This window comes from Triturus cristatus, chromosome 2_2 (genome assembly GCF_964204655.1).
Source record: "Triturus cristatus chromosome 2_2, aTriCri1.1, whole genome shotgun sequence".
Taxonomy (NCBI): domain Eukaryota; kingdom Metazoa; phylum Chordata; class Amphibia; order Caudata; family Salamandridae; genus Triturus; species Triturus cristatus.
The window spans coordinates 157,274,940-157,347,028 of NC_140582.1; positions in this window are offsets into that span (position 1 = coordinate 157,274,940).

Here is a 72,089-nt window from a genome sequence, read left to right on the forward strand (position 1 = left end):
GTGCACTGATGGGGATCTTCTCCCAAGTGGGGATCCCCAGAGAGGTGGTGTTTGACAGGGGGACCAACTTCATCTCCCAGTACATGAAGTCTCTGTGGGAGGAGTGTGGGGTAACTTATAAGTTCACCACTCCTTACCACCCCCAAGGAAATAGCCTGGTTGAAAGGTTCAACCGGACCTTGAAAGGTATGATTATGGGCCTAGAGGAGCCCCTGAGCCGTAAGTAGGACGTCCTCTTGCCATGCCTGTTGTTCGCCTACCCTTAGGGTTCAGCCCCTTTGAACTACTCTATGGTCACACGGTCAGAGGGCCCCTGGGTCTGGTCAGGGAAGGCTGGGAGCAATTTCCCAGGAAACCTCCCCAAGACGTATTTAGCTACATCTTGGCCTTCAGGAACCAGACTCGGCGTTTCAGAAAGATTGCTGAGGCAAATCTGGAAGCCAGCTAGGAGGAGATGACACCTTGGCATGACCAGAATGCCACTCTGGTAGAGTTTCAACCTGGTCAGAAGGTTTGGATACTGGCCCCAGTGGAGCCCTGCACGATCCAAGATAAGTGCAATGGTCCATTTGAGGTGGTGGAGCGCAAAAGTCCAGTTACCTACTTGGTGCATTTTCAGTCGCCCAGGAACCCCCTGCGGGTCCTGCATGTGAACTGCCTGAAGCCCCACTTTGCGAGGTCTGAAGTGGGCATGTTGCTTGCCACAGATTCTGGAATGGAGGAGGAGAGTGAGCCTCTTCCTGACCTCCTGTGCGCAGAAGAGACGGATGGGTCAGTTGAGGGTGTGGTCCTCTCCACCACACTGACCCCTGAGCAGCAGAGAGATTGTCACCAGCTGTTGGGACAATTCTCAGATTTGTTTTCCCTAGTGCCTGGTGTCACTGACTGGTGCGTCCATGAGGTAGACACCGGGGACAGCCCCCCTGTCAAGCATAAGGCTTACCAGGTGTCTGACAAGGTCAGGGCCTACATTAAGGAGGAAGTCTCCAAAATGTTTGCCCTAGGGGTAATTGAGACCTCTAGCAGCCCTTGGTCCAGACCAGTGCTCTTGGTACCAAAAGCCGCCACGCCTTGTGAGGCCCCTGAACTAAGGTTCTGTGTGGACTACCAATGTCTCAATTCGGTCACAAGGACCGACGCACACCCCATCCTCAGAGCAGATGAGCTCATTGATCGGCTAGGGGCTGCCCGGTACCTCAGCACGTTTGATCTGAAATCTGGGTACTGGCAGATCGCCATGACTGATGGGGCAAAGGAGATGTCAGCATTCTCCACACCAGATGGGCACTACCAGTTCCGTGTGATGCCCTTTGGGATGAAGAATGCCCCTGCCACCTTTCAGAGGTTGGTCAACCAGGTGTTGGCTGGGCTGGAGGATTTCAGTGCCGCCTACCTGGACGACATTGCAGTGTTCAGTTCCTCCTGGGAGGATCACTTGTGCCACCTCTGGGCAGTGTTAATGGCGCTGTGCAGAGCAGGCCTCACAATCAAGGCCACTAAGTGCCAGATTGGGCAGGGTTCTGTGGTGTACCTAGGACACCAAGTGGGGAGTGGCCAGGTGGCACCCCTGCAGTCCAAGATTGAGACCATCCTGGCTTGGGAGCCCCCAAGGACCCAGACGCAGGTGAGGGCCTTCTTAGGACTCACGGGGTACTACAGGAGGTTTGTCAAGGGGTATGGCAACATTGTTTCACCCTTGACTGAGCTGACTTTCAAGAAGCAGCCAAGGATTGTGAACTGGACTGACACCTGTCAAAAAGCTTTTGATGCCCTCAAGACTGCCATGTGCACAGCGCCCATACTCCAGGCACCCAACTTTGCTAAAGAATTTGTTGTCCAGACAGATGCTTCAGAGCATGGGGTGGGGACTGTTCTGTCACAGATCAATGAGGAGTGACTAGAACAACCTGAAGCCTTCATCAGTAGGAGGTTACTGCCACGGGAACAGAGGTGGAGTGCAATTGAACGGGAAGCCTTTGCTGTGGTCTGGGTGCTGAAGAAGCTGAGACCATACCTGTTTGGGACTCACTTCCGGGTTGAGACAGACCACAGTCCCCTCAGATGGTTGATGCAAATGAGGGGTGAGAGTCCCAAGTTGTTGAGGTGGTCTATTTCCCTACAGGGGATGGACTTTACGGTGGAGCACCGCCCTGGTACAGAGCACGCCAATGCTGACGGTCTGTCCAGATTTTTCCGCCTTAGTGATGAGAACTTCCCAGGGGATGGGTAGTTCTCCTCACATTTCAGCTGGGGGGGACACGTGTTAGACCTGGCAGCATTGACATGAGTCTCCCTTTCATTTTTTCGCTGTGCCTCCTCTGTTTTTTCTGGTGATAGATGCTGTGGGTGCTGCGCCACTGCCATTCAGTGCCGCAGCGCGGATGCTCCCTGTGTAAAGATGACATATGAATTGATGTATCCCTGATTGGCTTCTTTGGTCTACCTGTTAGTCCCTAGTAATGTGGCCGGTGTGTGCCCAGGGCTGATAAACCAAATGCTGCTGGTGGGCCTGCAGCGCTGGTTTGCGCCACCCACAGAAGCAGCTTGTAAAGTGTGTCTCAGACCTGCCACTGCAGTGTCTCTGTGCAGTCCAGAACTTCCGTCTTGGCTGTGAAGTGCACCCAATTTTTTGTCTAACTGGGTACTATCCCGGCACTCTAATGTAAAAAATCACAGTGTCACAAAGTATAGTGAGAGGTACAGTGTAACAATGCAGTATTCGTGCTCTCAGTCCTGGTTGTCCCCCAATGTACAAAATAAACAATACTGTCCCAACAAGTTGTGGTTGTAACACACGTTATTTAATTCACACGTAGTTCTGAATTACAGTGTTCGAATTGCAATATACACAATTGGTCCCTTTACAGTGCACCAGTTTCTACTGCCGTAGAGACATAGTGGTCTTAACACATGTTATTTAATACACACGTAGTTCAAAATTACAGTTCGTGCAGTGGAGACAAATAATAAAGTATCCAAAATTCAGAAGAACGGTGATCCAAAAACAGCCCCATTACCTTTTATAGACACTGCCTAGTTGTAACTGAAGAACAAGTTCTGAGGTCCTGGTCGTCCAGGGTACGGATTTCCGGGCCCTGGTGGGAATAATTTGCAGGGTTCTGTAGTAATTAGAGCAAACACCTGACAAAAAGAGTAAAAGAAAAAAACGATCTGTATCTGTTACTAAATCATGTCTATTGGGCAGAGCTTTCCCTCAAAGTACTAAGGGGATAAACTAATTCTAATTTCTAATTTAAAACATTTATAAAGCGCAGCGTGCACCGAACGGTTTCTTGGCGCTAGTGGAGGGTATTGGCAACAGAGGCAAAGTAGGAGCCTGTGGTAGAGCAGGGGAGGGAGGTTACACAGGAAAGGCCTGTTTAAAAAGAAACGTTTTTAGTTCCTTGCGGAAGGACACATAATGGGTAGCCGCCCGGAGATGGTCAGGGAGGGAGTTCCAGAGAGTGGGGGCCAAGGTAGAGAAGTTGGTCCCTCCCCCCTTTTTACGTCTGAAACGTGGGATTTGAAGGAGGGACTTGGAAGAAGAGCGAAGCTCTCTGGTGGGAACGCATTCTTTTAATAATGAAGAAATAAAGGCGGGGGCAGTGCCTTGACGGGCCTGGAAAACCGTGCAGGCGGTTTTAAAAAGGGAGCGTTCCTTGACAGGAAGCCAGTGGAGCTCCCTGAGAAGGGGTGTGGAGTGGTGGTAGCGTGGGAGACCAAAGACCAACCGAGCAGCCTGGTTTTGGACCATCTGGAGCCTCCTCAGGCTGTATGCTGGTATGCCGTTGTAGAGGGCGTTGGCGTAGTCCAGCCGTGATATTACCAATGCGGCCATGATCATTTTGAGTGCCTGGGGGGAAAAGAAGCGAGAGACAGTGCGGATAATTCGGAGGGTGAGGAAGCAGGAGGAGACTACAGAGCTGATTTGAGAGTGGAGGGTGAGCTGATTGTTCATTTTGACCCCCAATGTTTTGACCGTGATAGAAGGAATAGGGGCGGGACCAAGGGAGGAGGGCCAGAAGAGAGAGTTCCAGGGACTGGAAGAACCCCCGGTGAGAACCAACTCGGTTTTATCCGGGTTCAACTTGAGATGGTTGTGGTTCATCCAGTCCCTGATGAATGTCATGGTGGACTGGAAGCTAGAGACAGAGAAGGGAGAGGAGGATAAGTCAAAGATGAGCTGGAGGTCATCCGCGTAATTGTACACGGTAACCTCCAGCTTCTGAAGAGCGAAAATGAGGGGAGAGATATAGAGATTGAATAGTAAGGGAGACAGAGAGGAGCCCTGGGGAACACCACAAGTGACGGGGAGTGAGGTGGTTGTGAAGTCTCCCAGACGGACCGCCTGGTTACGGTCCCTCAGGAAGGAGGAAAGCCACACCAGGGCTGATCTCTCAATTCCAGCCGCCTTGACACGGGACAGTAAGATGGTGTGGTCCACCGTGTCAAATGCGGCGGAGAGATCGAGGAGTACCAGCGCCTGGTGTTTGTTATGATCCATACCCTTCCTGAGGTTGTCAAGGACTGATACCACGACTGATTCAGTCGAGTGCCTGGGTCGGAAGCCAGCCTGGCGGGAAGCCAGTCCCCCATTGGCCTCTACGTGGGCGCTGAATACCGCGGTGACATGGCGCTCCAGCACCTTGCCCAGATAGGGCAGCAGGGAAATGGGGCGGTAATTGGCTGAGATGGACGGATCAGCGCCAGGCTTCTTTAAGATGGGCACTATGGTAGCTGATTTGAGCGCAGGGGTCACTACTCCCTGCGCTAGAGAGCTATTGAGGAAAGTGATGGGGGGTTCATGGCAAGAGGAGTAAATTTGTTGCAGGATTCGCGCCGGACAGATGTCTGCCGGGGAACCAGACTTAACTTTGGGGAGTATCTCCAGAAATACCTCCTCAGTGAGGGGAGGGATGGAGGTAAGATGATTTTGGACAGTAGGAGGAGAGGGATCAACAAAGGCAGACGAGGGGGGGGGGATGTTGGCCTTGATGGTAGCGATCTTGTCGAGAAAGTAAGTGTTAATTTGGTTGCATAGAGGCTGGGATGGGGGGATTTGGGGTGAAGCTCTGTCGGAATAGGCCAGGTCATTCACTATACCGAAGATTTCCCTGGGTTTATTCTCAGCTGACATTATTTTTGATGAAAAATAGGAGGTTTTGGCGGCAAGGATTGCAGTCTTGTATTCGGCAAGTGATGTAAGATAGAGGATTTTGAATGAGGGGCAGTAATTTTTTCTCCAGTGCCTCTCTGCCTGTCGAACAGACAGTTTTAGCTCTTTTAGGTGGTCATTGAACCACCTGTTCGACTCCTTGGGTCGCCGGACGGAAATGCGACGCAGGGGAGCCACTGAGTCACAACCTCTAGCCAACCAAGCATTAATAGTGTTGGCTTGAGAGTCGGACGGAAGACCAGAGAGGGTCGGAGTAGAGTTCCGAAGGTGAGAGGTCAGTGTGGGAAAATCAACTCTGTTCCAATTCCGCGCCCAGGTATTTTTGGCGTGTAGGACTTTGGATACCGGGTTGAGAGAGATGGAGAAAGAAATAAGGGCATGATCGGACCAAAGACAAGGAGAGACCATCACCGGGGAAACTGGAAGGTTGAGGGACCAAACCTGGTCAAGTATGTGACCGTGAGAGTGAGTGGGGACAGGGATGTGTGACACAAAATTCAGAGATAGAAGAGACTCCGTGAATTCTTTCGAGGCAGTGCACTCAGAAGGGTCCGAGGGCCAGTAATTGAAATCCCTAATCCCTAAACCCTAATCCGGGCTAAAATAGTCCACTGTGTTGTGTGCGATACAGCTTATTATAGTTGGCTCGCTTCCAGGACCCCTCCTAAGTAATAGGATACATTGCAGTAATACACTCGCAAGTGTCTAAATGGGTTCTGAAGACGAAAGCCAAAGAGAACCAGTAATTACCTGGCCAAAAAAATTCTCAGCATGATTGGGGCACCCAGTCAATACCCCAGTTATTTGCCCATTAAAATAGCACTAATAGTATACCCTAAGTGGTCAAACAATGCGGTTTAAGTTAAGTACAGTAAAGGAACAAGTAACATCGAACGTGTTGGGTTTACGTGTCCGTTCTTACTCGCAAGGAATTTATGTTCAAACGTGGTAAAGTTGGTGTCAGAAATTCAGAGCAGCGCTAACCGAACAATACCTCGTATTAGGTATGGCCGGAGATTAGAAAAAGAAACACTTTGTTCTTTCCATGAGTAAATGATACACCTATTAAACAACAAACCCATAGTCACCGAGTACTAGAAACAATAAACGAGTCAAGAAGTCACTAGTTTACAAAAGGTCAGTTTGCGTAAAAAAGTGAAATGCCCGAACGTGCACATTGAGGCAACCGTAAAGTATTTTAACAATCCTAATATCCAAACTAGTCCTAGTAAACAGAGACAAAGACATAGCTCTTACTGTTGTATCCTAAGGTCGACCGTGTAGCAGAATGTTCTGCCGAGAAGCACTATGGTAGGTGCCTGCATGGAAGAATAGTATTACGCATTAAACACATTGTAGCGATATTACGAGAAAATCGCAAAATCCATCCCAAAACTAATCACATTAACTCCAGTGTATAACGGCGATCCCACAGTTACTTACTTAAAATACACTGCAATTGTTCAGCGGGTCATGCTAGCGGCGTCCATCAAGGCGGTCTCTGTCGGTACAGCCACCTCTATTAGTATACACACTGAGAAAGAGTAAAAGGACTCCGTGTCTATGGCGGACTTCCTGATCCGAAATTCAGAAATCAGGACTCCGTTTGATTCCAACGTATCTGCCATATTGGAGTGGAAAATGTCGCACCAAAGGGGCTAGCCTAATGTTGAATATACCGGCTGCCCACGAACAGTGCATACGGTTAGTGGTTGCCGGAAGTGAGCTAATAGGCCCCCTCATGTCCGTTCAGGCATTTTGGGAGAGTAAATGTAGCAAGAAAGTATCCTAATATCACCCTATCTTCAATAAGACGTATGTGGTGATCGTGTCCAAGAAAGGCAGAATTCTTTTCTTTTCTTTTCTTTCTCTCTCAACCCACTGCACCCACTTCCCAGCCCCTGAACCTTCCCTTGGCATCATGTAAGCCTCCCCTATGGTAGGGTGCATTGTATGTGTAAGGTAGGACATGCTCTGATGTGTGTAGCATGTCCTGGTAGTGAATTACACCCAATTTCGTTTTTCACTACTGGAAGGCTACCTGTTCTCCATAGGCCAGAATGGGAGGTTTGGCTATTACATTCTATAGTCCTAACTGACCCATAGAACATGGTAGAAAAACGAATTTAGTATGCCTGAGCTCAGAATATTAAAATACATCTTTTAGTTAAGTTTATTTTATATCCTGTGTTTGAAAATACCACTTTTAGGAAGTAGGTATTTTCTAGCCTAAGCCTTCCAATGTGCTCTGCTGGTATGTGTATTGGCTGTCTGGTTTTGGAGGGACAGGGCAGGCTGAGTCAGACCTGGGTTGAATAGAGAGATCTGCATTGGAGTATGGGGAGGGGTAGCTCCTGGACCTGAATAGGGCTGTGCCTGGCAAGGTGAATGCTGGCTCCACCTTCCACTGTGCGTCTGATGGCAGACCCCCTCTTTCTGAAAGGAAGGATGCAGCCAGGTAAACAAAGTGCTCCAGGGCTGGGCAGAACTGGTTCTGGCTGGGTTCAGTGACTTGGCTTGTAGCTTCTGAGAACAAAGACTTTTGGGTTATAAATATCTGTGCTGAAACCCCTACAAATTGTATTGCCCTGGATCTCAAGACCAACCTCTGTCCGTGGAACTGAAGGAAAACTGCAGGAGAGGACTGTCCTTGTGCTGTGTGCTGTTCCCTGGATTGGCCTGCAATAATTGTCATTGGACTGGAAAGAAGAGGGAAAAGGAGCTGTAAGAGAACTTTTTAATCTTGAACCTGCAATCACCCAAGGGCTAGAGAGAGAACTAGCCTCATGACTGAAGTCTCAGGCCCAGTAGACTTCATTTCATCGCTATCGCCTGTTTGCGAGCCACCACAGCCAAGGAGCATCAAGATATCTGCTGCACGGCTGCCGCTGAGTGCTCGCTGACCAAATCATCCCCCGTACGTTTGCGGGCCTCGAAATCATCACTATCGCCCGATTGCGAGCTGCCGCAGTCAAAGAGCGCTCAAAATTCCATTGCGCTGCTGCCGCTGAGTGCTCGCTGACCTGACCATCGCCCCGCACGTTTGCGGGCCTCGAAACCATCGCTAAGGTCCGTTTGCGAGCTGCCGCAACCAAGAGCGTGAGGAAAAACATTGCTATTACGCCGTAGCAGCATTTTGTGGATTATTAACACCAACATCCAGGAACTGTGAGTAAAAGGGTCACAGAGACCACTGCCCTGAACTGAACTTTGCATTCCCCATTTGAACTATTTTTGCAGCATCAAGAGAGTATTATTTTTGTACAGTATTGTGGCTTCCTCGTTATTTGGTCTTGTGATAAGCCTATATATAAAGATAACTATTTTTGATAGCTACCTGTGTTGTGTCCCTTTGTAGTGTTCCTCACTGTACTACTGTGTATGGTCATAGATGCTTAACACACTGCCTCTGAAATTAGCCTAACTGCTCGTGCTACGTTACCACAGGGTGGAGCAGGGGTTGTCAAAGGAGTGCAGCCCTTCACTCTGACTTAGAAAGAAGGGTCCCTGCTTGGACAGTGGCTATCCACTGCCAACCAGAGACCCCCATTTCTAACAAACACTGATTAATACTTGATGTAACAAGCATATTTATTGAGGTTTCTTTTTAGGGTTTTATTGACCAATAGTATTAAATGCAACTAAATTGTCAGTAGCCGAGTAGCCTTGACTGAATCCAGATTGCTTGTGGGAATTGAGTTAAAATAAAACACCCATCGTAATAAGTTTGCAAAAAGCTTACCTTCAGCATCCAGGAAAGCAGTAAATTGAAAGTTACTTGGGTTCTGCTTTGAATCTTTTTTATGCAGTGGATGTATAATAGCCCCTTGCCATGAGGGTGGGAAATTTCCCGATTCCAAGATCCTCATAAACAAAACATAAAGTAACTCAAGAGTAAAAGGTCAACTTTAATCACATCAATAGATATACAATTTGGACCTGCAGCTCTCGAAGTGTGAGATTAACACCTTTATTTCCCCTTTGGTGATCCAAAAGTCAGTGTTATGATAACTTGGCGGCTCAGAGAATCTGGCTCTACAACACCCATACAGATTTCCTAAGTGCTTTTTACATTCCGGATGAGGTATATAGAAATCGGTTGCCGGATTTATAGACTTGGTGCCCCATCCAACCAAAGTCCAAAATAATCTCCAGTTTTGGGGTTTGCTAGAATGGTGCAATTTTGTCCATGCCAGACCTTGAGATTTCTTACGGAGTTCTTGAATATCATGCCAAAACCGTCAGTTTTCACTGTTTATTACGTCTCTGAGTCTAGATCTCAGATTCTTTAATATTTCTCTAAATAATTTCGAATCATTTCTTTTTGCTAAAGTTGTCAAATAGTCCTTATTTTTGGAAATAATCTGTACGCCCCTGATTATATTAGAAGAAATTAAATAAAAAAAATTTCCAGTCATTAATCCAATTAATCCAATTAATAGATGGTTGTGAGAATTAAATATCTATAAAGCTTTGTATACTTATTAATATTAATCTTTGATGAAAAGGAGTATTCCACGTAACCCCTTAACTGCTGAGCCAAACCGCCACCCCCACCCAGTGCTGGGCCTATTTTTGGCTATTTGTGGTAGTTTGCACTTAGGATTTCATAACTTTTTTTCACATACATCACTTGTGTGGGTGGGCCAGGTGCCTGCAACAGAGAAGGGCCAAAAGGTGTAGAGATTAAGGGGGTATTACAGCGTGTTGATAAGCGCAATTTTGTTCTGTACATTTCTACACTGACTCTGCTTTGGGCACCCACACTAGTGGGTATCATTTTTATTGTGAGAGAAAGGGGAACGCTGGCTGGTAGTAAATGTGTGCCGGCGCAGTGATTCCAGGCAGACATGTGAGGAAAATTATATTTGTTAGCTAAATGTAAAGTTTGCAGGGGATTGTGGGTAAGAAGATTTTGGGGGCTCAATGCAAGCCATACTTCCCTAGACTCCTCCAGGTATCTAGTTTTCAGAAATGTGTGGATTTGGTAGGTTTTGCTAGATTGAGCCTGGGACCAAAGAACCACAGGTAACCCCGTTGCAAAAACAGGTTGTCTTGCAATAGTTAATTTTGACATCTCCACAATATTATTTGGGCCCTTCCCTGTCGAACATGTGAGGTACCATGTTTACTGGTAAACCTGGGGGAGCGCCAGGTGGATGGAAGTTTGGGCTCCCTGCAGATTCCAGAACTTTCCAACACAGAAATGTGAGGAAAATTAGATTTTTTAGCAAAATTTGAGGTTTGCAGGGAATTACAGGTAAACAAAAACCTGGTGAGTACCACGCACGACATTCATCCCTGTATTCCCCTAGTTGTCTACATTTAAATAATGCGCAGGTTTGTATAGGTGACGACTAAGTTAAGGCGTAAAATCTACAGCTACTAAAAATGACAAAAAAATCAATAGAAAATCTGGTACTAATTGTTAAAGTTAATCCACCACTTACACTGGTTGGTTTTAGCACCTCCAGAAATGCTGGCTTCAAAGCACAAATACTTTGAAAATAAAGCAAACATGCGCAGAATTTTCAAAAGTTTCCTAAAGAGAACGTCATATACTATGAAGAAAGGTAGTTTTTGAAACACAGTGTAGTCCATGACAACGTAGCATATGTCCCATCCACCGTTATGTGCAGTGCTGTGACTGTAATGCACTTACCATACAGCAAACTGAACATCTACTAAGTTCTGAAGGAGGATAAACATGGCAAACAGGTCAAGCATTGACCCATAGTGCTATAGTAATTCAATGAGAGTGTAGCTCCAATAGGCTTGAATCCATAGGTGAAGATGAAGTCATGACATGTATTTCTGCTACCTTTACTATCTGCTTTCTACCTGTGCAATATCCCTAGGAAAGCACATCTACAGCAAGCTTTTCTTACCCGTTTGTGTCTCTGTCCTCAACAGAGTCCTGACTAATCCTGTTTATTTGTCAAGTGAACCTATGCTAATGCCTTCCTTCCCTAGCTAGTTGAAACGCAAGAAAACGTTTTTGTCATGTGCCATTAATGCACTTACTTTGCTAAATCTGACCCCTTTCAGTTTGTGGATAGAAGTTGGGGGTGTCTGAGGATGCCCTGCAAGGCCTGATCATCGAACTGAGCTAGCATATCTACTGTTGAAACTAAGGGAAACAAGCTGGGGAATATTGCCTAAGTTTCCTAAAGTAATAATTCAAACAATTGTCCTGTGAGATTCATTCACTGACACTTTTACTTTTGTTTTGATAGTGTGAAAGCTCAAATACTAACTTGTATCATAGCCAATGTTATTGAAAAAGGGTAAAGGACACAATATCTTGTATGATAATAGTTTTCACATCTTATACTAAAGATGTGAAAACAAACATCATACAAGATATTGTGTCCTATACCCCTTCTCAATAGCATTGGGTATGATACAAGGTAGACATTTTGGTGAATAAGTCTCATAGGACATTTGTTTGACATTACACTTACTCTGGTTCTTGATGGCAATCGGGGCTGTCCTTATGTAGTATATATAAATTCCCTAACAAGCACTTCAAAATCCAGTCAAGCCATTAACATTTTGCCAGGGTGCTCCATGACAATGTGGCTTGTGTTCTGTCCACCAGTATGTGCAGTGTGAGGATGATAATGTAATTCAATCAACAGAACACTTACTATGTTCTGAGGGCAGATATAGGTGTCTAGCAGGCCATAAGGAAGTTCATGATTTTTTTGAAGTAGATGAACTAAAATTCTGCGGATGCTTGCTTAGCGAAGTAGTGGCTCATAGACAGTAGGCATCCATTCACTGTCATTGAAGGATATACATAATGGCAGCTCCACCTCTGTCAATTTTCCAGTGCTTTGCTTTAGTATGATACAACATAAAGCAAGGACGAAAACACAGGGCTGGCTGAGATGGGCACTAGGGATAGTAAACACAACTCTCCTGCCTCTCATCTCGGTATCGAGCACACTATACAATAACAACATGGTAGCTCCTTTTTGGGTGTTGCAGGAATGCGATTAGCAAAGTTTCACTCCTGCAGTCTTGCCAGGTCCTCCAGAACAGATGAAGTGGAGGCACCTGCTTATGTAGCAGTGAGACTTTCAATCACAGACAATTGAAAGTCAAGAAAAAACATGAGTCTTTCTGTGGTTGTCTGATGATAAACAACATACGCATTGTATGTTTCCATATGGATCAGGTGGGTAAACAGTTTCTTATACCAAGTGCAAGTTTTACGACTCTCAGTGTATGGCTGAAGAACCTGATCCTCTCCAAGATCATCTGTGGCATCCATCAAGGATCCTCCCTCAGCCCGACACTATTCAATATCTACATGGCACCACTAGCACGCGTCGCCCGACAGCACAACATCAACATAATCTCATATGCCGACGACACTCAGCTGATCCTCTCCCTCACAAAGGACCCCCTCACCGCCAAATCCAACCTTCACCAGGGAATGAAGGCCGTCGCTGACTGGATGGAGGACAGCCGCCTCAAACTGAACACAGACAAAATGGAAATCCTCATCCTCGGACCCAACCCCTCCGCATGGGACGACTCCTGGTGGCCCACTTCACTGGGGCCCCCCCGGCCCCCTCCGACCACGCACGCAACCTGGGAGTACTCCTCGACTCGAAACTCTCCATGACCAAACAAGTCAACGCAGTCTCCTTCACCTGTTTCAAAACCCTCCGCATGCTCCGCAAGATCTACAGATGTATTCCGACCAACACGAGGAAAACCGTTACCCAGTCCCTAGTCAGCAGCAGACTCGACTACGGAAATGCCCTCTACGCCGGAGCCCCGTCCAAGCTCATCAGCAGACTACAGAGAATCCAGAATGCCGCCGCACACCTGATCCTCGACGTCCCGCTCTGCGACCACATCACCCCCCACCTGAGGAACCTGCACTGGCTCCCCGTCGACAAAAGAATCTCCTTCAAGCTCCTGATCCACGCACACAAAGCACTCCACAAAACCGGCCCAGCCTATTTCAACAGTCGACTCTCCTTCTACGTACCCAACAGGAACCTCCGCTCCGCCGACCACGCCCTGGCCATGGTCCCACGCATCCGAAGAACCACTTCTGGAGGCAGGTCCTTCTCCCATCGCGCCACCAAGACCTGGAACACCCTCCCCCTCGACCTGCGACAAACCGAAGACCTGCCGACTTTCAGGGGACAACTCAAGACCTGGCTCTTCGACCAGTAACAGCTCCTCCGCCCCCCCCCCCTCCCAGGGCCTTGAAACCCTCACGGGTATGTAGTGCGCTTTACAAATTATGTGATTGATTGATTGATTGATCATTCTTTTCAACTTTAACTCTGCCCATGTACTTGTTGCAATCAAGTATACAGGTGGACTTGGGAACTTCGGTCATCTGACCCCAAACCATGACAGGGGAAGTGCTCTCATCATAAATTTTAGTGAGCACGTACACATCACCTCTATCTGAGAATTTATTTTTGGAGATTCTTGCAAAAAAGCTCCTGTGGGAATCCTTTGCGGCAACAAAGAACTATACTGCAGGCCAGCTTTGTAGAGCTCATTGATCAGCTCTAATCCAATTCAGAAATTGGCCACATAAAGGTTATAACCTTTGTGAAGGAGTGGCTGGACAAGCTTCCATACAATCTTTCCTGTGACAGCTAGTGTGGGAGGGCACCTATAATGTTTAGAGCGGAGTTCTTCCCTGTATACACTCTCAAGCTGCACACATAGTCAGTCGAGCTCTCACACAGCATGCACAGCTTGATGCCATCGGTATACTTGTTTGCTCACCTGAACAGCAGTCGCACTTTTACAGGATCAAGGACTCATCGATAGCTATATTCTTTCCAGGAATATAAATCTCTAGAAACACATTTTTCAAGACAGCCCACATATTGAACAACCTATCATGATCTGGATGGTCCCGGGGCAATGCAGCAGAATTGTCATTGAAATGCAGCATGCACCAGTGGTGGCTCGCGGGTGGTAAGACTGGGTGGGTAGGGTGGTGTTGTGGGGGAAGTTGCATGGGGGAAGTTAAGTGCACAATATACATTTTAAAAACGTAGCTTGCCGCCGGTCCTGCTTCTCTGCTCCTGCTTACCTCCACTTTAAAAAGGAAAAACAACCAGGCCCCACTAACCAATCACAATGCTGCAATGCAGTGTTGTGATTAGTAAGCACCCAGGTTCCCCTGACCAATCACAACACTGCAATTCAGTGCTGGGATTGATCTGAGTGCCGTGACATGGCCTAAGTGTTTGATTTAGAGTTTGGTGGATGGGTTACTCCTTCACAAACATGACAGATATCCTGTCCGCTGTATTATAAGTGTATTATATCCAATGGCACTTAATACAGGTGATGGGATATCTGTCACTCTTGTGACTGAGTAACTCATCAGCCCAGCTCAAAATCAGAGCCTTAGTCTCTTGAAGGGAAGTCAAAAATTGTAAGTGGGGCAAGGTAAATGGCTGTGGCAGAGGAGGGCTCAATGATATCAGATAGTCACTGGACGGGGACCAGTTGAAACTGTTGTCTTTTGTCCGGAAAGCTCCAAATCGGGGAAATTCGAATTTCGCATCCAAGGTAGGTCTGTTGCTGGACGTGTCCACCCCATGAAGATTTCTACCTTTGCATTTAGTTGCTTTTTCGGAGCTCAGATTCTTCCAGTGGGGCAAAGATGTAGGTCATAGTTGAAGAGGGCTCCACAAGGTCCTATACCTTCTCTGCAATGTCCAGCAGTGTTTGCTTTTGCTGCTGTAGATTTGTGCCGGAGCAACCTGAACCACCCAGTAGCAATGCACAGCAATCAGATTGACTTGGTAGGTTGGTCCCGCTCCTCTGTAGGTCTTTGGAGCCAAAATGTTTCTAGGTTCCAGGTTTCAGGATATAATAGGAGGAGTACACTTTCAAACCAGCAATGAGCCCAAGACTTTCGGGACAGCACTCGGGGTTCAAGACTGAATTGAGCAGAGGCCATCAGCAGGTTCAATGGTAGGGGTCAGAGTAACTTATGTAATTCTGTTTAGTGTAATTATGTGGAATTACTAAAAAGATTCAGCAAAAGTACATGGAATCATGCAAGAAGAGTAATTCTGCATTTACCACTATTTTGCACCAAAACGGCTCCATTGGGAATGCAAAGAGGCATTTTGTGTCAGAAATAGCACTAAATGCAACAAAACATGAATAGCATGCATGAGCAGATGCTCATTCATCCAAAGTTTATTCTCGCTGTTGAATTTCTTAACCACAAATTACTCTTAATTACGTTAGCTGTCATTATTATTGGTAATTCTGTGTCAAAGAGAAACACAGAATTTTCTCTGATTATTCCGCTCTGCCAAATCAAGGGCAAGTACAGTAGTTGGAACTGTGGAATATGATGGGCAGTTGCAGGAAAGGCATCTTGTAGCTTGTTGTGCTCCTGTAGTTTGTACAGGAGGTCAGCCATGTGACCCTTGGAGTCTATCTTTTTGTCATGGGTACAAGATGGAGAGCAGATCCAGTCTTCTAGGCTCTTCACAGATTCCAACAACAAGTTCAGTCTACTTCTGATCACCCACAGGTCCCGAAAGTGTTTTGAGGAAGGTATTTTGATTGCCACAGTTATGGCTTGGACCAGCTGTGTGCATCCAAATTCAAATATGTATATAATTTAATTTTAAAAGCAGCCTTCAAAGCAGGGTTGCCTTTACAATTACAGCAGGCAGCACATAAGAGCACACGTAAGTGCATTAAATCTGCTGGCCTCTAAACCTACATGCCCTATCATACACTAAGGGCTTACAGGTAGATTTCCATACCAATTCCAACTACACCTAATTACTATATACCTTTTACAAAGAGCACTGGTCCTGGGTCTGGTTATCAGAGCCCATTCCACAATCAGTTACTACTAGTATAAGTAGGAGATCAGGGCAAAAAGGATGAATTTCTCAGATTCTTTATGTATTTCCTCAAATCTCACTCTCGTCTGGAATGTAAGTACAACTTTGTTGAACTTTTAGCATCCAGCAGTCTCTGCCCTTTTTTGCTAGAAGGACATCAATTGCAAATCGATTCTGCTAAGCCATGGATCTTATGGCAACCATTTCAGTATCTATAACTGGAAATCCACAGCTGTACTAATGGATAACTTATCAATTACAGTAGAAATCTTTCTAATTGTATGTGATTTGAGTATCACTCCTACAGATGGTATCAGAGCACCAAAAATGTCTCCTGCAATTTCATGAGCACCTCTTTCTTTTCTCACATATTGTTCCCTTGTTGGATCATCAAGTTGTCTTGATGATGAATCTTTGGAAATACTATTCCCATATAACATGTTCCATACCATCTCTTGGGTAACCTGTCAAATGCATTTTTCCTGCATAAGTAATAAACTCTAAGAAAAACAGGATCTGCTCCATCTAAGTATAATCTCCAATTTCCTCTAACTTAAAGAGAAAGATAACATTCACTATTACCTACGAAAACGTGTGCCAGTTGTTGATTCTCTAAAGCATATTCACAATTTCCCTTTATGTTTCCAATCTAAAGCCAATGGTGCCATATTTCCCACTAACCGATGCTCACTTTCTTTTTTTTTTCCTCATATGCCTTGTTTCCCACTGGAGCCTCTGGAATTCGTTCTCTTTTATATGTATGGAGACAATACCCTGGATAGAGAAAGCAGAGGAAGAGTATCCAGACCAAGCTGAGAGGGAAGAAAAACATGACTACCTCATCAGTTACCCTCAGGCTTCAATCATTGGACAGTAGTATTTGTATCGTTAACCTGTGCCAGTTCTGTGGCAACACCTCTCCTTTCATTTGTTCCCAGCCATCTCTTCAGAGAGGACCATAACTTGTCTGTCTTACTTGCTGCCTTGCGGTTCTTCTGTATTTCATAAACATAAAGAACTGATTTAAGCCATTCTGCTTTGGATGGACCAGTCGGAAGGACCTAAATATATGCATATCAATCTCCTACCCAGTAGTATTAGGAAGAATAGTAATTATTGTCCAATTTCTGCTTAGCTCTCGTCCCATGCACCAATCCAAAAATAATAAGCTTGGGGCTTACCTCTAATGGCATTTGCAAAAACTCTGATACAAACGTACAGACATCTTTCCAAAAGCGGAGAATGGAGCAGCAGCTGAGAAACATATGTATGTCATCAGCATCCTTGAGCCCACACTTCTTACAGCTGGCTTCCATCGACCCCTTCAATTTCAATAGCTTCCTTGGGGTCCGAAAGGCTCTATAGAGACAAAACAAATGATTTCGTCTAAGGTCCCCTGGTTTAATCACCTTATATAGTGTCTAAAAGGATACCTGCCATAAGTGTGCCACACTTGTTGAGTATGCCACCGTGGGTTTTTCTACCCTGAGACCTATTGGTGTGTTGTTACCTTCATGTTGGGTGTCCATAATCATCTTATACCAAGTAGCAACCACCTTCTTCTGTTGATGGCTCATAATTAGATGTTCTTCCAATTCATTGGACCCGCGTTGACCTTCTTTCAAAGCTTGGTCCGAACTCTGTATTTGTATGAACTTAAACCTGGACACTGAAGAATCTGTCAACTGTTGGAACTGGCCCCATAAATACAGCTGCCCTTCTTAAAACATCTGAACCCACTCCGTAATTCCAACATCTCTAAGACTTGATGACTCGATGATAAACTATCCATAAGGAACTCTGGTGACCCTGGAGAGTCCCACAGTGGGGTATATTTGCTGTAATAGGGGAGCTTTTTTGCGTGTCTAATTTGTGCCCATAATTGTGCAGCTGCCAGCAACACCTTCAGTCTGATTTTCTTAAAAACCTTTGGTGACTAAATTTGAACATGAAGCCCTGCTGGCATGCTCCCTCCTCATCAAGTAAGGCCTCCCATAACTTTGTACTCCCATTCCACACTTTATCTGACAAAAGAAATCTAAAATTTTTAATTGAAAACCCCAGGCATATAGTTGAAAGTCTGGGAGAGCGATGCCCCCCTTATCATATTTTTTTCAGAGATTTTTTCTTGCGATTCTTCTCCCTTACGCAGCCCAAATTAAGGAGTCTAACTTACTGTGTAACTGTTTGAACCATTCGTTTTTAAAATGTAAAGGAATCATATTAAAAAGAAAAGTACATTTGGGAAGAATCAACATTTTAACCAAGTTGGCTCTCCCGAAGATTGGTAAAGGAAGATGAGACCACTCGGTTATCAACCTATTAGTCTCAACCATAGCTCCCTTGAAGTTTGCTTCCACCAGTTTGTTTAATAAGTGTGATACATTTATTCACAAATATTTTAATTCTTCTTTTATCATTGTATGGTTCTCTTTGGCATTCCATACCATTACTTCAGTCTTATTCGGGTTTGCCTTTTAATCTGAGAACTTCCCAAATTCTATTATTAACCGTTCAAGGATCGCTGTTGCTGACACTAGATTTTGTGTGTAAACCAAGATGTCATCTGCATAGAGGGATAGTGTTTTCTGCCAGGCTCACACACAAAGGGAATATTTTGTTGCTCCATCCTAATTTTCTCCGCAAAAGGCTCAATATATAAATTGAATAACAGCGGAGAAAGGGGATAGCCCTGTCTCGTGACACTGGTAATCTTAAAGTGGGAAGTCAGATTATCGTTCATCAAGATCCTTGTGGCAGGGGCCCTATATATCTCCTGTATAACTCTACAAAATCTATTCCCCAAATTATAAACCCTAAGCATACAATAGAGAAATTGCTAATTCACCATATCGAAGGCTTTGGTTGCATCTAAGGTAATAATAGCTAACAGGATCTTATGTTTAGCCGCCAGATCTATTGAACCAATACGTTTGTGGCTCAATTGGTGCATTTCTCTGCCTTTAACAAAACCCTGCTGGTCTTCTGATATCAAATTCCTGCTCACTTTGCCCAACCTTGCACGTGGATACTGGCATGAAGTTTATAATCATAATTCTAAGAGAAGTAGGTCTATATGCATCACAGGCGATCGGATCGTTCCCTGTTTTTAAAATCAAGGAAACAACGGCTTCTTCCCAAGATTTTGGTAGAGCAGGTTTTCCCTCCCAAATCTCCATAAATAGCTCTATCAATACTGGACACAATAGATCTTTAAGTGTTATATAGAACTCATAGGGGAGACCATCAGGGCCCGCAGCTCTGTTCCCTTTTCCTTTTTTCATAACTGCATGAAGCTCATGCTGCTTCATGTCATACTCTACAAACTCTCTTTCCTCACTGGAGAGGTTCTCCAATTTCTGCTCCCCAAGCCAACAGTTAAGTTTGATTTCTGACACACCCACATCCTCCATATATGGTTTCTCATAAAAATCTACGAAAGCTTACTCAATCTCCTGCCTCGACCTTAGGCTAGTTCCTGTTTCTCTGTTCGTTATCTCACTTATGTTGTTCTTTACAACTTCTACTTTGGCTTTCCCGGCCAAAAGTTTCCTAGCACATTCACTGTACTCAAAATGTGCTAGTTTGCTAGCCTTCCAGTCCTTCTTACACCCTTGCTTCTAGTATGGCAGAAAGGGAGCGTTTATATTCGGAGATCTCATTCTGCCTGTTTCGAGCTAAGATCTCATCCCTTGATGCCTCACTATCTTCCAGCTCACGTGTCATAATCCTCACTTCCAGCTCATTAATCTTACTCCTATATAATTTACTCTTTTGTGCTGGGATACTAATCAAAACTCCTCTAATAAAAAGCCTTATATGCATCCCACACAACGTTTTTCTGCGCTTTATCTTTATTGAAACTAAAAAACTCTTTTGTCCTTTTCATCAATGTGTCAATTATAGCCTGGTCATTTGATAACAAACTATCGAAAGTCTATCCTCTTTCCTGTCTTGCCTTCTCCACTGTCAATATTTACACTACAGCTGCAAGGTCGAACAAATGAGCGGGGGATGCCTAACATTCATGACCTCTCTTTCTAGGGAATTATCTATTAAAAAGAAGTTGAAACTGGAGCGATGCTTATATTTTAAGTTATGAAAGGTAATCTGCTTCTCAGTGTCATGTCTAGCTCACCACACACCATAGAGTCTAAATTGTTTCATAAGAGATTTCATATATACTTGCATTTTAGGATTGAATCTTGTTTGACTGTTACTGGACCTGTCCAGTTGGTAATCCACATTAAAATCTCCCGCCCAGAAAATTGGATATTGAAATTGCAGCAGCTCTGAAGCCAGAACTAGTCATGGCTCCATATCATCCATATTAGGCCCATAGTACCCTACCAGGGTATAGTGTTTACCCAGTATTTTCACTATAGCAATGATCCGTTTCTACATATATCTCTCCATATGTTTCTTCATCAGTACAAGGATTCCTTTTGTGTAGGAATTTTGATCACTAGTCCTTTCTCGCCAAAATCCTTTGCTTGTCTGTGATTAAGGGTATTAGAGAGTATCAGTTAGGCTTATTAGCCTTTTGGTTTTTCTCCCTCATTAGCCAGAAAAGATTCTCATTTATACCTGGGGAAGATTCAGTCAGGAGGATGCTGTCGGGGACTTCACTGTGTGATCCCAACCCTCACTGCTCTCCTCTGTGAATTCTGCACCTTGCTCCTGGCCCCTTCTCTCTGATCCTGTGCTTGAGTGTTCCATGTAGAGACTTGTCTTCCCAGCAGTGGGAAAAACCACACTCCAGCTCTTCCGCAGCCTGCAGGGACCCTCGATATGACATTCCGAGCCCTCGCCGCCTCACAAGCCGCCCTTCCCCAGAACGAGCAGTCATCCGAGACACTCTGCAACAGTAAGGCTCCCATTGACTCAGGGCTCCGCCTAACCTCAACACTGCTCCACCGAGCCGCAGACCCAGCTATCTCCCTCCGGTAAGGGCCACTGTTGGGGTTAAAGTATTGCCGCATGAAAATTGCTTGAAGCTGTGAAGCGAGTGCTTGCATTGTGGCATGTATCAATATTTACCGCTGCTCGCTCATTTCTCCTCCTCCGTTCCTCCCAGCTCACTCCCACTCTCTGATAGACACGCGGGCAGCTCCCAGCTGTCCGCCATGTTTCCCTGCAACCTATGCTCACTTTCATCTTTAGCCCATTGTGGAACTTTTTAATGGTTTGCTGCTTTAGCTAATAGATCTCTTTGTCTGTCTTCTACTGCATCTATTATTTTTGTTTCTTCACCCATCAAGGACCATGTTAGGATATGTATGTGTGCATAAGCTGCATTTAATGTCATGGTAGGTCTAAAGAAATGTCCCATTAATGCAATTTGTTTTGCATCAGGCCGTCAATTCAAGTGCTTTAGCACAGGAACTTCTGAAAAAACCAAGTCATAATTCGAGTAATAGTATTGGAAATGACCCTTACCATAGAATAGGCTAAGCAAGATGCTACAGGTAACTCCATAAGTCAAGGGGAGATGATGATATGTAATCCCCTCAACAAGTGATGCAGGCAATTGTATGCAAATAAAGCAATCCCTAGCATCCATTGTGTCAATGAATAATCTCCTATATAAACATCTGCATGTAAGTCTTTCTCCTCCATTGTAGGTAAACTGTCGTCAGTAGGTTGTCGTGTTTAAGCTCCTCTACATGTGAAGAATGGGGTAAATTCAAAATTAGTAAAGCTATTTAGTACTAATGTCACAACAACAAATACTCCTACACTTAGGAAGGACTTCAGAAAGCAGCTCTTCAACCGAGGCTCACACAGCCCACCAGCGCCTGGAGACTCCCCCCAGGAGATCAGAAGGTCTCACACCCCCTCAACCAACAACCCAATTTCTCACAATGGTCCTGAAATACACCAACATGGTGAGACACAAAAATGTGCTTGCCTATTTTGGTTCATTGACCCATTGCAGTGGCTATATGCTTGTCATTTCTCCATAGCTTGAGCTGAGCTGTGGTGGGATGTGAGGTGGAAGGGGTGAGGCGAGTTGGAGTTTCCATGGCATCATTGTTTGATGTGGTAAAGTATTTGACCTTTTAAACTTTATAAGATGACACCTTGCCAGATCCAAAGAAGAGTCACAAACAAGGAAATGGGTGCTGTTGAAAATCAAGATGTCTTCTCTATTTACAACTACATCTTTTGGCAGACTTTATTCAGTATTTGATATGCAGGTGTGTTTAAAGGAGTGGTCATCTTGGAACACTTATCTAAATATGAAAAGGACTGAAAATCCACATGCTAGATCTACTGAAATATGAATTACTCATTATGTTGTACTGATGTGTATTTGCCAGTATGATCAATGATAGAATCCCCAAAGGGTTTGCTCACAATGAATATAAGGGTCCATAATTACAAAGAGTTCATAACAGGCTTGTGCAACTGTTTTTTTATGCAAACCCAAAGCAAAGTGTAAGATTGGACTAAGAATTCAAGCCAATGAGATATGTTTTGTATTTTAAACAAAACTAATGCAAAGCTGTGCAATGCGCCGCCTTGCATTACTTTTCATCAAGGGGGCATTCCAGGGGTTGTGGATGGGTGTTCCCATGCATCAACTCAAGGATTTTGAGGCAAATCCCGATCACAAAGAATTGTAGGCAGGGATCTGTGTCAACTCCTGCACCTCGATGAGGCCAGCGAAATGAGGATAAAAACATTTTTATTTCTCTCTGGTATTCCCTCTTCGCATGTGTGATGCTTTCTGCAGCACACATACAAAAATGGACATACCTTAAAGCACAGTTTTTGTACAGGAAGGGAAGGGAGTGTGTCGGAATATATTTTGCCATTATTTGACAAAAAATGATCTTGCTAGTGCTACTGGATCTCTTCATCACCTTCTAAACATAGGCCATGCCAACAGTTGGTTCACCTGGAAGAGTTAGTTGTGCCCATTACAAGAACTAATCAATATGTGCATTCATGTATTCATAATAAGATGCAAAATTACGTTCTTCTTCATTCCATTTATTATGGAACTATTCTGTCCTTCAGAATCTAACTGAAAAATGCAGGTCTGTGAATGAACACTTTCCTTGCCTTTAGGCGTACTCACAAGAGTCTAGTACTAAACCACAAAGCAAAAGATAATAGGTTCTGCTAGTAAACCTTTCTTGCCCCTGTGGAATTTCCTTCTAATAGCTTTATGCACAGGAGGTTCAGTGCCAAAGTAAGCTATTACCTGACATGAAGAAAATCAGTAGATCAATCGACCCCACTGGAACCTTATTCCTTAGTTTAGAGGATGCAGATGGTTCTGAAGAAGGAGGAGACATATGTTACTGTAGAGAAATCCAAAAAACTGGTTGGAACTGGATACCATTCTGCAGACCTGATGCACAAGTTGTGGCAAGACTCCTGGAACTTGACACAGCGTAGAGGAATCTGAAAAACCACTCCTGCAGATTTCAACAGATACCATGATAATAACAGTGCTGTAGAATTTTTTTCTAAAACTCAAGATTTAAAAAACACTAATCCCTGGAGGACAGGGATAAGGTGTTAAGCATACCTGGAAGAGTCAGGAACTTGGTGGCCTCAACTTAAAGGCTTTTCTTTCTCAGATCATTTCAACATGAAATTAGAGCCTACAGGCTGCCTAAAGTTGAATTTACCGTGATGGAATTGTTCTAGGTAGGAGTTTCCAGTCTTGCCCAAAAGAAATGATTGTTTTCAAGTCACAATTTGACTAGTGTGAACCCTTCCACAGTGACTCACAAGTGGATTGCAAATTGCATGTTTCTTCTACTTCTACGATAGCTCTTAATAGAACATAATTTTTACTTTGTCTATAATCTGATATCTACATGTGATTTTCTTTATTTTTGTGGCACTTTAGCCATTAGATATAATTTTGTGAAAAATACATTAAGTCCATGTAGCATGCCATCTGCCTAAACATTGCGGGCCCGATTCACAGAACTAACTTGAGACAAAATCCTAAACGTACTACTTTTGGTATTCACAGAACCCATTTAGTAGTAGTAAAGTTAGGATTTTGTCTTAAGTCTGTCTTAAGTCTGTCTTAAGTCTGTCCTAAGTTTGTCTTAAGTTTGTCTTAAGACTGTCTTAAGTCTGTCTTGTCTGTCCTAAGTTTGTCTTAAGTTTGTCTTAAGACTATCTTAAGTCTGTCTTAAGTCAAACTTAATACAAAATCCTAACTTTACTACTACTAAATGCCTTCTGTGAATACCAAAAGTAGTAGGACAGACTTAAGACAGACTTAAGACAGATTTAAGACAAACTTAGGACAGACTTAAGACAGACTTAAGACAAAATCCTAACTTTCCTACTACTAAATGCCATCTGTGACTACCAAAAGTAGTAAGTTTAGGATTTTATCTTAAGTTAGTTCTGTGAATCGTGCCCTACGTACGAGGTCAAACCCCATGTACAAAAGTCATGTAGGTGAGGGGCTTGTAACATTTCATAGAAAAGGCATGTAGGAGAATGAACAGAAAATGTTTCACAAAAGCAGCACACATTAGTTTCACTGTACAGGTGAGAGACTTTCTGCTCAAACAGATTACCCTAGCATGTAAACAGAAAGAAATTAAAAAAAAGTCAAACACAAGAATTGGGAATTATGCAAGATTTTTCTTGCATAAAAAGTTTCACATAGGCCCATTCCCTTCCCATGTTTATGGAAAGAGGCATGCCCACCTGGAGATCTGAGCTAATTTTGTATCATGAGATCTTAGCAATAGTTTAACTTTCGCCACAAGATCATTCATTAAGATTGTGAGACGCTTTACTGCCAAAAAACTGCATACGAAAGATAACAGATAATATGATTACATTGTTTTAATTAATATTTCTTGAACAATAATGCTACTGTCTTAAGGGCTTGCATCATGTTTTATATCTTCTGCTTGTTTTTTTTATTTTCAGAAGCAGAACAAACACGGGTGAATTAATCTAAATATACAAAGAAGAACGAAGGATAGGCTTTTGCAGGTAAGTCCAGCCCTGCTTCAAAAAGACCAAACTATCTTGAACTAGTAGCCTGCACCTATTTGCACACAATGGGGATTCATCAGAGTGTACAATGCATGTCTCCTGCAAAATGTAAGTCTGTACGTTTACCATTGACACAAAAACCTTTGAATTTGAAACACACCACCACATTTTTGTCTTCTTTTTCAAATTGTAATGCTTGCTTTGTAATCTAGGCAACCAGATGTCCTTTCACTTGCCTATACATAGGACAAACAATATAAATGGTGAAACAGCTAATCTGTCAACATTGCAGGCTTTGAAGATGCAAAGTGAAGACCACCACCGGTGTAAATTATGTGGAAGAAGGACACTGCGAAGATGGTCTACTGTGGCAAGTTATCAAATGAGTAAAACAAGATTCTAGAGGTGGCAAGATCCTTATGGTATTAACCAAAAGTGAGTTCAAATGGATGGATTTGTTTGTCCTTCATCTTCCTCATCCTCCTAAAGTTCTGCTGCCATATCTAATGATGTGCGGTGCTGTCTACCAAAGAGAAGTTAGAAGGGTGAGAACCAGCTTGACATTTGTTTATCACTATGTATGGGGAATAAGGATCAGAGCTCTTGACAGCGTGGCAGTCGAGGCATTGTCCCAGCATGGTGGCGACGCTGAGGCAGGCACTGCCTGCGGGTTTATGATATCCCTTGCCGACAACCTTTACATGGCAGGAACACCCCAATGAAAAGGTTGTTGGAAAGGGATCCTGTGGCGCGGTGAGCACAGGACCCACGTCTGGGTATACCCAGATATGGGTTCTGTGTGCTCTATGCCACTGTAGCAAAGCTAGACTGGCTGATGAGGGGGTGAAACCCCAAAACCGGTCCCAGGATGCTTTTTCCCAGGCCAGGGAGGAACTGGCCTGGCAGGTCAGGCTTAACTGTTCCCATGGGGAGCAGGGTCGAATGATTTACATGTGGCTGGGTTTAAACTGGAATGGCATGTGGAGCACAAAAAATGGATCTATACCCAGATCTTTGTGCTGGGATGAATGTTTGATATTGTTCAGCATTCTGTCCATCAATTGTTCTTTTTGCATTTGTCATCCTCAGTGGGACGGTAATGCCCAGGCGTGGGTCCCGAGCTCTTCATGCCACTGGAGTCAAGCTAGCCTGGCTGATGAGGGGTAAAACCCCAAAACCGGTCTCAGGATGCTTGGTTTTGGTCCAGGGAGGACCTGGCCTGACATTTTGGGCTTGACTATTCCCATGTAGAGCACGATCTAGACTGATTTGCATATGTGTGAGTTAAAACTGGAATGACATGTAAACAAAAAAATAATGGATTTAAGCCCAGATCTCTGTACTGGGGTGAATGTTTGACATTGTTCAGCATTTGTCCACCAACTGTTCTTTTTGCATCTTGTTTAAGTATCAATCAATCAATCAATCAATCAGGTATTTGTGAAGTGCACTACTCACCTGTGAGGTTCTCAAGGCACTGGGGGTGGCAGGTTTTGAGCAGCTCCGTCTCATTCGAAGAGCCAGGTCTTGAGGCTCTTCCTAAATACTTGCAGTGTGGGGGATTTGTCTGATGCTGAGGGGGAATGCGTTCCAGGTCTTGGCCGCGATGTAGGAGAAGGCTCTTCCTCCGGTACTGGCTCTGCGGATGTGAGGGATTTCGGCCAGGGCAAGGTCGGCGGAGTGGAGGTTTCTCTTGGGTGCAATATTTTTGTATTCAATATTTTTTGGGTGATTTTTATTTATGTTGATATAGTTTTTCTTAGTATTTTGTCAAATATCCTGGAGAATTCTCCCACTCAAATTCTTCAGGCGATACTACAGTGCCCTTTACATTTGCAGTTATAGCCATCTCATGATCCTGTAACAAGCTCTTTTGTACTCTAATGAAATTAGCAATTTTATTGGGCTGCCTCTTGCCACTGTAAAATTTAGCCACACTATGTTTTGATTTATTATGGTTTGCTGCATACTAGTTCATCAATTCTAGATTCTGTCCATCAATTGTTCTTTTTGGATCGTATTTAAGTATCAATCAATCAATTAATCAATCAGGGATTTGTGAAGCGTAATACTCACTCATGAGGGTCTCAAGGTGCTGGGTGGAGGAGGGTTTCTTGCAGCTGTCTCATCCGAAGAGCCATGTCTTGAGGCTCTTCCTGAATGTTTGCAGTGTGGGGGTTTGTCTGATGTTGAGGGGAAGTTCGTTCCAGGTCTTGGCCGTGATGTAGGAGAAGGCTCTTCCTTCCATTCTGGCACTGCGGATGCCAGGTATAGTGTGCTTTTATTACTACTTCATAATTAATTACTGGTTGCATGTGTTATAATCACAGAACATTTGTTTAATCTTTTAGGGGTTTCTGACTTGTAACTATACCATTGAGTCTTCCAGTGATATAGACTTGCATAAGTGATTACATATGACTGTCTCTACATTTGAAAGCTCTAGTTATGATTAGTATGTAAGTATGGATTTAGGTAATCCAAGCAGTCATGTTTTTAATGGGCTGATTTCTCACTAATAAGGAACATTAATATTTACTCTCCACACAGGTATCTAGATAGATGGCAATTATGCCCCAATAAAGCCCTCTGACATATGCTCCTAGTTGACAACAAAACTCCATGCAAATGAATTGTTTCTGAATATTTAATATTTTGCCGCCCATTGTTTACTTATGCTGTATCTTTTCTAAGTGTATATATTTTGTGCACCACTGAGCATCACGACGAGTACATTATTTTCACTTTTTTTTTCATGAATTATTAATTGAATACAATTGCAATGTGATTTGAATGTATCATGATAGTGTGTGCCGAAGCTATTTCTTCTGATATTGCCGCTCTTTTATAAACATTGTTGCACATTTTGTTTTAGGATGAATGTCTAATCTTCTGATACACTTCTTACTAAATAAATCCTATGTAACCACTGGTTCCTAGTCCTTTGTGTACTTCAGAATGTTGGAAGAAGATTCTAAAGCTTATTTACTGATTCTGTGGCAAGGGTAACATTTTAATATAAAAATCAATGATGATGTATGTTTATGTTTAAACAAACAAAGGGCAACTGAAATGTCATGATTCTGCAGACACATTTTCCAAACTGATGGGTTAAACCATGGTGACAAATAACATTGTACATAAGGTGGAACATTGTGTCAGACACTTGGCAAAAACATGTGGCCAATATTCAGCTGTTGATTATTGGGATCAGGTATGCATGATCTGGGTAATGTTGCCCAGGGAGGTTTATTATCCACAAAAGATGTCCAGGCAAAATGATATATATTTTCAAAAGGAAAAAAAAACATTCTGGATTAAAAAACTACAGGTTAGCAAAAATGTGGCTTTTTTAGCGTGAAAGTATTTTCTTTGACTATTTATGCTAATTCCTGTTGACATTACATCATGTACACTATCCTCAAGCAACAGTTGTTTCAAGATGGCACTAATAGTTTAGGACAATCCTAAACATGTTTCAGCTCTTCATAATGTCTGATTCCTTGAATCTTAAAGTTTCTCATATTGTGAAATGAGCATGAAAAATATACACCCTAATACACTCTCTATCAGCAGGGCCAGACTGGGAACAGCAACCAGCCCTTGCAGGTTGCTTCTGGACCGGCCCTAGGAGCGGGCAGGGATGGTGCTAGGAAAAAGTACCGCTCCTGCTTTTCTTACAGGGGACCGATATTGCAGCACTGCTGCAAAACCAGCCCCCAGCAAGAAAAGCGACCCCCACGGGCAGAAAACCGGCCTTCACCCCTCCGGCCAACCGGGGAAATGCCCGGTGCCTGCTACGGCCACTCCTGCCCTGTCTATCATGCTGACCTGACTGAATACTGCAGTCTTACTTTATTCTCCTATGTGGATGAATCTTCTCTCCATCATCTGCTCAGGACCACAGTCCTGTGTACTTAAATTCCTGCGTGCCTGGCTCAAGTAGCCTCGTGGATGAACAACAACTTGCTGAAACTTAATGGAGAGAAGACCGAGGTGCTTGTGCTTGAAAATAAACAATCCTTTTTGGGACCACAGCACTGGCCAGGTGTGTGGGCTAATATCCCTGTCTCAGCCCTCAAAGTCACCAATCTTGGCTTTTTAGAGTACATACAGGTTTCCAGGAAGCCTCAGGTGGCAAAGGTATCTGTGGCCTGTTGCACAACCCTGAAATGGCTACTAAATTGTATCTGCATACTCACCGTTTCTTTCCAAAGAACTGTCATTTAGGTAATTATTTTGTTCAGAGTGGATTACCGCAACATCCTTTATTTGGGGATGTGTGCCGGTGGGGCAGATCACGGCCGACAGGCTGATTCACAAACTACCAAAATATGCATCAACTACTTCTCTCCTCTGTGAGCTTAATTGGCTCAGGGTGGAGAAATGCATCCATTTTAAGGTAAGGTGCTGTGTCACCATAATACTGGCCTGATAAAACCTCATCAGCCTGCTCACTCTTTGCACTCCAGTAGCCTCTTTCTGTGCACTGTTCCTAGGATCAAATGGACTCGCATGGGAGGCCGTTCGTTTGCTTTCCTTGGCCCCAAGCTCTGGAACACTTTACCAGAAAACCTGAGATTCTGTACTTCACTGACCACCTTCCACAGACAACTAAATACTTGGTTGTTCTGAAATTGCTGGGTCTGATGGAACCTTACCTGGTGCGAAAAAAGTGCGGAGAAACCCGGAGTAGGTAGCTGTTGCACTATATAAGCATCTTAACTTAACTTAGTAATAAGCCTCAGTGGCCTCACAGATTAAGTGCATCAACAGCCACAGCAATTTGACCACACATATGACATGTATCAATAGGTTCTGCGCTGGTTGTCAGTGGTCCCACACAAAGCATGCATGAATCAGCCATATATTTGGGGGCATTCATTGCTCCAAACAGTGTGCATCAATAAGCCTAGTAATAGGTATCAGTGACCCTACACGTCCACTTTTTAATGGATGTAATAGAAACATCAGTGGCCCAACACAATGAGTGAGCAAATTGGTTGAGTAATGGGCATCAGTACTCCCACATAGTGCACACAATTCTGGTAGTGACTTGTGACTCCTAGTGCAGTTTTCCATACACTTGATGTTCAAAAAATCCACATGATTTTTCATGAAGGAGTTTCTTCTGTTTATTTCGTTAAAAAAAGGTGTATTGACAAGATGCTCTACTATGTTCATTGTGATGCCCTAATGCCCAAATGCACTTTGAGGTAGGCCATTCATGAGGCGACACTTTATGAGGGGAAATTGAAACTCTAATATTTTGGGGTTGAGGTGACGACTGCATGGTGTGTGCTCCCAGGGGAGTCTCAACACTGGATGTTTTGTATGCTGCTCCCTCCCTCAGTTAGAATATATCAAGGGCCTAGCCTTGGGTATCAATAGTTCCAAACAGTACCTCAATAAGTGGGTCTGGTAATGGTTGTCAGTGTCCCCAAACATTGCTTACAACAAAAAGTCTAGTAAGTGGAATTAGGGGTGCTGCAGACTGGATATATCACATGACCCATTAAGAGGATCAGCGGCACACAACACAGAGTGCGCATCAGTGAGACAAGTAAGAGGCATTAGTGGCCCCAGTAGACTTAGCAATAGGCAGACATGAGCACATGAACTGCTCTCTTAAGTGACATCAGAGGACACACACAGGGTAGTCACTCCCAGGGCTCATAATGAGTAGGAACAGTTATGTATTGAAAGTCTTCATAATGTGCATTAGTGGTCCCAATAAGGACATGAGTCAATGGGCTCAGTAACACGTGTCAGTGTTCCCAAAGAGTGCCTGCATCCAAGGTCCTCTTAACAGAATGTGATATCCATATAGAGCCCATGCATCATTGGGACTAGTAACAAGGGTCAGTGGCCCTGCAGAGTTTATGTATCAACAGGCTTGTTAACAGATGTCTGTGATATCACACAATGTCTGCGTAAGGTAAGAAGCAACAGTAAATAATGAGCAAACAGCATCAGCATCAAGTAAGCATCAGCATAACATAAGGCTCATCCGCATATCACCACAAGAAGCATCAGGAAACGTTGAGCGATTAGAGTTTGCAAAACATGCAATGGTAGTTGCGCAGCGGTCAATAGTGGTAGTCACTGGACTATTTCATATGATACTGCAATTTGCCATGACATTTAATTGAAAATAGGTGCTCAGCCCCTGTTTTATTCCTCCTCGGGTGCAAAGAGGATCGCCAGATTCAGGAGGGACTGGGGTATGTGATACGGTTGTCCAGAGAACAAAGCCACGGGCTTTGCGGAACATTTTACAGAGCACCAGCGTGGACCAGTCCATGCTGGTGTGTGCAGACACTGTTCATCCTATTGTGCTGTGCATTATGAAAGGAGCATTCTTTGGAAATGTAGTGGAAGGAAGCATGCAATCAAAGTGATTCTCAAAAAGTAAGAACCTGAGTAAAGCAGTGACAAATATCAAGTAAATCTTGAGGGCTTTCATGCTCCAGAACACTGTGGCATTCTTCCTAGGACAGTAATACTACACTGTCTTCTAGATGTGATGACTATGAATATCTACTGGATACCATGGGCCACATTTATACAAAATTCTTGAAGCACAGCACGTCACCGTACTGCGCTGCGCTGCGCTTCGTGATAGGGAAAGGGCAGGAATGTCCTATATCTAGCATTGTAAGGCACATTCCTGTCTTTTCCCTACGCTGGCACACAATAGGCTTCCTAGCGCCAATGCACGCACCCATGCACCTTGATGCAAGGGTACCTGCGTTGCAAGCAGGATAGGTTTTTTCAAGGAAGTGACACCTTCATGCACAAAAACATTCCCCTGCTGCATTTTCCTCGAGGGGAATAAAGATATTTCTCCTAGTTACTCCTCCCCTGGGGATGCGTAGTATTTTGATGCATTCTCTGGTCTACCACTACTGGTAAATCTGGGATTTTTACAAAATCCATGGGTGGATTTATGGGAACACCCATGCTAGACCCATGGAACGCCTCCCTGGGGCAGAGTGATAAAACACAGAGATTTGGGCAGCACTGTGGGGCATATCAACAACAACCGTCGATAATTATCGCTAAGCGCACTTAGCGCTAGGATAATTATCGCCGGCTAGCGTGGATTTTTATTGCTGAGATAGTGTGCTATTAGCAACGCTTATCTCAAAAGCAATAAAAGTCCTAGCGCTAACTGCCTAACGTGAGATTATCGCTGGAAACCCAGAGATAATCTCACGAAATGTGGCGTTAGCTAGTTGATAGGGACACAAACTTAGCCATGATAACCTCCTTCCATAGGATATCATGGCTAAGTCAGTGCTGAAGCAGGCGTAAGTAAAGTAGCGATAACAGGGGTTATCGCTACTTTTCTTGCCGCTATGCTTCATAGTGTGGGGCTTGATGATAGGAGAAATGTTGCTGAGCGACATTTCTCCTGTCATGTCAGGTCAGGAACGCCCACTTTGCATCTCATTAGAAATGCAAAGCTGGGCGTTAAGATTTCCTACGCTAAAGCAAGGTTTCAGGCGTTAGCGTGACCTTGCTAATTAGGCGATAAAATTATCGCCGCTTTTCGGCCGTTGTTGATATTCCCCTGTGTTATTCTAGAATTATTAAGCCATTCAGGGCCATGTCAGGTGAATTTGCATTGCTTGAAAAATCTAACTTAAGAGCTGCGTCTCTCTATTGCCTCAGTGCATGGCGCAAGGGTGACTGAACTTTTGGTTACATTTAGCCCCATGTTTTTAATGCAACATCATCCAGATTTACATGCACAATGGATTACAATGGAGTCAAAATATCAACTTTATTTATAATCCTTACTGTCTCTTCATCCTTTTAAAGGGACTTTCAGGCAACAATTAGTGAAATTACTCTAGGCTTCTGTTAAATTATTGAAATCCATTGTAACCAGTTTTTGATGTTGTCTCTCTTGTCCCGACTACTGCGCATTGATTCATTTGAAGCTTGTGACGTTACGTGAGTCGCACATGTAGCACCTTATTTTTGATAGAAATACAATATTATTTATTGTATGAATATTATTATCAGTCCCTTTTTGTAATGCATACATTATGCTCTTTATGACATATGCAAAGAAAGCTTATAAGGTCCAGCATGGATAATTCAGTTGAAATCAAAGGTTCTTAAGTATATTGTGTGGAATGTTAATTTTTTTCATTGCTAGGAAATCCAGAGCATGTGGTTAATGCATAGTGCATTGAGATGATTACTAGGGCAGCAGCTGGGAGACTTTCTTCTAGGGCATTAAGCTAGCAACATTTATGATAAGAATGTAAATACACCGCAGTGCATGGATACTTCACCACCCATGCACTGCTATGTAGACACTTCATGGTAGACCTCTTAAATGCTGAACCAACATACAGAGGCTCAACCTCCAATGGGGTGACCCAATACCCCTTTCTGTAAACTGTTATTTTTTAGGACATGGACTCTGCGGAGCTAACTCTGGGGCATATCATCAACGGCAGGAGTTAAAATTATCGCCGCTTTTGCGTACGATTTCGGGTGAAAAGCGGCGATAATTTTAACGCCCTATCAGCATGGGCATGCTAACGCGTGAATCCATGCTGTAGGGCCCATTATCCTTTCGCCTCGCATCGCTAATGAGATGCGAGGTAGGCGTTTCCGCATGAAAGACACATGAAATACAGCGAAAATATTTGCTGACAGAGGTTCTCCCTATCAGCAAGGAAATCGCTAGCCGGCCTAGCGATATTTAAACTAGCGCTATCAGGCATTATCGCAGGTTCCTTACGCCTGCTATTTTTCCGACTTGGCTATGTTCATAATGGGAGGTGGATTCATATGCTGAGTCCACATCTCCCTATCAATGGGTCAAGACTGATTTGCATATGGCCGGGTCAAGACTGATTTGCATATGGCCATGTCTAAACTGGGGTGGTGTAGTGGGCAAAAGAACGATGGATTTAACCCAGATCTCTTGACTGGGGGAGAATGTATGCATTGTCAGCATTCCGTCCATCATTTGTTTGTTGTATCGCTTTTCGCCCTAAGTGGGATGGGTATTCCCAGACGTGGGACCCGTGCTCACTACGCCACTGGAGTCAAGCTATCCTGGCTGATGACGGCTGATAGCCAGAAACCGGTCCTAGGATGCTTGATTCCGGTCCAGGGAAGACATGGCTTGGCAGTTCGGGCTGGACTGTTCCCATGAGGCACATGGTCAAGACTGATTTGCATATGGCCATGTCTAAACTGGGGTGGTGTAGTGGGCAAAAGAACGATGGATTTAACCCAGATCTCTTGACTGGGGGAGAATGTATGCATTGTCAGCATTCCGTCCATCATTTGTTTGTTGTATCGCTTTTCGCCCTAAGTGGGATGGGTATTCCCAGACGTGGGACCCGTGCTCACTACGCCACTGGAGTCAAGCTATCCTGGCTGATGACGGCTGATAGCCAGAAACCGGTCCTAGGATGCTTGATTCCGGTCCAGGGAAGACATGGCTTGGCAGTTCGGGCTGGACTGTTCCCATGAGGCACAGGGTCAAGACTGATTTGCATATGGCCATGTCTAAACTGGGGTGGTGTAGTGGGCAAAAGAACGATGGATTTAACCCAGATCTCTTGACTGGGGGAGAATGTATGCATTGTCAGCATTCCGTCCATCATTTGTTTGTTGTATCGCTTTTCGCCCTAAGTGGGATGGGTATTCCCAGACGTGGGACCCGTGCTCACTACGCCACTGGAGTCAAGCTATCCTGGCTGATGACGGCTGATAGCCAGAAACCGGTCCTAGGATGCTTGATTCCGGTCCAGGGAAGACATGGCTTGGCAGTTCGGGCTGGACTGTTCCCATGAGGCACAGGGTCAAGACTGATTTGCATATGGCCATGTCTAAACTGGGGTGGTGTAGTGGGCAAAAGAACGATGGATTTAACCCAGATCTCTTGACTGGGGGAGAATGTATGCATTGTCAGCATTCCGTCCATCATTTGTTTGTTGTATCGCTTTTCGCCCTAAGTGGGATGGGTATTCCCAGACGTGGGACCCGTGCTCACTACGCCACTGGAGTCAAGCTATCCTGGCTGATGACGGCTGATAGCCAGAAACCGGTCCTAGGATGCTTGATTCCGGTCCAGGGAAGACATGGCTTGGCAGTTCGGGCTGGACTGTTCCCATGAGGCACAGGGTCAAGACTGATTTGCATATGGCCATGTCTAAACTGGGGTGGTGTAGTGGGCAAAAGAACGATGGATTTAACCCAGATCTCTTGACTGGGGGAGAATGTATGCATTGTCAGCATTCCGTCCATCATTTGTTTGTTGTATCGCTTTTCGCCCTAAGTGGGATGGGTATTCCCAGACGTGGGACCCGTGCTCACTACGCCACTGGAGTCAAGCTATCCTGGCTGATGACGGCTGATAGCCAGAAACCGGTCCTAGGATGCTTGATTCCGGTCCAGGGAAGACATGGCTTGGCAGTTCGGGCTGGACTGTTCCCATGAGGCACAGGGTCAAGACTGATTTGCATATGGCCATGTCTAAACTGGGGTGGTGTAGTGGGCAAAAGAACGATGGATTTAACCCAGATCTCTTGACTGGGGGAGAATGTATGCATTGTCAGCATTCCGTCCATCATTTGTTTGTTGTATCGCTTTTCGCCCTAAGTGGGATGGGTATTCCCAGACGTGGGACCCGTGCTCACTACGCCACTGGAGTCAAGCTATCCTGGCTGATGACGGCTGATAGCCAGAAACCGGTCCTAGGATGCTTGATTCCGGTCCAGGGAAGACATGGCTTGGCAGTTCGGGCTGGACTGTTCCCATGAGGCACAGGGTCAAGACTGATTTGCATATGGCCATGTCTAAACTGGGGTGGTGTAGTGGGCAAAAGAACGATGGATTTAACCCAGATCTCTTGACTGGGGGAGAATGTATGCATTGTCAGCATTCCGTCCATCATTTGTTTGTTGTATCACATCTCCCTATCAGCACTGTTTTTGTGTAACTCTCTTTTTTATCGCAGATAATCCTGCGATATTGCCCCTCTTCGCCGATATTGCCTGGATTTCTATTGCCTCGGCGATGCACGTTGCTGATAGTGCGCTCACCGGGCGATAGAATCCGGCGATAGGCGGCGTTAATTTCCTGCACGCTAAACACGCCCAGCGATAATTATCGCTGGCCGTTGATGACATGCCCCTCTGTTTCTAGTTAGACCGAAAATGCTCTTGAGAGGGTGAACAATATTCTACACGTAAACCATTCACATTATTTATAACATTATTAAAAGCTTTATACATATGATAGCCTCCGAATTATCTGTTCTATAGCCATTTATAATTTAGCATGAATTTGTTGTTAAATTAAGTCTTTATCGATATATGCTTTAACATGTTAACCTATTATCCTTGTATAAAAGGAATGTAGTAAATCCTAAACCCCTGTTGATGATCCTTTAAGGAGAAGTGCCATACCAGACTCCTGTAAGAGGTTTTCTGTAGTAGTCTTTCTACAATGGTTATTAAAACAACACTAGCAAAGAAGTAGCACTCCTGGAACTTAAAAAAAAAAATTATTTAACAATTTTTCTAAATTACAGTACTGAAAAAAAGAGAGGAGGGTCGAGACAGTAGAGCATTTATATGCACATTGCCAATGACAATCGCATAAACCATCAATGTAATGCAATAATATTGTGAAAATAAAGCATGTGAAATATGGGGTTAGGTAAGAAAGACAAAGAAGTGAGATGCGTAAAGTCAGTGATAGAGGGGAATAACATGACAATTGGACAAAAATCATACATCTGTACCCTGAGTGTTCTGTCCTTTGGATGTGGGATGCACTGAAGCCCTTGGGGTGGGCTCTGGGGAGTCTGGGGTTAAGGTGAGAAGATATGTACGGAGGGGCTGCCAAATATCCTGTGGTTTTGCTGTGGGCGATTGTAACCAGGCATAGACCCCGGTAGTTAAGTCACAGTAGAACATGCTGCAAACCCAGGCCATGGCCGTGCGATGCACTGTGCTACCCCAGCGAAGTGCAATCTCCAGTTCGGCTAAAAGAAGAGCAATGGTCGCAAAACGGTGGTGCCTTACAGAAATGGATGCGGCGTTGCCCAGCAATGCTATATAAGGAGAAGGGACCAAAGTTATTGAGAGCATGTGGAACAAAGCATCAAACACCTCTGTAAGTTAAAAATAAACAGGCAGGTCCAGGTAATGTGGGGGAAATCGGCATCCGGGGATCGGCACTTAGGACAGTTTGATGATCTAGTGGGGTCAATCCTTGCCACACCCGTTGGAGTAACGTATGATCTGTGTAAGAATCAAAACTGTAATAGTTTGTGGCTGTGATCTGGGGATACCAATTTGGCCTGTGTACAACAGATGGCCCAGTCCTTGCCAGAGAGAGAGTTGCCCAGGTCCTACTCACAGCACTGTCGCAAACCCCCCTCCTACCTCCAGTGTGTCTCCTACCCCCCAGTGGGTCATGGAAGCACAATAGTGTTTGGACAACAAGTGGGAGGCGTCCGGGTCTCTGATAAGGTGGGTGAGAGGGGGGAAGTCTTCCAGGGTGAGTGGATTGAAGGAGGTGCATGATCTCAGTGTGTTGTTTAGTCGGTTGAAGATGAAACTTTGCATGAATGAGTCTGCAATGTGGGCTGTATTCAGCACATGCCCATCAGGAAAATGATCCCTAATGGTTTGGAGACTGTATTTGGCCGTGGTGTGCTACACAAGTCCCTCGGCCATCAGTGGCAGCCAAGGATTGAAGGCAATGGGGAGGTCAAAGGAGTATAAAAAAGGGAAGCCCAATAGCCCAGAGAGCTTTCGCCATGCCGAACAGGTAGTGGCCAGTGTTTGGATATCCGTGGGTTCTATTTGAAGGTCTCTGGGTAGCAGAGCATTCAGAGACAATGGGGAGGCCAGGTCCCATTCTGGCTTGGCATAAGGAAGTCTGGCTTCTTGGTGGAACCAATGGAATGCAAAGTGGGCCTCGGTGACCAGATAGTAGATTCAGAAATTGGGGACAGCAAATCCACCAAGATTATATGGCATGGTGAGAGTATACCATGCTATCTGAGGCCTGCGACCCGCCCACACCAGCTTTAGAAGGAGGCCACGCAGGGTTTGAAAAAAGAGGACATCAGATGAAAAGAAATGTTCTTGAATAGGTACAGGAAACAGGTGAGTATCACCATTTTAACAATGGCAATACGGCCTGCCATGGAAAGTGGAAGTTGCCGTCATTGGTCGATTAGTGTTGCGAGTCTGCTCGCGCCTGGGCCATAATTCAAACAAATAATCTGTTCTTCCTCCCTATGAATGATGATACCTAGATACTGTGTGGCCTATGTGGACCATTTGAAGGGGTATTAGCTTGCAAGAGAAGGGCTAATATCGGTGAACGAGAATAGCTTGGACTTCGCCCAATTAATGCAGAGGCCGGACGGTGTACTGAAACAAATAATTTCCTGAACAATAGGAGTTAGGTTTTCTGAGGGATGTCAAATTAATAATAGTATATCATCAGCATAGAGTTGAGGAGTGGGCCAGGTTGGAATGAAGACTGCGATGCATATGATGCTCCTGGAGATGGCATATTAAGGGGTCCATTGCTATGATAAACAATAAAGGGGAGAGTGGAAAGCCTTGGCTATTGCCTCGAGATACAGCAAATGGTTTAGAAATGGAACCATTAAGTTAGACAGTAGCTGTGGGACTGGAATATAGTAAAGAGATAAGAGCTGTAAATGTGCCAGGGATGCCCAACTTTCAGAAAGTCGCTTGGATAAAAAGTCCCCTTTTCCACGTACAAGGGTGCAACCACAAATGGGACATCTGGGGATACCTGATTCAGAATGGAAAAGACAGTTTGAAGATTATGTGAGGTGGATTTATGAGGGGTAAAGCTAGACTGCACCGGGAATAAAATGTGTTTGAGTAAGAATGACAGTCTATTTGACAGAGCCCTGGAGAGAATTTTGTTATCAAAATTTAGCAGCAAGAGTGGCTTATAGGATGCACAACACTTGGGGTCTTTACCCGGTTTAAGTAGCAAGGATATTGCCGCCTCTTGCATCATGGGAGGAAGGGCTTCGGTCTCAAGGGACTCTGCGTATACTTCAAGTAAATGTGGAATCAAGATGTGTTTGTATGCTTCATAAAAGGAGCCAAGGAAGCCGTCTAGGCCAGGGGTTTTAGTGCCATCCAATGAGTTGATTGCCTGGACAACCTCCTCGGTGAAGAATGGTTAATTCAAGAAACGTGATTGGCCATCGGAGAGCCATACCATAGCAAGGACTGTTGGTTCGTGCTCTCAGATGACAGGCGGGAGGTATACAGAGCCTGATAATAAGAGACCATTTCCGGCATATTAAGCTCGTTTTGCATGATTCGGGTGCCATTGTCTAATAGAGGTTCTAAAATGTGTCTCGTAGCTCGAATGGAATGGAGGGCACGAGCCAATGTTCTCTCGGGCCCCGCTGAGTATTTACCGAGGATGGATACCTCCCTCTCGGCTAAGTCATGGAACTTCTCCAATAGGACGGAGTTCTCAAGAAGGACCACAGGAGGGGCAAGCGAGACCCTCACTATCCAGAACTAGGAGTGCAGCCTCCACCCGAGCCAGGCTACGATGAATATCACGAAGCAAGCCGGAGTTTTGGGAGATGGAAATGTAACAAATGTACCCCTTAAAGGCATTCCAGAGTGTAGCTTAACTCGTGACTTAGTTGGAGTTGATCTCAAAGTATTCTTTTAAAGCAGTTTAGAGCTCAGAGTGAAAGACTGAGTCTAGCAGGGATGACGAAGCGAAGGACCAGCAACATTCCCAACCCCCCGTATGGAAGAGTATGTTGCAGTCTGACCAGCACATGATCCGAGAGCATACGAGGCTGGACCTGCACGTCCCTGACCCATGGTGAAGCACAGGCCAAGACGAACCAGTAATACAACCTCATCCAAGCCGAGTGTGGTGCAGAATAAAAAGTGTAGCCTGAAATAGTGGGCTAGCAATAGCACCAGATGTACCGGAGAGCATAATGCTGGATCACGTCTTGAAGAGTGGTGAGAGAGCGGGGCTTGTTTCTGGGAAATACGCTAGTTGAATCTAGTGCAGGGTCTAGGAGTATGTTCAGGTCCTTTCCCATCACAATGGCATCAGCTTTGTGTTTGTCTAATAGAGGTAATACGGCCTGGTAAAAGAGGGGGGCATCAGTGTGGGTGCATACAGGTTAAAATGAAGAAGTTTTAGTCCCAGCATTGTCGCCACTACCAATAAATATCTGCCCAGGCCATCCACAACAGTGGCATAATGCTGAAAAGTGAGCATTTTGTGGATAAATATCCAGACCCTCCTCTGAAAGGAGCTGTAACTAGCAAAAAAGCGGTGCGATATCCAAGATTTATCAAAAGCAGGGGAGGATGGAGAAGGCAGATGCATCTCCTACAGAAAGGCAACTTTAATGTCATCTGTGTGAGATATGAAAGTACCAGTTTGCTTTTCCGAGGGTTAATCATTCCGGGAACATTTCATATGAGGAAATAAATATCTACAGAGCTTCTGGGGTCTCCCAGCCATATGTCATGTAATTGTGATTGTCATGGAGGGTCAGATAATAGGTATGGCAAATGGTTCTGTCTCATCAGGAGAAGGGGAGAAATGAAGAAGAGAAGGAGGGGAAAAAAAGGGGGGGAACAAAACACCAATAACATTGAGAATATTACACTTAAAACACCAGGTGGAGAGGGCCTAGTGAATCCCAATAAAGCCCCATTGCACACCCTAAAAAAAACTGGGGAAAAATCTGAAACATTCACAGGGGTAGGCAACGCGTCTGAACTTGGTGCCCAGGTATGAAACGGTGTGTATTGGCCATTCTATGGAAAAGCAGCAGCCGGCTGATGGTGAAAATAGAGGAAACAAGTCGCAAAGAAAGTGGGATTGCGTTCCGTGGTATTATGATAGCAAAATGACAGTAGCAGTATTAGGCAGCCAGGGAATTCAATGGGAGTCAAACAGGTCGGGGCTGGTTGAAATGCGAGTTTCCGGAGGAGAGAAGTCCGAGTCAGCAAGGTCTCAGAATGGGCTTGTGCATCCCAATTGCTTGCAAAAGGAAAGGACCTCAGCAGGAGACTCAAAAAAGCATGGCTTGCCTCCTGCACTGCCATTGTGAAGTCCTGGTACATTGAAAAAACATCCCCATGATATTGTAGGGGGGATTTTTCACGGGCTAGCCTAAGTGCAGCGTCCCACTCCCTGTAATTCAAAAGACGTGACACAATGGGATGGGGTCCTTCTGGCGGCGGGCCCTGGCCCGTGGGATCTGTAGGCTCTCTCCACTATGAAGACAGAAGAGAAGTATCCGAAGCCAAAGATGTTGGTCAACAGTGTCTCTATGAAGCGTTGGCTGTCCCCGCCAGGCAGTTGTAAACTTACTATTATTTCGGAATTTGTAAGTAGCGAAACAATATTAGCCTTACACAAAAGCGTATGATTATATGTGTGAATGAGGCCCAAAGAATATAAAGCTGCATATCTCACCAGAATGTGACAAGAGCTTAAGGTGACCTATAGAAGACTATGGGCCTGATTACGATGTTGGCAGTGTAGCGGTCTGGGACTGCTCGACCTTAGGTCAGCAGTTCCAACCTCGGTATTATGATGCGACCAGCCTTAAGGGAGTGGCAAGCATGCATTTTACCATAGAAGCTTGTGCGACTGGTGGAAAAGGCCAGCAGGACAAGCTTCCATTGTAAAATGCATGTTTGGAAACATCCCTGCACCCTGTGGAAGGCACCTAACGTGTCTGCCACACGGTGCAGTAATGTTTAGTGGGACTAAAAGAAAGAGTAGAAAGCAGCTCGGTCATAGGAGACTGCACCACCAAAACAGTCACTATGATGTAACTTATTGCCCACCTCAAGTGATCTGCTGCTTATAGACCACAGAAAATAACTAGACATAATTCGGTTGGATGAGAGGCAATGTATGAAAATATATATTTAAACACATTTAAATATGTGAGACATGGACAATTACAAATAAATGTATTTTAGGATGTCTTTTATTCTCTGTTGTGCTTCACAAGGTGTAAACAGCCAACGCGTTTCGCACCACCATGGGCTTCTTCAGGGCAGTATAATGTATAAAAAGGTAAATCCAATAGCGCATTTTATTCAAGAAGGACAAACAGAGATGACTCCTGGTATAATGATTATAAACTCATGGTAGAGCAAAAAAGAAAACCAAACGGAAGTGTAGCAGGCAATCCAATGTATAGTCCACAAATTGGTTAAAGTCTTTCCGGCGTGGTAGTTGCCAAAGACCGGAAAAAAGTCACATTTAATTTTCAAAGCGGTATTCACCGCATATTGAAATCCCGCGCCTGGTCTGTTATGCGACTTCAGTGAGCCTGATCGAAAAAAGCGATCAGGCAACTACCACGCCGGAAAGACTTTAACCAATTCGTGGACTATACATTGGATTGCCTGCTACACTTCCGTTCGATATTCTTTTTTGCTCTACCATGAGTTTATAATCATTATACTAGGAGTCATCTCTTTTTGTCCTTCTTGGATAAAATGCACTATTGGATTTGCCTTTTTATACATTATACTGCCCTGAAGAAGCCCATGTTTGGGCGAAACGCGTTGGCTGTTTACACCTTGTGAAGCACAACAGAGTATAAAAGACATCCTAAAATACATTTATTTGTAATTGTCCATGTCTCACATATTTAAATGTGTTTAAATATTTATTTTTCATATATTGCCTCTCATCCAACCGAATTAAGTCTAATGTTTAGTGGGACACCATAGGGGCCCCCATCCTCCATAGCGGATCACCAGGTGGGAAGGGGGCCTTGCTAGGGACCACTAAAACACTTTCTGATAGCCTTTCTATGTCGTAAAGGCCGACATGAAAGGGCTACCAGAAACTGTCATTATAATCCTGATGGCGAAGTTGAGCTTGTCTCTGCCGCCATTAGGGGGTTATGGTGTTTTCTGATGCACCGATGGGCTCCTCAAGTCTGTCAGAAGCGCTGCGGACTGTCCCTCTGCCCAATGCCTCTGCCGGACGCATCATAATGCAGTTGGTGAGCCGCAATGTCAGATGGGGTTGTGATCAGCCGGACATCGTGATCAGGCCATATGTCTCCCACACTTGCTTCCGGACCATCTATTGAATTTTCTGCACATTCAGAAAACACGCTAACACAATAGAACAAAATGTGTTCACTAATGAAGCAGTTCAATCCAATGTCAAGGCAAATTTCCAATAATACAACATCATAACGTTTCCAGAGCTCAACTACACTTACTAACCCAATTAAAACTCACTAAATCAAGTGGAAATTTCAAATAGTCAGACAATACTCCATCAGACATTGAAGAATTGCTCAGCAGCAATTAGAAATCGTTCACTTATCAGACAAAGAAGGAATTCTTCAAAATGCGGAAGAAATCCCATGGAACCCCAACACACAGTTGTCTCTCTAACTATTGCTGATGCTTTTTTTGAGAATTTAAAATGTTTCTGTATTCTTCAAGCCATTTATTCTTCCGAAATATTGCAGCATAATACCAGTAGACTTAGCATGCTGGGAATTGCACCTACAAAAGTAGCGAAGAGGCAACCCTTCACCAGAAACCACTCCCTGCTGGATACTGAAGTTATTAGAATTATAAGCATTGCAGCAACGTTGCAGCTGTGCACAGGCACAGACCAAAATCCCTTTTTTCCACTAAAGACCACTAATACCTACCCAGTGTTCTATATGTTGAGGTAGGTGCCTTGCAGATATTTCCTGGAAGGTATTCACCTTTCCACAGTATTCTGCAGATAATGCAAATCTTTTTGAATCTTTAGATGAACAAAATGAATAATGCTTACAGGGCAGCTAAGATTCTTCCTTCTTATGAAGCCGCTAAACTTGGCAAAGGGTGTTGCTTTAAATAAACTTACAGAGGACGTCCCAACTGTGAGGCTAAATACTGGTGGATAATGTTCGACCTGTTCTTTTCTCATTCACTATTTGACACTCTTCCCGAACGCCAACTACCATCACCTAAGCTAACAGAAATCTAGAGAAAGTAGATGTTTTTGTTGTTGACAGTAGTTTTGTGTTGCTGCTGCCTTCCAACAATAAATCTGCACTGCTTACTTTGTCGAGATTTATTCAAACATTTAGTTCTTTTTTCTTCTCTGACATGTCTTGTGAACTTTTTCAGTCTCGGTTCTCTTATGCCATGCAGCACCATCACCCTATACATACTTGATATTTTCTAGTTTATGTATTCATTTATTTAGACGTTTTTTAAAGCAATGCATGCCCCCTTTCGGTTACTTTAAAGAACAATTAGAGGGACGAAAAGTATGTCAACATGGCAAAAAGCGGACATTAGAGGGACAGAGAGTGGGACATTCTCTAAATTTTCATTCCATACCCTTTGTCGTGCGTTAAGCTCAGGTAAAAGCAAGTCTGAATAGTTACAAGGCAGATAGAGCTATTGGGAGATGAGACACACCGGGGATCTGCATTTCAACTAACCCGGAGCTGTCAGAGTTCGATCATGATTGAAACAGAAGCACAGGAGAGTCTCAAATGAGGCAGTATGAAGTTGCAGGGAGAGAGATAACAGTAAGTTGCCAGAGGGAAGGACAAACAAAGTCTGGATCTTTGCCAGACAAGTCAGAACGCCGTTCTCAGCTGCTCTCGTTCAAGCCACACTCTCTCTCTCCTCTACATTGACTTTGTTGCTGATACCACAGTTGAGTCACGCGCCACCTGCTTCTAAACCCACCAGCTGCTGCTGAACGTGGTCTTTAGGCACCAGCCTATCGTTTTCCTCTGGCGTGGATTCGACGTGCATTGTGCATTCTGCAACAATAGTACATTAATGATGCATTTAAAGGCCCTTCCAGCAGCTGGTGGGACATGGCTGTGTTTGCGACCAACCAAAAACTTACTGATTCTGTTTTCACCTACCAAAGTTTAACCCTACTATTGAGCTTGGCAGAAGAGGTCAGCAAAACTAAATCACACCCATGAAAAGTGATGCTTAAATTAATTGCGGCAACATCCATGATTTTCCAGGCTTGAGGGATTTACCCAACTGGTCAGAAAAAAGCAAGGGCAGGGCACACGTTTTACCCTGCTTCTCTTCTGAAACCTCTCAAGTGATCTGAGAAAGCCTTTTCGAACTTCTGTGCAGTGTACGCAGCTTTTGCACCTCAATATCAAAGCGAATCCACTACTTTACAAAAACTATGATTAAACATGAAGAAAGATCATTTAAATGAGCAGATATAAAAAATATTATCTTTTTGAGTGAGCCATGTTATTAGTATCAATTACCGCCATTACCATCAGCATCCTGATCATTTTAATTTTAGACAGTCCAACAAATCGCCACATTATGGTGCATAAACATTCAATACTCGGTGAATGTTGTATACAATACAATACTATTAAAGCTAGGAAAATATGTAAGAGAATATGTGTGTCTGTAAACTGCGATCTCGAGGTCCTCTCTTGTGGCTGGCTGCCTGATTCTGCCGCTTTCGCTACTCTTGTGCTCCCTCCTTGATATACGCGAGGGGGTCCAGACAGGGCACACGGGAATAGTATCCCTCAGTGATCCATTGAACATGAGCGTCCAGGGAGCTTGTTGCATGGTGCTGTGGGGCGTGCTTCGGTAATCCCACAGAAACAACTGTAGTTGTTGTTCTTGGTCTGTGCATTCGGTGACTGCGATCTGTAGATTCTTATTGAGTGTTCGCATGAACCTTTCGATTTCTCCATTTGCTTGCGGCCACTGGGGGGTGATTCGCAATGTCGTACTCCATGAATCTATGTCAACAAAAAAGGAGAGGGGGGGACCAGGAGCTAATTCTGGTCCAATGTCCGTGCTCCAACGTAAACTATTAAATCGATGAGGACATTGTTCCGAGTCGGAGGTGAAAAAATATTTATATACACCTGCTCAACGAAGAGATAGAAAGATCAGAGGGTAGAAAGGGACACGAGGAGAGAATGGAAGGGAGAGAAAGAGAAAGAGACAGAGAGGTATCCCCGGTTATCAAGGATCCAGTCCCGACGGGGAGGTCTCGATCTTGCCTCTTAATTGCCCTCACACACCCCAAAGGATGCCATGCTTCATCATCAGGCTTTTTTGCTCCTCGTCGGGACGGGGCTGCAATGCCCGACGGTCCCCCGAAGGGTCTCTTTCACGGGGATCTTTTATAGTGAAAAGCCGATAGGTGAATGCGAGTGTGTGGGGTAAAGAGGGGGATCAAAAAAAACTGATGGTTACCTTATTTTGAGTCACACGAGCACATTACGTTTGATTTTTCCTGGTTGTTGAGGTTTCTCTGCGATGACCATAGGGAATACCCAGGGGTCAGCCCAACACTTTTTGAATTACTCCTTGGTCTTCAAGCTTCTGTAATTCCTGCTCCACCAGTGGCTGGAGGTGGAACGGGACTCGTCTGTGGCAGAGTGCTGTCTGTGCCACCGAGGGGTCAATATGTAGCTTCACAGGAGGTTGATTGATGCACCCCAGGCCCTTGAAGAGGTTCACAAACTGTTCCAATAGTTCATCTGTTTGGTTGACTTGTGCCCTCCTTGTGAACGTCACCAGACCTAGGTCTTCCGCTGCATGACTGCTAAGTAGTGTGTCAGCCTCTTGGTTGATGACATGGACGGTTGCGACAATTTGGTGTTCTTCCGACTAGATCGGTGCGTGATCTTTCCTTGTAGGGGCAGGGGTGATTGACTCCTGTAGACAAATATTTTTGTCTTGGAGGGGTACTTGCATGGGTAGGGGTGTAGTCGGTTGTATTGCTGGATGCCCATGACGTTCACGAAAGCCCCTGCGTTGATGACAGCCTTCACGCCCGACCCTGCTATCTTCACCGTGCATGTGGGCTAGGACCTTCTCATCTTCTTTAGTCCCTGGATGAAAGAGACTAGGTATGTTTCACCTTCGTCTTCGTCCTCTGTTGATGTATTTTCGACTCTGTATGAGGCCTGTACGCTTACCTTCGTGCTGTTCCCGGGCTCAAGTGAAGCGTTCGACAACTGGTGCACCATCTTCCTTATGGATCTGTCGTTCCGGTTGTATGTTCTTCGGTTCTTCTTTTGGCACACTGATGCAAATTGATTTGGGATCCCACAGTGGGCACACGTTCGGCCTTGCGCTGGGCACTCTTTGATGGGGTGTTCTTCTCGCTCGCAGTATCCACATTTTCTTTTTGGGGTTTGAGGTGGACGGCCTCTCTGTCTGCTTCCCCTATCTCATGTTCTCACCTTATCGGCCCACTCGGGCTTGACTGCCACCATTTTCTCTGGTGCTTGTGTCAAGGCTAGGTCCATCTTGTCCGCCCTTGCTGCTGATAAGTCATTTCTTCTGCCTAGGACCAGTATTTCCTCCAGGGCTATGTTTGGTTGCCTCAGAATCAGCCCCCATAGTGTTTTGTTGCAGCTCCCCTGGATTATCTGGGTGCCAAACTCTTCTTTGGCCTGGTCATCAGTTGCGTATGTATTTGCTAGCTCTTGCAGTGGTGCGTAAACCGCTTTGTTTGATTCTCCTTCTCTCTGCCGGGCCTGACTCAGTTTGAACTGCTCGAAATCCGGGTTCAACTGCAGATCGAAGTGCACGTTGAGCGCAGTTACTGCGGCGTAATAATCAGTAGGTGCGCCGGTGTTCGGGAGATGTCTCAACAGGAGGTACACTTCCTCCCCTACATAGTGGAGGAGTAGTGACCTTTTACGATGTCTTCTGTTTCCCTCGTTGCTACAAAGTAGTTTTCCAGGCGTCCTACCAATGTCTTCTACCGTTGGAATGCTGTGGTGGGATCGACAAGTTCACTAAATGGGGGTAGTATGCTGGTGAGGGCATGCTGCATGACGACAGGGCTAGGTTGCAGGGCTGCATTATCTTTCTCCCCTATTTAGTTGGAGTGGGGCTCTTATATGTGTGTTGTAAACTTTTGATTACTTTTTCCTTTGAAGTGTTTTTTTCCCTCTGTTCCCCTCTCTTTCTATATTTCTTGTTGGCCTCTGTGTGCCTGTTATCACCTTTCTCCTTGTTATCCTTTGGTTTCCCATGCTTGTATGCTGCTTTTTCTTTCCTTTCACTGGAGGTTTCTTTATAGTGCAGCTACCCTTAGCGTGTGTGCTTCTTCTATGCTGTGCTGCCCTTGCCCCCTGTAGGCACTCGGGCCTCTTCCCTGTGCGGGGCCTGAGTGCCTCTCCTCTTGCTGCAAAACCCTCCCAACATGTGTGGGGGTGTGGCGTCCTGCCGGGCATCTCTGCTCGGACGTGGCCAGCTGCCGCTGCCACGCTGGGGCACTATTGAGGAGTGAGAGCTGAGTCAGGATAGCTCTTGGGGGCAGAGGGCAGCAGGACAGTGATCGGCGTGTGGCAGCCGATCCTACCAGCTCCGTGGCTGTATGAGTTGCCGGTCACTTGACGATGACGACTCCGGCTGTAGAGGGCTCCGTTGCTGCACGTGTGTGAATGCCGCCGGGTGGTGACCTCCGCTGTTGCCAGTCTGTTGAAGTAGGGGGTGGGACTGAACTCACACATTACTGCGCTAAATGAATGCACAATTGGATAACAAATATGATTGGTGGGTAAATAACCTGAGCCGTCTTTGCCAAGTTTATTTATAACCTCGGGCCACGCCGGGCCCAAATGTGTTGGTGCAACACTTCCAGCCTCACACCGGGAGAACAACAGGACCACTAACCTGTCACACTACCCAATGTCAAAGTCAAAGTCCAAGTAAGTTGTATTGTTTGGTCAATTAAAACCGTAACAATATAAAAGACATTTAAAAAACATCAATAATATTTGCTAGTTTTTAGCACTTTACATCAATATGAAACTCAGAAAATATTATACATAGTTGATTAAAATTATTATTCCAGATTCTTGTCCATTTGCTCTGCCAAAATTCCAACCCTTTTAACAAACTTGATTTAGTATTGTTTTTTTAGAAGTTTAAGTCACTGTACTTTCAGGGAGTCAAATGTTACCACCTTCGGAGTGGCTTTTTAAAAAATCAGTTTTCAGGGCCTGGTCAAAGACATTAAGGAATTTTATCAATTTACAGTTCAATTGTGGGTCAGATGGGTTTAGCTCCGAAATTATTTCAGCTCGGCAGGTCCTGAATGATACCTCTGGCATTAAAAAAAATTCAAAGCAAGGTGACTCGTGCATTGTAAAGTTTATTGCATATACAGATTCTATGGATAAAATCCTCTTTGTGTTTACCGCAAAGTTGACATGGTTTAGGCCCTGTGTGCTCTCAGGTAGGCCGATCCGCTGTTGATGGTAGCTTTCCAAAACTTATTGCCATTAATTGTTTCTTCAGGTAAATTGAAAATGTCATATTCAAGTAAGGTACTGGAGCAAGAGTCTTATAATTATTAATCACCATCCAAGCATGCAACCTTAACCTGAAGATATTTTGGTTGAACAGTGATAAATGGATTTATGCTGCACTACCCAATGTCATTTGCGAATACTGGTGCACAGACATGATCAGATCTGACCAGAAAGAAACTAAAATGAACAAATTGCTGCAAAGAGCCCACACACGAACACTTTGCGCTATCGGTGTGTGAGATTATCGCATAACGTTTTTCCCCAAATTATGCAAAATGTTGGGAAAGTAGCCCAAAATGATGTGGAAACTATAAAAAATGCACTCTGGGACACCGGAACTGAAAAGTTAATGCAAGGGCCTACATCATGTTCAAAAGCCACAAGAAGTACCTGCATGGGGACACCATAACTGAAAAGTGAATACGAGGGCATACATCATGTTCAAAAGTCACAAGTAGTACCTGCATGGGGACTGGTAGGTGCAGAAAAATTTCCCCTACACATTCCTGCTTCCGCTTCTCTGCTGCAACGCATTTCTGCTAAAACCCGTATTCTGCATCAAACAATTGGGCAGAATTTCTCAACTGCATAATTACTGACATTTTGAATAGTTTGAGTAATTCGAAATTTCAAGAACTATGCACATTTTGCAATCTAACTGGCCTACAGTGCACTAAATATTAATGCCAAAACAATACACCACCATCAATACATTAGTTCAAACTGTGCTTTCCTCATACTACCTTCCCCCTTTTTGCAGAATAATTTGTGCATGTCTAATGAGGCACGAGACAGGATGATTGCTGTCTGTCACCTCTCAGTCAAATGATTAAGACAATTGTAACATGCAGTTAACACATGACACACATATTAACAGAATGAACGAGTGATAAAACAAAAAATAAATTTAAAATATTATACGAAACCCTCTTCGGCAAATTTGGTCTGGCAACTTGAGAACAAAAAACATACTAAACAAAAGAAATAATTTACGCCATGAAATGCGTGCACAAACAGGTATGCAATAGAAATAAAAAATGCCAGACAGGGAAATAACGTTATAAGTGCATCCAGATACATACATTATAAAAGCAACTTATCCTAGGAATTAGACCACAATATATCAGAAGTTCTGTCTAGGAGCCCAGTACAGAATATAGAGTTATTTTAGACAGGAGTCTGACATGAACCAGAAAAAGGAGTTACCGTTGTGCTTTGCCCTGCACTGGTGCAGACAGGAGATAAAAGGCCTCTGGTCTCTGGAAGGACGTGCATCCAGATACTTGGGCTAATTAAATTGCAGTTTCCAAGTTGTGTGTGTGTGTGTGTGTGTGCATGTGTGCGTGCGTGCGTGCGTGTGTGTGTGTGTGTGCACGTACATTTTGTGATGGAGTATTGCTGCGAGTGTATCCCTGCAGTTATTTGGTTGAATGAATGGATTAATGAGTCATTTATTAAGGGCGCAAATATCTCAATAAATTAGTGCCCTTGTGCCGAAAGTGGGGCCATTTTCCAGAACTGTTTTGGTCTTAAGGTTTTTTACAAAATCCAGATTGGCAGGCTGGAGGAAATGATGTTCTTCAAGATAACTCATCAGTTGCTTAATAATCACTGATTCTGTTAATCTTGCAAATAAAGGCAAAAAGGAAATAGGAAGATAGTCAGATAGGCCGGATGGATCAAGCTTAGGCTTTTTCAGTAAAGGGGTAACCAAAGCAAGCTACCAGGTAGAGGATAGTGTAGCCCAGGAAAGTGAGAAATTGCAAAGATTCGTCAACACAAGAGTGATATTATAATTTTTTTTTGGTATATGTTTATTGAGAAGTACATGTCAGTTTATAAACAATACATTAAAAAAAAGGAGTATAAACAAATTAAATTATGGCCACACAATAAATTACTATGAAATGTTACCTTCTCAGATTTTTAAATATAAAAATGATAATGCAGATATCAAAAGATACAATGGTTGAGGTACTCATAAAACCTGGAAAGGAAGAAATAGGAAAGGTGGACTAGGGAGGAGATGATAAAGAAAGAGTGATATTATTAATTACTTTCATCAATTCATCAAGAGGAGAAGATGAAGTAGAACAAGCCAGAGTCGATGCAACCTGATCAGCAGTCATAGGCATTTATAAGAACCAGGATGGAGTGTTGGTGCATTTGTGAAAATAAGTGTAAAAATACATCTCATTTTTGTTTACAGGGAGCTGAGGGCACCTTCTGCCTTGGATGGCAGATGTTAAAGGGGTAAAATATCCAAAGATGAGGTTAGACAGTTATTAATAAAAATAAAATTCGATCCCGGATCTGTGCTAGATAGCATAGCTCAGTGAGGCGGAATATTTATCATGCAGATGCGTCAATTACTAAGTAAGATTTATCAAGAAATGCAAGGTGACCTTGTGCAGCTCTTCATGGGTTGAGAAATCTAGAGTAACGCAAAGCAGTGTAAATTGCTGTGTTACATTACTGTGTCCCAATGAGGCGTTCCATGGGTTTTGGCACATTCAGAGATTTATCATTACTGTTAGGCCTGGAAATGCATCAAAATGCTACACCTCCCTCAGCTCATTGTTTTTGTGCAGGTAGGTGCACCTTCCTGCAGCAAAAAAATAATCCTTTCTGCAACACAGTCACCCTTGCACCATGACACAAGGTTGCCTGCGTTGGCTCTAGGCCACCAAAAGGGTACCAGTGTAAGAAAAGGACAGGAATACACTGTATAAGGTTAAATAGGGCACATTCCTGCCCTTTCATGCAGGGCAGCATAGCAAGGTGGCTTGCTGCGCTGTGTGAAAGCTTGATCAATCTGCCCCTCATTGTCTAAAAGAGTGGACAGGAGTTTGTGTTCAGACTGGCTTAGGGGGAGACAGGTTTAGAGAGAGAGAATCTAACTTTCAACAATGAGAGAGGGCTAGCGTTCTTAAATGTAATAAGAGAGTGTGAACCATGTCATGTTTCAGTAATAAAAAAGCAGTCTAGATTGTATTCTATAATTACGTCTAGACAAGAGAGTGGCCCTTTATCAAACTGAAATTTAAATGGATTTGCGAAAGGGGCACTAACTGTGAGGTGGTTTGGGAGTCCTTAAGAAGAAGACATGCCACATCTTAGCCCTTGATTTCAGCTCAAGGTAACGGATGTAGATTGATAGAACCTATGGAGGATGAGAGCGGCAAAGAGGGTTTCAAAACTATGAGATATGAGAAACTCTCAACTAGCCTGAACAAGAGTACTATGCACCATTGGTGCGCATGCTGCGTGGATGCACCTCTCCCATGCCTAATTACCTATTGGTGTTGATACTCCCGGACCACAACCAGCTCATGGTCCATGTGAGAAAGTGCAGAAAATGTTGTGCATCTCGTGGCAGTGTCCAGGAGATGCCATAAAGCGCTCCTTAAAGAGTCTCTAAATAAATCTTATAGACCTGTATTGTGGTCACCAGAGTATGTGCCTGGAACCATTTCCTATATCTGTGTATTTACACTGGTGTCCAAGATGACGCGGTGGGAAACAGAAACTCACTTCCTCTATGTGGTATGATGATGCCAAGATCTGTGTAACTAATGACCCATTATATAGAGACAAAGCTAGACATGTTGTAGAAGACCTTTTCTTATTTCTTTATCTACTGTGATGGCTAGGGGAAGGGGACATGCCATGACACATGCATTGTCAATGCATCAAGAACTATTCATAATACCTTGGCTCAGACTTACTAAAGCTTATCACCAAACTTGTAAAATGTGACATCAATCCAGCATAAAGTTTTGTATTGTGGTGGAATTTACTGTAGAATACAAATTATGGTTGTGTTAGAATGTTCCCTACAGTAACTCAAATAAGCCCTATACTCCACTTTGCGGCAAGGGTGCGTACCATGGGTGGTGCCTGCATGCTCTCATGCAACCATCAATGATGCAAAACAAACCCTATTTACAAATACTTGTAGGCAGAGATTTGTGCTCAAAACCTTTGAGGGAGGCACAACAGAGGAGCAACCTTTTCCCAAATATACATAAGTGATGCACTGTACAGGACACTTATAATGGGGCAAAAATATTAAGGTATAGTTTTTGTGCTGTGAGGTTCCCCTTCCAGGACATAACCTATGCTTGACAGAATGCTCATACCCTTGCGCTATGGTGCAAGGTGGTGCATCGCAGCCTAAAGTACTCCAGTGTTGGTGGAGAGATAAACAGTCCATATTATAGTAGATATGGTGCTGTTTTACTCTCACCTGAAAAAACAGTGCCATACCATAGTAGATGTGAGCCTGTTCTCCTCTCACCCTTTCACGTGTAGTTGCAACTTTAATTACTGCACTGCATTGCACCAAAACTTAGTACATCTGCCCCTGTAAGGAGGGACTTCTTTTTATAGTTGTGTCCCAATTTTTCCTGTTTGGTTTAGCTGGTCTTAAGATTCTGCGAATGGTGACACTGCCAATCAGTGCCACAGAAAGTGTCCCCCCCCCCATAAAAAAGTACGTTACTTTAGGTTAAACCCAACTGGCTTATATAACTTTCCAGTCAGGTCGAGGTAAGTTAGCTTACAGGATTCACCAATGGCGTGGACATTAAATGCTATATGTGAGGTTTACACCATCTAAACATATTGATTAAAGTGCATGGCGTCAGAGAGCATCATTTTGCTCTGACTGACTTCAGGTGAAATCTCTGCATTGATACCTGGCAATGTGAATTGGTTTTCCCATGTAGAAAAACAGCTCTTCTACACTAGCTGTGTCATGCACAGGCATGCTTTTTGTGGACTTGATGTTGACATGCTAGGTTATCATAGTCTGTTTCTGTCCATTAACAGTGTTGAGTGTACGGTATACTACTAGTGCCCTATGCCTAAAAAGCAAGCCTCGGAATTAACATGAGTGTTTTATGGTGCAAAATTCTATGTGTTCTGTTTAAAGTATCTTCAAGTAGATGGGGAATTTCTAATTTTCTTACGAGATATTAGAGATGGCCCATGGGGCTTCTACATGCTGAATTAGTACAGTTCCATTTTTGAAGAGCTAAAGAACATACAATGAGTTAATCCTTTCCATGCTTCCTATGAGTGGTATTGGCTTTTGCTTGATGTGTCATAACCTGGGTTTAGAGCAAATAAGCCATCACCTGGTACACCTGCTTGATAAGAGGAAAAAGGTGTAAAAACACTTATGAATGGGGCTGGGATAAAGACCCAATAACGGGTGTCAAAGGCCCCACGCAGTGAAGGATTCATTGGGCCCAGCAACAGGGGGTACATACAATCCATGCATCAATGGGCCTAATGATGGGTGTCATTGGCCTCAAAGAGAGCATGCATAGAATGGATATTGTAGCAGCCATCTTTGGCCTAAATAGTGCTTGTATGCACGAGTCTAGGAAGGACTCATGACTCCCATGATAGCTAAAGCAAATCTCTATGATTTTTCTATGTAGTACTGTTTTTTCAGTTTACTATGCTTAAAAAAGTGTTTTCATGAGATGTTCCACTGAGTACATTTTGGAGTAAGCCCCTCATCAGGGTACAAAGCATGGAAGGGAAATAAATGTAACTGAGATTTTTCAGGGCTTATGTAGCTGCATTATGGCCCGTGTGCCCAGGAGAGGCTGGATGTCGAGGTCTGCATGTCCTGTTCTCTCTCACTGTTGCCCATAGAGTATGTGAATACAGTATGCATCAAAGGACCTCGCAATGGATATCAATAGTTACACATAGTTGCTCCATATGTGGGCCTGGTAATGGGTGTCAGTGGCACCTCTTATTGCTTGCAACAAAAAAAAGTGTATTAAGTGGTATCAGTGCTGCACTATTTGCATATATCAATGTGCCTCGTATAGTGCATTAGCGACACAACACAGAGCATGCATCATTGGGTCAATTAAAAGAAATTTGTGACCCCATACAAGGTATTAATCAGTAAACCTAGTGATGAGCATCTGCCCACTACACAGTGCAACATGAATTAGTTAGTAATATACAGCAGCAGCTCCACACAGGGTGGCGATCTTATGGGTGCTTTCGTCTGCCTGACACTGTTGCAGAACAGAACCGCCCAACCTTAGGTCAGTGGTTCCGACCGCACTATTACGATGCGACCTCCCATAGGGTAGTTGCAAACATCCATATCATAATGGAAGATTGTGTGGCGGGCGGAAAAGGCTCTCAGCACAAGCTTCCATAGAAAAATTTATGTTTTTAAAGATCCCTGCACCGTGTAGTAGGGACAGTGTAAGAATATTGGTTATGTGACATTACCCTGCATGCATTTACGCCACATGCTTTTACCCCGCAGTTTTTACTCTGCGCAATCTTTTCGAACTCAGGGCTTTACAACGCAATTCGTTACAACGCATTCCCCATTCCAACGCGATTACTATTCTAACTCCAGGAAGGCGTTAATTTTGGGAATGTGTTGTAACAGTTTTGCGGAGGTAAGCCCTGCATCGTAAAAGTTATTGCGGAGTGAAAAATGCAGGGTAATGCCACGCGGAGTAAAAAATGTGGGGTAAACAACATTTCCCGAGATTATTTAGCCAGGCCTAAATGGGAAGGGCCAGGCGGGAAGGGTGCCCTGTTAGTGGCCTCCAATGACGCTTTCTGACAGCCTTCCCTTATCAGACTGATTTGCATATGGCTGGGTCCAAACTGGAATGGCATGGTGAGCAAAAAAAGATGGATTTAGGCCCAGAACTCTGTACTGGTGTGAATGTATGACATTGTTCTGCATTCTGTCCATCAATAGTTCTTTTTGCATTTGTCACCCGAGTGTGACGGGCATGCTCAGACGTGAGTCCTGTGCTCTCCATGCCACTGGAATCAAGCTATCCTGGCTGAAGAGGGGGAAACCCCGAAACCGGTTCTAGGATGCTTGTTTCCAGTCCAGGGAGGACCTTGCCTGGCAGTTCGGGCTGGACTGTTCCCATTGGGCACAGGGTCAAGACTGATTTGCATATGGCTGGGTCCAAACTGGAACGGGTGAACAAAAAAACGATGGATTTAGACCCAGATCTCTGTACCGGGGTGAATGTATGACATTGTTCTGCATTCTGTCCATCAATAGTTCTTTTTGCAGTCATTCTAATACAGCGGTCGGACTATAAACCTACCGTGTCGGGCAGAAAGTCTCCGACTGCTGGATGGATGCTTTCTGCCCGACATTGTAATCAGGCCCTAAATGTCATACATTGTTTCATGACAATTAACTTTTTATTTCAAATTATTGTTCCCCCAAAATCGATTTCCCATTATATGTCATGTGGGACATTGAACTTTCACCTTCAACAGGATCTCAATTAAATGAAAAACATTATTTTCTTATACACTACATCCTCCATCCTTATTTAAAAATACAAACCCTTCTGTGTGTAGATAGACTAGATTCTAACCCGGGTGATGGTCTGGACCAGGAAAAAAACAGAGGGGCATATTTATGAAAAAGGTTCAGCACAGCAAGTCACCTTGCTGCACTGCACTGCTTCACTGGGAAAGGGCAGGAATGCGCCCTATTTAAGGCATACAGCACACTCTTACTTTTACACCTAGCGCCAACGCGGGCACCTTTGAACCATGGAAGTGTGCCTACGTTGAATGAAGGTTTGCTTTTCTGCAGGAAGGCGCACCTTCCTCTACAAAAACAATCCCAAAAGGCATGTTCCTCTTTCTATGTGTGCTTCAGAATGCAGCATACATAGAACGAGGAATTAACAAGAAGAAATAAAGACATTTCATTATGTCTCTCCTGGGGAGGCATATCTTTTTGGCACATTCCTAGGTTTACACAGTCTTGCAAATCTGAGAATGCATCAAAAACCATGTGATTTGGACCTTACTATCACACCCACGAGAAATGTATTGGCTAGATCCACATCTGCAGTGCTAGGCTTTGCACGCAGGTTAGGGGCTAAACCAATGCAAGCATTGTTAAAAGTATATAGAGCAAAATGTATTTCCATTGCAATTTACGGCGTGGATATATGGGGATTTAGAGAAGCAAGGGAAATTCAAGTAGTTGAGAATAAATTTGTAAGAAAGTTGAGATCGGTGCCACAATCCACGCCAACATATATTATTCACCAAGAGACTGGGACAGGTTTTGTGGAGGATTTAATTGTAATAGCACCTCTCTTAAAATGGATTTCAACCTTGTTAAACCCCAAACTAGAATTGAATTGCGAAGTCATGAGAGATTGTTTGACTCTAGATCGAGCCAGTAGTATCCCTTGGCTGTGTCATGTCAAAAGGCTGGCAATGAAACTGGGACGGACAGAATTATTTAATTCCCCAGACAGATTAGTAAAGGGTGATATGCAGTGAGTGAATAAATCTTAACTACATATGGCTTTTATGGAAAGAGGAGAAAGAGAGTTGGCAAAACCAATGGTACGTGCCCACCAATTGCTAAAAACATCTTGTGCAATCGAACCTTATTTGAATGTGGTAACCAATTCTAACCACTGCTTTCTTCTTGTAAGATTCAGGCTGAACCAGCTACATTTTCTCCTTGCCGATCCTCCGGGATGGAGAAGGGTGGAGGATCTGGGAGTATGTTCATGTGACAACTTCTCCACCCAGGACACATTGCACTTTGCTTTCTTTTGCGAACATTTTTTGCACGTTCGGATGCGTTTTATCCTCCCAATTCTAAAGGACAAAGGATTTTCACAAGTAAAACCAGCACTTATGTATTTACAGATGTTGTCCAATGTCTGGGAGATTTTTAGTATAGCGAGTTTCCTTACTGCAGCAGTTAGAATAAGAAGGAAAAAAGTGAGAGTGATTTCTATGACCTAGTTTACAATAATTAATTTTCACAAATTGGGGTTTTTTAATGTCATATTTTAAACTTTTTGTCTTTGATTATTCTATGTTTTTAATTAGTGTAATATTTTTGTTGCTAACAAACGGTATATCAATTTAACATTTTGTATATAGAATGCTTTTATGGTTTTAATTAACCGAATGAAGTACTTTTTGACTGACTGACACATGCTGACTCGAAACTTAACAGCTACCTTCTTTTCGCAGTGCGACAGTTCATTGCACTTAGATGGAAACAGAAAACCCCTCCCTCCAGCTCACAATGGTGTGCCAGAGTCTGGTACATCCTGGCCATGGAGCGGATCTCACACACCTTGACACACACAGACAAGCAATTCCAGCACATTTGGAAGCCCCTCATCCAATATCTAAAGTACATAGAATTCACCTGCTTTAATGAAGTGCGACTTCCCCAGCTCCAACTCTTCGACTAGACCACCACTTGTGATCCACCTCCATATTTCACCTCACTCCTCACATGCGACCAAGGGAGCCTCGATACTCTCTGACATGCAAGAGCTACCTCTTGCCCTCCTCCTGTCCTCTTGGCTGCTGATCTGGACTTGTATTTTTCTTTTTACATTGTTGAAATTCTTTAGACGTAAATATCAGAAGTTACAAAGTGCCCTCCTCCCTGCAGTCCCGACACAAACAGCGGCAAGGTGCTCTACTGTCGTGTAGTTCCAATGTAACCTATACAGGATCTTCGGTTTTGGATAACGTACACTGCGGGCTCACAGTGCCACTAGAAACTCCTCTTACCAAGGAGAGAATAGTTCTTGGCAACTATCGGACATGACAATTCTGGTCCCTCAGGACCGTGGAAACCATATACTACTTTTCGCTCAGTCACTCGTGCTTACTTAGTCTGTCTCAGAGAGATAAACAGAATAAACAAGCTGGGCGTTTTCAATAAGTATTTATTGACAGTTGTTATTCTAGTGTAAAATAAATGAGCTGCAACAACCGTTGGAGAGTATAAGATATAAATGATTGGCAGTACTATGAAGGTAAAAGAATGGTATAGTTCTACCATCTTACAATAGTCATGAATACACATGAGTATATAAAACACATGATAAAAAGATGCGTACTCCTACGATGCCTTCCTAACTAGATGTACCTATTTGTACCTAGCATATGCATAGGTGTTAAGCCAAGAATCCCTCTAGGATTTAGTCAACCCCATTACCTGAAGTGAGAGACTCTGAGACCCCATCCTGGTCTTGAGTTGGACACCCCACGAGGGATTTTAGACCACTGCGAGCTGGAGTGTCTGCATGCAGGAACCTCAGTGACTCTGGTCAGTGTGTCAGCCGGGAAGTCTCGGTCTCCTCTATCTTATCTTAGCAAGATTTGATATATATATACCCATAGGACTCCCCAGGGGTCCTACCTCGCTGTACTACTGTGTCAGCCTAAGGATGACGTTGGGCATGAACTTTATACATAGATATTATACAGGAGATGGTCTCTCTGCTGTGCTTCCAAGTATCCTCATGCATAACGTATGAGGTCTCGAACTAGGGAAAACCTGTGTTCTGAATGCAGTGTCGTAGCTAGGTAAAAGGTCAGTCCCTGTAAACCGTGACAAGTGTAATGTAGGGAAGAATACAGGTGAAGGGTAATGAAATTACCGGTGCCTATATTATGGTACCTATACGGAATATAACAATACTTAGGTGACTACGTTCCTAAGGGTTACAACAACTCTGGCCCTTTTACAGCATTCCAGATGCCTGTCAGTCTGCCACCCCTCTGAATAGGCTAATGCAGAAAATTCTACATGTTACTGTGAGCCCTAGGAAGCGCTTACTGTTGACTATCACTGCAGTTTAATCCATGATATGAAATGCAGCCTTCATGATGCTTGCCTAACGTGTGGTGGAGCGGTGTACCTACATGCCCGAGCACCTGGTAGTTCTCTTATTACCATAGTTTGCAACATGTTTAAAGTGTACTGTGGCATTTTGTGACCTCCTTTTCTTCCTTCTTTATCCACATTGTAATGGCTACTATGACCAATCCTGAATGCGAAGATGCACTTCATAAACGACCTATTGTACCCGTGAGGCATCAAGAGTACTGGAAGTCGACTGTCTGTTGTCAATGTCTTGCTTGCTGAAAATAATTACCAGACCTTGAGTAAAAAAACAAAAAAACATGGGAGTTGCACGGGAACACCTACCGCAACACCCATGGAACGCCTTCCCAGGGCAGAGTAATGCAAGACAGCGAATTGCGTTGCGTTGAGATACTCCAGAATATTGGAGTCACTTGGAGCCACGCAAAATCAGCAACGTGATGCAGGAGCGATGCAAACGGTCATAAATATGGCCTGGAGTTCTTTCAATACAGACTAAGGGGCATATTTACAAGCCCCTTGTGCCACTTTTGCTTCACTTTTCCCATGTTAAAAGGTAAGCAAAAGTGGCGCAAAGGGCTTGTAAATCTGCCCCTAACAGTCTAAATATATTTTCACATGGTAAAGGTATTGTATGCGTAAAGCACAGTGTGCTGTTTCCGTGCATGTCTTCCGCTGCCCCAAGGGTGTAACAGCATCTGCTCTATCACTCCACGGAAGGCTGTTCTCCAGCACCAGGCGTGAACAGAAATGTTGAAAGTTCTTGAGTATGACTAATTGACACAGTCCTGCCATCTGGAATTCATTACCAACCTCTCTCTTGAGATGCATTTAAGCACTACCTGATTCCTCGTCAGTGCCAGAGAAAGCTCCTCAAAACCTGGCAACTGTGTAAAAATTCAGCATTTTATTCACGCTTGTTTGCTGCCTCGCAAACAGAACACTTCGGACCTTTTCCAAGTACAAGACGATAGCTGTACATCTCACGACACTATTGTTATCACGAGGTAAATTATCATGAATGAACATAACCTACGAGCTAACATTCCCACGGTAAGTTTTTTTTTTACGTGGCACTTCCTTTGCTTACACTTTGAGCTGTCTTGCACTGCGGAAAGTAGACAGAAGCATGGCTAGAGTTAGCTTTATATACTTACAATTAATTTAGTTTTATGAAAAAAGAAATGTTTCAGGTTTTCGAGCACAGAGGTTTGTAAAGGAAGTGGCTATCTGTATCATGTAAAAAGCAATTGGATGTCCTGAATGTTTCCATGTGCAGGGAATGCAACTATTTCCTATTACAGATTCATTGGCCTTATATCATGGGTGACACATCACATCATCTCCTTCTTTTTTAGACCTTTGCACTTTTTATATCCTTAAAGATTGATGCCAAGAGCTATACTGGTTCTTAAAGGCCCTGAACCCAGGGCCTATAATGAGGGGAGAGCCTTTAACAACCGGTATAGGCCAGTACGGGAAGGCTGGAAGGCTATTAGAATATTCAACCCACTTGGGACAGAATGTACTCACTTAAAAAGGGAGAGACTGAAAGACAAACATTCAAATGTTGGAGCAGGAGGCTTGTCCCAGCAATTATTGGCCCTGGGGCACTTCACTGTCTTCAATGGAACTCCCAACATCTTAATGCTCTAAAACACTTTAGTGTTGCATGCAAGTTTAAAAATGCACTATAAGCTAACAAAACCAGGACTGGCTGATAGCATTGACCAGGTAATGGATCTCTGGACAGCTGGACATATGTCTCATGTCACATATGCCATTTCCAACAGTATATTTTGAAACACATTTTCCGTCTTTGTTATAAAGCAGCCTTTTGTACTTCATTGCGGCTAACCACTAAGACATATTTAAGTTGACTTCACATGTCCTATGTTTGGAATGGTTAGTCCATGCAGTCTGTGTTTTTCCTTTGCATTCTGCAGCAGATAGTTATGAATTTTATAACGTGACACTCAGAATTGCTAGTATAAGAATTGAAAGTATACATTATATACATAAGCCTAACATGGGGTACCTGGAGAACATTAATCTAGGGGAAGCATCTTACAATGCTGGAAAAAGTGTTTAACCACATAAACACCGTCATGTTTATATGTAGCTTTTCTTTTTTTGCTGATCACTGCACCATCATAGACTCCTTTCTAATCCTGCAATAAGGCCTGTGGGCTTTAGCTTTGGTTTTGAAAGTCTGGTCACCCAATCCCTCCATCTCCTGAGGGTGGGCAATGCCTCAGGGAGCAGCTCATTCACCATAGCTTGGCACTGCCTGCCTGTTCAGATGACCAGAGCTTGCTGCACTTCAGTCTGAAGGATCTGTTTGTTTAATTGCATATGTCAAGAGAGGTAGTAATAATCGACCAATATCTGATAATGTTGAAAAACGTTGTAAAGTACATAGAACAACTAATGGCTGATAGGGCTAAAGTTTTGCCCCTTTTCTGTGTCGATGGTATGAGCTCTTAAATAAACTAAAGTTCAATGTAGCCCCAAATATAAACTTTGGTAATGTGAATTGAATTGGATCCGATTAAGCAGATGAAAGGAATTTTCTGAGATGCACACAGGGAGCAGTTGTACCATAAAGTTAATTATAAAGACAATGCACTTGTCATTGGTCTTTTTCGGAGGTGGGTTTCCCAACTTTGCTCAATTTTGCTTGAGGCAAAGCTTGACCTGCCCTCCATCTTTGACTACCTCCTGCTTATGATGTTCCATGATCAATAAATGGGGTATCTTGTGGCGGGATAATATGGCCAGTGAACAACGAACCAGAATTAATTACATTGTGTTGTGGCTAGACTGCATCATTCAGCCAGTAAGGCCTCCTCAGAGCTTAATGTCATCAATAAAGATTTGCAGTCATAAATCATTGGACTAAGTAAGAAAATAACGTTTTTAAAATGTTTCAATAAAGCAAGTTACTTTCAGCTAATGGTTATTGGTAAAGACGTCCTTATCTGTGCAGTGAGATAAGCTACACACCTGCCTCCTCTAAGGACCTTCTTATTCCTTAGAGTGTTCTTCCAGAAACCGCATGAATATCTAATTCTCCAGGAGGGGGGTGAAATCTGGGAAATAGGAACTTAAGGCTTAGAATTACCAATGCAAGAGAATCAAGGCACTAAGCTGATAATATGCAAGACTGGAAGTAAACAGATAGGTGAGCTGGTTCGAGGATGTGTTGCAGCATGATTGAGGCTGGAGAAGGTGTGCAGAAGATGTATGTACTCTTTGTAATCGCTTGAAGGCATATTGAGGCAGGCCTAGTTAAAGTCATTAGTATAATCTAACCTATATAAAACCAAGGCTAATGTATTGTACCTGCACGTCAATATATGTCCCAGTGTTCTACATTGGAACCAGCAAAACTTGACTGCCCCTGAAATATTTAGTGACAGAGACAAATATGTGTCAAGCTTGATGGTTTGATGTTCAGTTTTGTTACAGGGGAGCAGCATATGTCTCGGGATTGAGGTGATAAATCCTCAGACCATATGTGCTTGTTTGGACCAAATATGATCACCACATTATTACTGAGGTTTGTGATGCTGCTGTCCTTCTCCTCAAGCGAGATCACAAATGGACAAGAGATGGTCGCATTGGAGCCAAGGACTTTCAGATTGACCTGGGTTTTATCTATGGATACTCTTTGCTAAATGTTAAATTTGCATTGAAAAGAATCAGGAAAGAGATGCGTTCCCAGTGGCTCAAGTTAGGAAGTAAGCAGTGAGTATGTGTAGGATTTGGTGGAGTGTTTATCCAGGTTTTTCATGTGATGCCTGACCGTGCTTGGTTGTGCACAGTTTAGCCAAATACATAGTTTTTGGTGCTATATTTTGAACACAAGAGAAAGAGGATTCTTTCTAGTATGAGCTGTCTGATCATAACCTCTTAAAGGTGAGCCTAACTTGATAGTGCATGATGATACTATGTGTTGGTGATTTCTGCTGGAAATCTGATGCATCCAGAATAATAGATATTGGAAGTGTTTAGTGTGCATGTAGAAAGAACTGTTAGTAATGTACTGATGGGGAGGTTGTGGGATGAGTCTGGGGCTTGGGTGATGTGGGTGGTATGTGTGTAAACAGAAGCTAAATATTCTATGAACCAGAGTGGCTGGGGCAGGGCTGACCGTGGCTACGAGATGACTACCAGATGACAAAGCTCCTTATTGGCAAATCCTTCAGGGTCTGATTCACAAAACTAAACTTGCACCTTCGACTTGGACTTTGAGACCTACAGCATTCTGTCCAATACAGTAATGATGATATTCCAATATTTGAACTGAGTATGCCAGCATGGTATTCTGATAGCTGAGATGGAGACCGTGACCTATGCTTCCCAACTGCATAGAACCATGTTTGAGAATAGAAAGAAAAATGGAACTATTGTAGAACCTTGAAAGAAAAACACAGACCCTGTCAAAGTTCTTAGGAAATGTGTATACATGTACACGGAGAGAAAAGGCTAAGAAGCTCGATGTCCAAATTACAGAAGTTTGACCGGGTCTTTTTTGCCCGAAAACCACAAAGGCAGACAAATTGTACATTCAATTGGAATTCAGTAACAAGATGATTTCCTCACTGTAATAAACAAATAGATTGTGTGTTGTTGATTAAACAGGACAAATTTGCACAATCTTTAAGTGTGTAATCAATCAGAAGAGAAAGACGTTGCAAAAATTTTCAGCCAAAATTCGCGCAGGGTGCGCGAATCTCGCCGATTTTAAAAGACAAAAATGCTTTTTTTGGCCCTGGGGGTCTTTGTGGGATCCCATGAGCAGGCCTAGGGGGTCAGGGTGTTTCTACCCTGCCCCATTTTCTTATTTTTCGTGTTTCTTTTTCTATTTTCTGAGGCACAAGATCGCTGCCAACACTCCCTTGTTTGGAGTGTTGACAGCCAATTAGCATTAAGCTCGTGATCCGAAGGGTGCGCGGATCTTCCGTGCCTCTAGATAACACTATCTTTATTTCTTAATTTCTCAAAAACTTCTAAACGGATTTACACCATTTTTAAAAAGGACGCTTTCTGAGCCAAACAGTACCTTTTTGCCAAATTTGGTGCAATTCCGTTCAGCAGTTTTTGCTATAACCGTGTCTAAAGTTTGCTATGGCAAATTGATTGTTTGACCTCTATTTTTTGAATTTCTCATGAACTACTGAACGGATTTACACCATTTAAAAAAAAGGGCGCATTCTGAAACAAGGGCTACCTTTTTGCCAAATTTGGTGTAATTCTGTTCAGCAGTTCAGGCTGTAGCCGTGTCTAAAATATCGTATGGGAAATAACATGGGGAAAACTTGTTTTGGGACCCCCCTTTTTTCTCGGCCCCCGCTTGACAAATCACCCACCAAACTTTCAGGATAAGAGCTGACCGGAGCGCCCCACCAGTTTCGAAACTTTCGCTAAGATTCGTCAACCAGCGCCAAAGTTATTGGGAAAAGAATGTTACGATTTTCCTATGGTAACTAGGTCCTAACTATAATATATATATATATATTCTGTTCGTGGGGTGTCCAAAAAGCGGGCTGCACTTGAGAGACAGTGTGCCTTCCCCAAAGCCTTTATTAGGTACAGGCACTTCTGTTTCCAATGAATGTAAGCATCTGATTGGCCTGACGCGTTTCAAATCCTCAGAGGCCGTCAGTAAAGTGCATAAATTTGTGCAATTTTTCCACACACAATTAAGGCGATACCGTGCACCGTTCTAGGCTAATCTGAATGACATAACACGTTGCCTGTTGGGAAATGCAGTACAATAAAATCCTGAATGGATGCACTCATTATTCATGCAAAGTTCAAAGCCCTTCATAGGCCTGGTACACGGCGCTGCCCTCAATCCTCATTGACGCCCCACAAAGGAACCGTAACATCTGTGAAGTCCCGGGGTGGTGCAGTCTAGCGGCAGGACGGCCGCTACATATTCTGCTCGTGGGGTGTCCAAAAAGCGGGCTGCACTCGAGAGACAGTGTGTCTTCCCCAAAGCCTTTATTAGGTACGGGTAGTTCTGTTTCCAATGAATATAAGCATCTGATTGGCCCTACGCATTTCAAATTAATCTTCCTCAGAGGCCGTCAGTAAAGTGCATAAATTCGTGCAATTTTTCCACACACAATTAAGGCGATACCGTGCACCGTTCTAGGCTAATCTGAATGACATAACACGTTGCCTGATGGGAAATGCAGTACAATAAAATCCTGAATGGATGCACTCATTATTCATGCAAAGTTCAAAACTCTTCATGAGCCTGGTACACAGCGCTGCCCTCAATCCTCACTGTCACCCCACAAAAGAACCGTAACATCTGTGAAGTCCCGTGGCCCCCCTTCCCGGGGTGGTGCAGTCCAGCGGCAGGACGGCCGCTACATATTCTGCTTGTGGGGTGTCCAAAAAGCGGGCACGATATCGCCTTAATTGTGTGTGGAAAAATTGCACGAACTTATGCACTTTACGAACTTATGCACTTTACTGACGGCCTCTGAGGAAGATTAATTTGAAACGCGTAGGGGAGGGAAGTGGCCAGGTGGGGCGGGTATACCCTGTCTGGTGTTATAGTGTGCACACACAGTGCATTGTCTGCAGAGGCATTCTGCTGTAATTTAGTATCATACCAACATTGGGAGGCCAACCGAATCAAACCATTTCGTCCAATGTGTGAAGGCCTTTGAAATAGGCAAGTCATGGATGAAAGCATAGATATAGGGAAACACATTTGGTCCAATCCACAATAACTCCTCTATCTGCACACACCCACCTTCCTTCCACAATTCTATCTCCTCTTCCTCTACCTTTCCTTGTATATACCTAGGGTCAAAGTAAATTTCATCTTGGTTGCTCTTTGTTGTCTGTGGTATTTGCAATATTTGAACCATAGCTAATTCACAACCAATACGAGCTATCCTCTGCATTGCCATCTACAAATGCATTTCCAAGTAAAACATAGTCCTTGGGAGATGTGTGAGTGAGCATGTTATTGTTGCTACTCTATCAGGAGGTATGGGGGCCTGCAAAAGACTATCTATCAGTTGGTCAAGCTGAATCTGTTGACTTGCTGAAGTCAGAAACACTCTCATTGCCCAGAGCCAGCCAAAATCATGGGTGATCCCAAAGGCATACTGGCTGTCACTGTAGATGTTTACTCTCTTCCCCTCTGCCAGACAGCAAGCTCTGGTTAACACTATTAACACTATTAACTCTCTAGCCTGGGCACTCTTTACTTTTGTTAACCTAGCCCCCTCCCACAGGCTGCAAGCATTTTCCACAGCAAAGGTGGCTTGAGATCACCCTCAGCATTTGGTAGAGCTATGTCTCTCAAGTTTAGCCGTACCTTGGTGTGCCTTTTAATAGCAAGCACACAATCATGAAAAGCATCATCCGTTGTCTGGTCATCATCATCGGAATCATTGGGTAACAAACAGTCAGGGTTTAGTGTGGTACATCTTTTAATAACAATGTGAGGTGCTAACAGTTTTAATTACGTCCTATTGAGAAGTGCATTAGACAGGTGCTATGTTTTAGTAGTTGTAAGCAGTGTGTCAACGCAATGAAGAACATGTAAAATCGAGGTGTGGGCCAATACAATGTTCTCTGATTGATCAACTGCCAATGCTGCAGAAGCGACTTCCCTCTGACAAGGCAAAAGGGTCCCAGTCACTGGGTCCAAAGTCACAAAATAAAAGGCCATGTGGTGGTAAAATGACCCATCCTTTTGTGACAACATCGCCAGGGAGAATCCCCCCTTTTCATGACTCAAAAGGTGGAAGTCCTTAGTATAATCAGGTAAGCCCAATGTCGGAGCCACGCATAGCTAATGTTTCTGAGTGTAAAACATCATGTTGCATTCATGGAGCCACTACTCTGGGTCATGCACATCATTGTGCGTTAAGGCTTTGAGAGGTTAGGCGATCAAGGAGAAGTTTGGTATCCATTGGCGGCAATACTCCGCCATTCTCAAGAAGGCCTGTATCTCCTTCTGGGTGTGTGGCCTGGGTAAGAGTGTAATAAAAGAAATCCTGTCAAATAGCAATTTTAATGTCCCTACAGACAGTCCATGACCAAGATATTTCACTGTTGTTATGCCAAACTGCAATCTCTTGGAAGACAAATGATAGCCTTCCAGTGCCAGGTGGCACAGGAGAGCTATTTTGTCTTGCGTGCATGCTACCTTTGATGGTGAAGTTAGCAGTGGGTCATCTTTGTACTGAACCAGGGTGGAGCCCCCCGCAAAGTTAGGGAATACACATCCATCTTTAGTGCATTGGTGAAGGTGGAGGGGGAATCTGTGCATCCCTGCACCAACCTACACCAAGTGTACCTTTTTTGTTTGAATGTAAATGAAAATAGATACTGGCTATCAGGATGGAGGGGAATGGTGAAAAATGCTGAGTTGAGATCGAGCACGGTGAAATGTGAGGCTGTGGCCGGATGTTGGACAGTATTGTTGTCGGATTTGGTTCTACTGCGAGTGATAGGATCACTCTCTTGTTCAATGCCCAGAGATCCTCAGTAAATCTATATACATGGGCCTCATCGGACATCGGGGGGCCTTCTTTACCAGTAATATGGTGGTGTTACATCTTCCTTATTATACCTTGTTGTAAGAGTTCACAAATTATTGGTGTGTTGTCTTCCTCTCCCTCCTTGGAAATCTTGTATTGGGGAACAAGGGGCAGTGGGGCTCCTGGAATTTGCTTTATATGCACAAGAGAGTAACCTAACGCTTGGTCAACATCATTTTGGTGGTGTGCGCTGACATGGTGTGATACACTCCCTTGTAGTTCAGGTGGTATTACTGGTTCTGCACATGTGAAGAAAGCTTGCAGTAGCAGGCCATTGTCCCTGCTCTGCAGGAAAACACCAGAAGTGGTGCAGTCGATGGAACATTGCAGTTTGCAGAACAACTCGCGGCCTAGAAAATTCATGGGGGATGAGCTGCTGAAAATAAATTGTGGTTTACAATGATTGGCCCTAGCACATGCTTGAGAGACTTAGTCAAGTACACATTGATCAATGTCCCTGTTATACTCACTGCCATTATCTGTATTCCCAAAAGTGGTGCATCTGTAATGCCTTCAGCATTCATATAGTAGCCCCAGTGTCAACCAAGAAAGGAACAGTTTTGTCTAGTACATTCCCTTCAATGTCGGGACCCACTTGTTCTACCTCTATTGCCAGTGCTATTAGGCAGTCTTTCCCTTTCGGGCATCCCTAGAATGTTTTGTGCGGTGGAGGGTAAAGGGGGTAGTAATCTGCCATCTCTCATTCTGATGCCCATTGTTCAGCATTTCCTGTAGGTGGGGCTGGGAAAGGAGGTGCGTGTTTTGTAGCATACTGATGTTTGACTGCCCTGGGTGAAGCAGGGGAGGTGGTGGAGCAGTCCAATCAAAAATATCTTGTGGATATAGGGCTGCCTGGAGCAGCATTGCCCCACTACCTGTAGACCAGGTATTATTTAGTAGGGGGCAGCTTGCTCCCCAGTGTCCAGGTTGGATGAAGTGGAAGCATGCAGTCCCTGGCGGGAGGTTAGGATGCTACCCTGTACCCCCTGATCTGCCTCTGCCTTGTCCTTGTTGACAGTTATTTTGATAAAACTGTTCCTGCACAACCATGAGCCGTACCTTATCTTTCTTCGCCTTGGCCTCCTCTACTGCCTTTAAATGGACCTGGTAATCTGAACAGCATTTAGCAGATGCCAGCATTTTTTCTATTGGCTTTTGCTGCCAGCAGACAATGGATGTCTGCAAATGAGTGCATAAGTCTGCAAATGAGTGTGCATAGCTAGGTGCATTCCCTGTACAAAAGTTGTAACAAAGGCTGGTAGCCCTTCCCCCAGTGGGCTGAGCATGCCACTGTTTTGTTCATATATCTGGAGAAGATGATCAAAGTAGGGATTCACTGACTCATCATTATCTTGTTTTGTATTCACTATCTTAGACCAGTCTACCTTATCATCCAGCACTTTAGTTTTCAAATATTTTACAACAGCCTCCTGGCTCCCCACCCTGTTTTCTCTCTGGTTCTGTTACTGGCAAGACACCATTTCGCTTTCCTTCCTCCCATAAGTCTTTTGGTATAATAATGTTGAACAAGATATCTATGTCTTTCCAAACGAGCTCTCCCATTGCTACAATCCGTATAAATTCTGTATACCACTTACGCAACTTGGGAAAATCCTTAGTAAAGGACATGAGGTCCTCCCTGGACCCTGGTACATGCATTTATGATGGTGGTCCTGGTTTTCCTCAAGTCGGTGATGGTACCGGTGGTACTTCTCGGAGTTATATTCAGGCTGAGACCTGTTAACACAGGGAATATGGAGCCAGTTGCTGCACTATGTCAAGGGTTGTTAGATATTTCATTAATTCTCTCCATTGGCCCAGTTTGTCAATGCCATATTGCAGGGTGTCAGCTACTTGGGTAGCATTCCAGGAGAACAGTTTGGCATCCTGGAAACTAAATTTAGACAAGTCCCATTCACACATTGGTGGCAGGGATGGGGATGTACAATGTGCTGTGCGTATGAGGAGTCAATTCTGGGACTGTTATCTAGTAAGCTAGACTTTGTCAGCATCTGTAATGTGCCCTGTTACTGTCTTTCATATTCTTCCAGTAGTTGAGAGACCTGTAGGGCTGCCCTATACTATATCGTTGAACAGGGTGCTGTACTTTGTTTGATGTGATTATAAAAATATCTTGCGTTTGGTAGTATGGGACAAAGTGGCGGTGAGTTCCTGCGAGACCCAGGGGGGACCATTACTGCTTGTGCCTCCCTGTCTTCAGGCAATTGTTTTCTGGTGGACTGTAATTTGCTTCCTATAGGGCATTATTGTCATGTATTATGTGTTTTGCATATGAACATATGTCCCATACCACTCCCTTAAAGTCACTCTTGTCCAGGTTATGGTCGAGGGACGCATCTTGAAACTTCTGCTGCTAGATAGGTTTAATTAGTTTGGCAGTGCTATTCTTTTTCTTGACATTGCTTTATGCAGATGTCATATTCCTTTACTAGTTTCATTATTAATAGATACGGGATGTTAGAAATTGTACCAAGATCTACCATGGTAAGTTCCTCATTTAGAAGCTGCTGCGTCTGTGCACGACTCCTAGCCTCCTCCACTGACGTTAGCATGGGAGGTTTGGCACCTGTGACGGCTTGCCCATCTGTGGAAGTTTTTGATGTTGGTGCATATGGAGGGGGCTTCTAATGTGCCCTGTAATGATGTCTTCTAACACTAGAGCTGTGTCCTTCCCCTCTTGGTCCGTTGGCGCGCAGGGCATGGAAAGACATGGATACATCCTATTTATATCCAGTTGTCTTTTTCTCCAACCCCCTCTGTTAGCATAATCCCTAGCCTGTTCCCAATTGCTCTTTCTCAATGCCAACATCTCCTTATGCACTTTGGCCTTCACATCGCTAGTCGCCCTCAAGTGCCTTAGGCTCAAATCTCACATCCAAAATGAATCTCACTCTGGTGGACTTAGTTTCTTCACTTTCAATATCAGCATCTACCTTAAATACGCCAGTCTGACCATGTCATATGTGCCACTCAAGGGACATGGCAGTTCCTTGTTCCTATCTGTCATCTTACACCATTTCTTTAAAAGCAAACCTGCGCTAAGGCAGTGGTGTGTAGCGGGGTAATCCTTAGGTGAAGCAAGATTACGGCTCTCCAATTCTCCCCTACTCATCGGCTGACCAAAGGTGCCCAATGTACGTAATCATATAGCAACCGTGCCTGTGGCGTGACAGAGTGTTCACTCTCACCTGACGTCACAATACAGTAAGATGTCCCTGAAACTAATTTTCAAAGCTCCTACACATGGATGACATGACGGTGGGTACGGGGAACACATTGGAATACTTCTCTCATTTTCATCCAGCCCTGCGCAATATTATTAGTAAGAAGCAAGTTGTGTGTTCAGTCCAGGGCCGGCTTTAGCGCTGGTGGCGCCTGT